We start from the raw sequence: 72,089 nt of genomic DNA on the forward strand, positions 1-72,089 counted from the left end.
GCATGGATGCAAATGTGGGTACGTCTGTATACGTCCAGTTGTTAGCATGTGTATGTATAGATGTTAGGTGTGGGTACATCAGTGTATGTCCAGGTGTCAGCACATGTATGTATAGATTCACATGTGGGTACGTTGGTGTACGTTTAGGGGTCAGCGTGTTTATGTATAGATGTTGGTGTGTGTATGTCAGTGTACGTACAGATATAGGTGTGTGTATGTATGTATGTATGTATGTATATGTATAGAGGAAGGTGTGATACATACATATAACACATACATGATAGATACATACATATATCACACACACGATAGATAGATAGATAGATAGATAGATAGATAGATAGATAGAACACATACATACAAGATAGATACATACATACATACATGATAGATACATATATACACACACATACGATAGATAGATAGATAGATAGATAGATAGATAGATAGATAGATAGAGAAATATATATATATATATATGTATGTATCTAACGTCCTAGTGGATGCTGGGGACTCCGTCAGGACCATGGGGATTAGCGGCTCCGCAGGAGACAGGGCACAAAAATAAAGCTTTAGGATCAGGTGGTGTGCACTGGCTCCTCCCCCTATGACCCTCCTCCAAGCCTCAGTTAGGTTTTTGTGCCCGTCCGAGCAGGGTGCAATCTAGGTGGCTCTCCTAAAGAGCTGCTTAGAAAAAGTTTTTAGGTTTTTTATTTTCAGTGAGTCCTGCTGGCAACAGGCTCACTGCATCGAGGGACTTAGGGGAGAGAAGTGAACTCACCTGCGTGCAGGATGGATTGGCTTCTTAGGCTACTGGACACCATTAGCTCCAGAGGGAGTCGGAACACAGGTCTCACCCTGGGGTTCGTCCCGGAGCCGCGCCGCCGACCCCCCTTGCACCCTGCGTCGTCCCGCCGCCGCGCCGCCGACCCCCCTTCCGAAGATGGAAGAGGTCCAGATGCAGGCGGCAGAAGACTTTTCAGTCTTCCTGAGGTAGCGCACAGCACTGCAGCTGTGCGCCATTGTTGTCAGCACACTTCACACAGCGGTCACGGAGGGTGCAGGGCGCTGGGGGGGCGCCCTGGGCAGCAATGTATAATACCTTTTTTATGGCTAAAAATACATCACATATAGTCCCTGGGGGCTATATGGATGTATTTAACCCCTGCCAGGTCTCAGAAAAACGGGAGAAGAAGCCCGCCGAAAAGGGGGCGGGGCCTATTCTCCTCAGCACACAGCGCCATTTTCCCTCACAGAAATGCTGGTGGGAAGGCTCCCAGGCTCTCCCCTGCACTGCACTACAGAAACAGGGTTAAAACAGAGAGGGGGGGCACTGATTTGGCGATATGACTACATATATTAAAATGCTATAAGGGAAAAGCACTTATATAAAGGTTGTCCCTGTATAATTATAGCGTTTTTGGTGTGTGCTGGCAAACTCTCCCTCTGTCTCCCCAAAGGGCTAGTGGGTCCTGTCCTCTATCAGAGCATTCCCTGTGTGTGTGCTGTGTGTCGGTACGTGTGTGTCGACATGTATGAGGACGATGTTGGGAGGCGGAGCAAATTGCCTGTAATGGTGATGTCACTCTCTAGGGAGTCGACACCGGAATAGATGGCTTATTTAAGGAATTACGTGATAATGTCAACACGCTGCAAGTCGATTGACGACATGAGACGGCCGGCAAACATATTAGTATCTGTCCAGGCGTCTAAAACACCGTCAGGGACGTTATAATGCCCATTTTACCTCAATCGGTCGACACAGACACAGACACGGACACTGACTCCAGTGTCGACGGTGAAGAAACAAACGTATTTTCCTTTAGGGCCACACGTTACTTGTTAAGGGCAATGAAGGAGGTGTTACATATTTCTGATACTACAAGTACCACAAAAAAGGGTATTATGTGGGGTGTGGAAAAACTACCTATAGTTTTTCCTGAATCAGATAAATTAAATGAAGTGTGTGATGAGGCGCGGGGTTCCCCCGATAGAAAATTATTGGCGGTATACCCTTTCCCGCCAGAAGTTAGGGCGCGTTGGGAAACACCCCTTAGGGTGGATAAGGCGCTCACAAGCTTATCAAAACAAGTGGCGGTACCGTCTCCAGATACGGCCGCCCTCAAGGAGCCAGCTGATAGGAGGCTGGAAAATATCCTAAAAAGTATATACACACATACTGGTGTTATACTGCGACCAGCGATCGCCTCAGCCTGGATGTGCAGCGCGGGGGTGGCTTGGTCGGATTCCCTGACTGAAAATATTGATACCCTTGACAGGGACAGTATTTTATTTACTATAGAGCATTTAAAGAATGCATTTCTATATATGCGAGATGCACAGAGGGATATTTGCACTCTGGCATCAAGAGTAAGTGCGATGTCCATATCTGCCAAAAGATGTTTATGGACACGACAGTGGTCAGGTGAGGCAGATTCCAAACGGCACAAAGATGTATTGCCGTATAAAGGGGAGGAGTTATTTGGGGTCGGTCCATCGGACCTGGTGGCCACGGCAACTGCTGGGAAATCCACCGTTGTTACCCTAAGTCACATCTATGCAGAAAAAGACACCGTCTTTTCAGCCTCAGTCCTTTCGTCCCCATAAGCATATCTGCCCAGGGATAGAGGAAAGGGAAGAAGACTGCAGCAGGCAGCCCATTCCCAGGAACAGAAGCCTTCCACCGCTTCTGCCAAGTTCTCAGCATGACGCTGGAGCCGTACAGGACCCCTGGATCCTACAAGTAGTATCGCAGGGGTACAGATTGGAAAGTCGAGATGTTTCCCCTCGCAGGTTCCTGAAGTCTGCTTTACCAACGTCTCCCTCCGACAGGGAGCCAGTATTGGAAACAATTCACAAGCTGTATTCCCAGCAGGTGATAATCAAAGTACCCCTCCTACAACAAGGAAAGGGGTATTATTCCACACTATATTGTGGTACTGAAACCAGAAGGCTCGGTGAGACCTATTCTAAATCTGAAATATTTGAACACTTACAAAGGTTCAAATCAAGATGGAGTCACTCAGAGCAGTGATAGCGAACCAGGAAGAAGGGCACTATATGGTGTCCCGGGACATCAGGGATGCTTACCTCCATGTCCCAATTTGCCCTTCTCACCAAGGGTATCTCAGGTTCGTGGTACAGAACTGTCACTATCAGTTTCAGACGCTGCCATTTGGATTGTCCACGGCACTCCGGGTCTTTACCAAGGTAATGCCCGAAATGATGATTCTTCTTCGAAGTAAATGGACGACCTCCTGATAAGAGCAAGGTCCAGAGAACAGTTGGAGGTCGGAGTAGCACTATCTCAAGTAGTTCTACGACAGCACAGGTGGATTCTAAATATTCCAAAACCGCAGTTGTTTCCGACGACACGTCTGCTGTTCCTAGGGATGATTCTGGACACAGTCCAGAAAAAGGTGTTTCTCCCGGAGGAGAAAGCCAGGGAGTTATCCGAGCTAGTCAGGAACCTCCTAAAACCAGGAAAAGTGTCAGTGCATCATTGCACAAGAGTCCTGGGAAAAATGGTGGCTTATTACGAAGCGATTCCATTCGGCAGATTCCACGCAAGAACTTTTCAGTGGTATCTGCTGGACAAATGGTCCGGATCGCATCTTCAGATGCATCGGCAGATAACCCTATCTCCAAGGACAAGGGTGTCTCTCCTGTGGTGGTTACAGAGTGCTCATCTTCTAGAGGGCCGCAGATTCGGCATTCAGGATTGGATGCTGGTGACCACGGAGGCCAGCCTGAGAGGCTGGGGAGCAGTCACACAGGGAAAAAATTTCCAGGGAGTGTGATCAAGTCTGGAGACTTTTCTCCACATAAATATACTGGAGCTAAGGGCAATTTATGATGCTCTAAGCTTAGCAAGACCTCTACTTCAAGGTCAGCCGGTATTGATCCAGTGGTACAACATCACGGCAGTCGCACACGTAAACAGACAGGGCGGCACAAGAAGCAGGAGGGCAATGGAAAAAACTGCAAGGATTTTTCGCTGGGCGGAAAATCATGTGATAGCACTGTCAGCAGTGTTCATTCCGGGAGTGGACAACTGGGAAGCAGACTTCCTCAGCAGGCACGACCTCCACCCGGGAGAGTGGGGACTTCATCGGGAAGTTTTCCACATGATTGTGAACCGTTGGGAAAGACCAAAGGTGTACATGATGGCGTCCAGCCTGAACAAAAAACTGGACAGGTATTGCGCCAGGTCAAGAGACTTTCAGGTAATAGCTGTGGACGTTCTGGTAACACCGTGGGCGTACCAGTCGGTGTATGTGTTTCCTCCTCTGCTTCTCATACCCAAGGTATTGAGAATTATAAGACGTAGAGGAGTAAGAACTATACTCGTGGCTCCGGATTGGCCAAGAAGGACTTGGTACCCGGAACTTCAAGAAATACTCACAGAGGACTCATGACCTCTGCCGCTAAGAAGGGACTTGCTTCAGCACGTACCATGTCTGTTCCAAGACTTACCGCGGCTGCGTTTGACGGCATGGCGGTTGAACGCCGGATCCTAAGGGAAAAAGGCATTCCGGAAGAGGTCTTTCCTACCATGGTCAAAGCCAGGAAGGACGTGACCGCACAACATTATCACCACATGTGGCAAAAATATGTTGCGTGGTGTGAGGCCAGGAAGGCTCCACGAAGAAATTTCAACTCGGTCGATTCCTGCATTTCCTGCAAACAGGAGTGTCTATGGACCTCAGATTGGGGTCCATTAAGGTTCAAATTTCGGCCCTGTCGATTTTCTTCCAGAAAGAATTGGCTTCAGTTCCTGAAGTCCAGAAGTTTGTCAAGGGAGTACTGCATATACAACCCCCTTTTGTGCCTCCAGTGGCACTGTGGGATCTCAACGTAGTGCTGGGATTCCTCAAATCACATTGGTTTAAACCGCTCAAATCTGTGGATTTGAAATATCTCACATGGAAAGTGACCATGATGTTGGCCCTGGCCTCGGCCAGGCGAGTGTCAGAATTGGCGGCTTTGTCTCACAAAAGCCCATATCTGATTGTCCATTCGGACAGGGCAGAGCTGCGGACTCGTCCCCAGTTTCTCCCTAAGGTGGTGTCAGCGTTTCACATGAACCAGCTTATTGTGGTACCTGCGGCTACTAGGGACTTGGAGGACTCCAAGTTGCTAGATGTTGTCAGGGCCCTGAAAATATCGGTTTCCAGGACGGCTGGAGTCAGGAAAACTGACTTGCTGTTTATCCTGTATGCACCCAAAAAACTGGGTGCTCTTGCTTCTAAGCAGACGATTGCAAGTTGGATGTGTAGTACAATTCAGCTTGCACATTATGTGGCAGGCCTGCCACAGCCAAAATATGTAAATGCCCATTCCACAAGGAAGGTGGGCTCATCCTGGGCGGCTGCCCGAGGGGTCTCGGCATTACAACTCTGCCGAGCAACTACGTGGTCGGGGGGAGAACACGTTTGTAAAATTCTACAAATTTGATACCCTGGCTAAAGAGGACCTGGAGTTCTCTCATTCGGTGCTGCAGAGTCATCCGCACTCTCCCGCCCGTTTGGGAGCTTTGGTATAATCCCCATGGTCCTGACGGAGTCCCCAGCATCCACTAGGACGTTAGAGAAAATAAGATTTTACTTACCGATAAATCTATTTCTCGTAGTCCGTAGTGGATGCTGGGCGCCCATCCCAAGTGCGGATTGTCTGCAATACTTGTACATAGTTATTGTTACAAAAAAAAAAAAAAAAAATCGGGTTGTTATTGTTGTGAGCCGTCTGTTCAGAGGCTCCTACGTTGTCATACTGTTAACTGGGTTCAGATCACAAGTTGTACGGTGTGATTGGTGTGGCTGGTATGAGTCTTACCCGGGATTCAAAATCCTTCCTTATTGTGTACGCTCGTCCGGGCACAGTATCCTAACTGAGGCTTGGAGGAGGGTCATAGGGGGAGGAGCCAGTGCACACCACCTGATCCTAAAGCTTTATTTTTGTGCCCTGTCTCCTGAGGAGCCGCTAATCCCCATGGTCCTGACGGAGTCCCCAGCATCCACTACGGACTACGAGAAATAGATTTATCGGTAAGTAAAATCTTATTATATATATATCACAAACATATATGATTCATACATATATCACACACACATACATGATACATACATGAGAAAGACCTGGGATGGTGATGAGGCCCGGGCCCCCTGCTGATGTTGCGTTGAGGAAGGCAGTGTTCCAGGGCGGATGCCAGTCGGGGAGAGCGCCGCGCAGCCCGGGAAAAATACTGCTGAGGAGCTACATCTGGAAGAGCCCCAGGGAGGGAGAGTGTCACATGCCCCATCCTGCGCGGCACACTCTGCAGGCCTGCACATGGGAAGGGAGGTCTCTGGCCACACATACTCACCCTGCTGCTGAAGCCCCGCTGCTGTCCCCATCAGCGCTCTCCAGCGGGGAGCGGGGCCAGGATGAACCTCAACCTGTGAGAACTATCTTCATGATCAAGAGATCTCATATGCAAGATAAGTATGTGTTGGGAAAGGGCTGGGGAGGGCGGCTGCTCGGGCACACCCTCGTCAAGTTAAGGAGATTTAACTGAGGAAGCACAAGGGAACTCTCGTCTGGGGACAACAACTGCAGGGAGACCACATCTTTTCAGATGAACATGGGAGGGCGGAAGGCTGCCTAATACTGAAGCACCCTCAGACATTAAACCATATGCAACAACTATTGCAAGCATTCCTGGGGGAAGGTCTGCAGCAGACGGATTTGCATTCGGTGATGTCATCCAAGCAGTGGGCCAAAGTTGGCTGGAACCCTCATCTGTATATGAAAAGAGAAAAGGGGCATGCGGGGCATGGCGGTCTTTTGCGGCGCTTGGATAACCCCAAGTTTGCATTAAACACCCCCACCCTCCTTCGGTGTGGGGCTCATGTTGGCCATGCCCAAGCCCCTGAAGCATTCAAGCTGATTTCTTGCAGCAGCTGGGCACTGTAACAGCTTCAGAGCTGCTCTACAAGACAAGTAAAAGGGTGTGGGCCCTGCAGCACCACCGGTAGTTTGCATACACACATATATAGGACAGCATCTCTTATATGCCCCAGGGTCAATAAAATAGTATCCTTGTCTAGGCTATCCATCCCCTCAGATAAGGCATTTGTCCATGCCGCTACAGCACTACACACCCAGGTCGACGCAATTGCCGGTCTGAGTAAGGTACCTGAATGTGTATAAATGGACTTCAGGGTAATCTCCTGTTTGCAGTCAGCACACTCTTTGAGGGTAGCCGTATCCTGGGACGGGAGGGCTACCTTCTTGGATAAGCATGTTAATGCTTTGTCCACCCTAGGGGAGGATTCCCATCGTAACCTATCCGTTGATGGGAAAGGATACGCCATAAGAATCCTTTTGGAAATCTGCAGTCTTTTATCTGGAGATTTCCAAGCTTTTTCACATAACTCGTTCAGCTCGTGTGAGGGGGGAAAGGTTACCTCAGGCTTCTTTCCCTTGTACATATGTACCCTCTTGTCAGCGACAGGGGGTTACTCTGTGATGTGCAAAACCTTTTTTATTGCCATAATCATAAATCGAATGGATTTTGCCAATTTTGGCTGTAACTTTGCATCATCGTAATCGACACTGGAGTCAGAATCCGTGTCGGTATCTGTGTCAACAAACTGGGATAGTGGGCGCTTATGAGACCCTGACAGTCCCTGCAACATAGGATCAGGCATGGGTTGAGACCCTGACTGTCCCAAAGCTTCTGCCTTGTCTAATCTTTTGTGCAATGAGTTTACACTAGCATTTAAAACATTCCACATATCCATCCAATCAGCTGTCGGCGGAGACACCACATTAAATTTGCTCCCGCTCCTCTCTAATATAGCCTTCTTCCTCAGACATGTCGACACACGTGTACCGACACACCACACACACAGGGAATGCTTTTTCTGAAGACAGTTTCCCCACAAGGCCCTTTGGAGAGACAGAGAGGGAGTATGCCAGCACACACCCCAGCGCTATATAACCCAGGAATAAAACAGTAACTTAATGTTTGCCCAGTAGTGCTGCTGTATGTAATTTGCGAATTATGTGCCTCCCCCCCCCTCTTTTCAACCCTCTTGTCTAACGTGGTATAAGCAGGGTAGAGTCCGGGGAGCTTCCTCTCAGCGGTGCTGTGGAGAAAAAATGGCGCTGGTGAGTGCTGAGGGAGAAGCCCCGCCCCCTCGGAGGCGGGCTTCTGTCCCGCTTAAACTGTAAAATTGGTGGGGGCTCATACATATATACAGTGCCCAGCTGTATATATGTTATATTTTTGCGAAAGAGGTTTATATTGCTACCCAGGGCGCCCCCCCTGCGCCCTGCACCCTTACAGTGACCGGAGTATGTGAGGTGTATGGGAGCAAAGGCACACAGCTGCAGTGCTGTGCGTTACCTCAGTGAAGATCATGAAGTCTTCTGCCGCCTCTGAAGTCTTCTTTTCTTCTCATACTCACCCGGCTTCTATCTTCCGGCTCTGCGAGGGGGACGGAGGCGCGGCTCTGGGACGGACGGCGAGGGTGAGATCCTGCGTACCAATCCCTCTGGAGCTAATGGTGTCCAGTAGCCTAAGAAGCAGGACCTTGCAACTCAGAGAGTAGGGCTGCTTCTCTCCCCTCAGTCCCTCGATGAGGGAGTCTGTTGCCAGCAGTGCTCCCTGAAAATTAAAAACCTAACAAAATACTTTCTGTCAGAAAGCTCAGGAGAGCTCCAGAAAAGCACCCAGTCTCCACTGGGCACAGTTTAAAACTGAGGTCTGGAGGAGGGGCATAGAGGGAGGAGCCAGTGCACACCCAGAACTAAAGTCTTTCTTAAAGTGCCCATGTCTCCTGCGGAGCCCGTCTATCCCCATGGTCCTTACGGAGTCCCCAGCATCCTCTAGGACTTTAGAGAAAATAGCATTTTAATACCTACTGGTAAATCCTTTTCTCTTAGTCCATAGAGGATGCTGGGCACCCGTCCCAGTGCGTACTGTGTCTGCAGTTATTAAATGGCCCTTAACTCCAGAACATTTATGTGGAGACAACTTTCCTGACTTGACCATCTTCCTTGGATGTTTTCCCCCTGTGTGACCACTCCCCAGCCTCGGAGGGTTGCATCCGTGGTCCCTAGGATCCCGTCCTGGATCCCAAACCATCGCCCCTCTAGGTGGTGAGAACTGTGCAGCCACCAATGGAGTGAGATTCTGGTCTTGGAAGACAGGATTATCCTCCGGTGCATGTGTAGGTGGGATCCGGACCACTTGTCCAACAGGTCCCACTGGAACACTCTGGCATGGAGCCTGCCAAACTGAATGGCCTCGTAGGCCGCAACCATCTTCCCCAGCAACCGAATGCATTGATGGATTAACACTCTTGCTGGTTTCAGAATTTGTTTGACCAGACTCTGGATCTCCAGAGCCATTCCACTAGAAGAAAACCTCTTCTGTGTCCAGTATCACTCCCAAAAACAACAACCGCGTCATTAGGACCAACTGCGATTTTGGCAAGTTTAGGAGCCAACCATGTTGTTAAAGAACTGTCAGGGAGAGTAGATGTTTTGCACCAACTGGTACCTGGATCTCGCCTTTATCAGGAGATCATCCAAGTACGGGATAATTGTGACTCCTTGCTTGCGAAGGAGAACCATCATTTCCGCCATCACCCTGGTGAAAATCCTCGGAGCCGTGGACAGACCAAACGGCAACGTCTGAAATTGGTAATGACAATCCTGAATTGCAAACCTCAGGTAGCTTGATGCAGTGGCTAAATGGGAACATGTAAGTAGGCATCCTTTATGTCTACCAAAACCAGGAAATCTCCTTTATCCCCCGGACTGGAGATCACTACCCTGAGAGATTCCATCTTGAAATTGAATTTCTTTAGGTAGAAATTAAGGGATTTCAGATTTAAGATTGGTCTGACTGAGCCGTCCGGCTTCGGGACCACGAAGAGGCTTGAATAAAAACCTTCTCCCTGCTGACTAAGGCTGATTTGAACAATCGGTGAGGGGGAACTTCTTGAAACCCCAGTTTGTACCCTTGGGACACTATTTGTAAAACCCACGAGTCCAGGTCCGAATGAATCCAGAACTGACTGAAGAGTTTTAGACGTGCCCCCCAGTGGTGGAACTAGCGAGCAGTGGGCCCATGTGCGACAAAATGGCTTGGGCCCCCCCCCCCCATCCCTTCCCATCCAAGTCCACCCCCTCACCCCTGGAGAGGATCTGGTGAGGGGGGCCTGCTCAGGGAAGTGGATACCTAGCAACAGTGCCGTAACTAGACATTTTAGCAGTGTGTGCAAGAAACGGCGTTGGAGCCCCACCCCTGCATGCAAAACAGGGGCAGTGCGCGCTGTAGGCGCGCGCAAAAAAACATAGTGGCGTGGCTTCGTGGTTAAGGGGTGTGGCCACAAAATAATACCAATTCATAAAACGGTGCACAGTAGTCTCCATTATTCAAATTACGCCGCACAGTAGCACCACTACACCAGGTAGAGACCCTTTTACACCTTACGGCGGACAGATTCCTCTTTTTACACATTACAGCAGACAGCGTCCTCTTTTTACACATTACAGCAGACAGCGTCCCCTTTTTACACATTACGGCAGACAGCATCCCCCTTTTTTACACAACGGCAGACAGCGTGCCCTTGTTACACATAGCGGCAGACAGCGTACATTTTTTTCACATAACGGCAGACAGCCTGCCCTTGTTAAACATAGCGGCAGACAGCGTACACTTTTTTCACATAACAGCAGTCAGCCTGCCCTTGTTACACATAATGGCAGACATCGTACACTTTTTACACATTACAGCAGACAGCTTGCCCTTGTTACACATTACAGCAGACAGCTTGCCCTTGTTACACATTATGGCAGACAGCGTGCCCTTGTTACACATTACGGCAGACAGCATCCCCCTTGTTACACATTACGGCAGGCAGATTCCCCCTTGTTACACATTGCGGCAAGCAGCTTCCCCCTTTTTACACATTGCGGCAGGCAGATTCCCCCTTTTTACACATTGCGGCAGGCAGTCCCCCTTTTTACACATAGCTGCAGGCAGATTCCCTCTTTTTACACATAGCGGCAGGCAGATTCCCCCTTTTTACACATTGCGGCAGGCAGTCCCCCTTTTTACACATAGCTGCAGGCAGATTCCCCCTTTTAACACATAGCTGCAGGCAGATTCCCCCCTTTTACACATAGCTGCAGGCAGATTCCCCCTTTTTACACATAGCGGCAGGCAGATTCCCCCTTTTTACACATAGCGGCAGGCAGATTCCCCCTTTTTACACATAGCGGCAGGCAGATTCCCCCTTTTTACACATAGCGGCAGGCAGTCCCAACAAAGAAAGAAAGAGACGAAAGAAAGAAAGAAAGAAAGAAAGAAAGAAAGAAAGAAAGAAAGAAAGAAAGAAAGAAAGAAAGAAAGAAAGAAGAATTATACTTACCCTCTCCGCTGGCTCAGGCTCCTCGTGCAGCTTGACGATTCCCGGGCAGTAGAGAAGGAGGAGGAGGGAGGTGGAGGAGGGAGCCGCAGCAGCGCTGTCTTATTGGTGGAGGCGCTGCTGCTGCTGCCCCTCTGCTTCACTATAGGCTGTTCTCGGAAGACAGCCTATAGTGAAGCAGAGGGGCAGCAGCAGCAGCGCCTCCACCAGTAACAAAGCGCTGCTGCGGCTCCTTCCTTCACCTCCCTCCTCCTCCTCCTCCCCCCCGTGCCGCTGCTCCTCTCATCTCCAAGCGACCCTCCTCCCTCTTCGTGTGTTACAGAGGCGGCAGCGTGTCTGGTGCTGCGGCTGCTGCCCGTAGTGCCCTGGCCTGATCTGTTCGTTACGACGGGCGGGCGGCGGGAGTCGCAGGACGCAGACCTGACGGGAGCGCTGGTGTGCGGCTGCGGCATGATACAATGAGTCATTGTGACTCATTGTAATGCCGGCGGCTGTGGGCCCTTGAGTGCGGCGGGGCCCCAGTGCAATGCACTGCCTGCCCTGCCAGTAGTTTCGCCCCTGGTGCCCCCCACTGGTGTGGGCTCCTGCAAGAGAGCCCCAGCGTCATGCAGTGGATTTGGCAGAAGCAGAGGACTCTGCTCCTGCGATCTTGAAGAGGCTTCTTGGAGTCAGCATCAGCATTCCCTTGGTGAATCCACAATGCCCTCCTATCCGAGACTGCCATGAAATTGGCCCGTGAGCACTTGTGCCCGGTGTAGGATTTTTAAATATGTGTAGTTTACTGTATGCAAGGGTTTAAAACCTTTTTAGGAACTGAGATCTAAGGTGTATTACATGTAGTTTAAAAAAAACAAAAAAGGTTTATTTTATGGCAGTAGTTTCCAAACTGGGGTTCTTGCACTGGTAGCATAGTTTGGTGGTCCTGGACCAATTAAAATTATTTATACTTTATTAAATTGGCAAAACCATTCCCTCACAACATAACTGAACCTGAGGATGACATGCTATAAACACAATTTACTTAATTTTATATTTTTTTCTGAATTTCTCAATAAAAAAAACTTTGGCCTAGGGGTGCCGTGAAACAAATTTTGATACTATTTATTTATATAGTGCTCTTTCTCCAACAGGACTTGAGATATGGCTTCTGGAACTGAACACAGGATTCTAAATGTGGCTGTACCAAGGACCTATACAGTGGCATTACAGGTTGAGTATCCCTTATCCAAAATGCTTGGGACCAGAGGAATTTTGGATATCGGATTTTTCTGTATTTTGGAATAATTGCATACCATAACGAGATATTATGGTGATGGGACCTAAATCTAAGCACAGAATGCATTTATGTTTCATATATACCATATACACACAGCCTGAAGGTCATTTTAGCCAATATTTTTTATAACTTTGTGCATTAAACAAAGTGTGTGTACATTCACAGAATTCATTTATGTGTCATATACACCTTATACACACAGTCTGAAGTTCATTTAATACAATATTTTTAATAACTTTGAGTATTAAACAAAGTTTGTGTACACTGAGCCATCAAAAAACAAAGGTTTCACTATCTCAGTCTCACTCAAAAAAGTCCGTATTTCGGAATATTCCGTATTTCGGAATATTTGGATATGGGATACTCAACCTGTATTACTTTTTTCTGCTACTGGTTCTTTACCTATGCAAACAAGCATCTGACTTGCCTTTCCTATTGCTTTGTTACATTGCTCACCTGAAATAGTAATACTTAGATAGCTTTCCTCTTGCCATTATAATGCCCTTAATATTATAGTTAGCCTTTGTATTTTTGAGACGTGTATGATTTTGCATTTTTTGGCATTAAATGTTGCCATGTTCTTGACCATTCCTCTAGTCCAGGGGCGGAACTGCCAGAGACAACGGAGTCAGTTGCCGCCGGGCTCCAGCCCTAAAGGGGCTTCCTCCATTGCCCTCCGGCTGTTACGTGCCCTTCCTACTAAATAGACAAAGGCGCTACCAGTAGGGTCTCGCAGTTTGTACATTCCATGCCGTAACACCCTTCTTTCCACCTTTTTCAAGACCCAGCCCAGCAGCCTCGCCGCTGCCACCACCGCTAGCTGCAGCAGTGCCAGCGGTGGGGTGCCCCTGCTTCTTCTCACACCACAGATAGCTGGGCAGCACTGCAACTGCCTGCCTGATTGCTCCGCCCCCTTCCGGCTCCCAAGCACCTCTGCTGCCCAGTGATCCAGGAGCCTGCTGCTAGGAAGAAGTGGCCGAGCTTCAGCAAGCGAGTCTGGACACTGGCGGAGGAAGCCATGATAACCAGATAATGGGGAGTGGAGAGCCAGTTCCAAGGTAATACTTTATACAGCTGGTTGAGATCCTGGTCGGTGGATATGGATTCCAAGAAAACCCTGGAGGTGCTTCCTTTCAAGGGAGACACTCTCTTTGGAGAAGACCTCAATAAGATTGTAGCTGATCTGGCTACTGCTAAAACAGCTTGCCTACCTAGTATGACTCCTACCACGCAGAAGGCTAAAAGTACTTTCCCTTTGCCCTTTCATCCTCAAGGTAAAGCGTACCCAAGGTCAGGCATACCCAAAGCAAGCTCATGCTTCCAGACCTGCCAAGCCCAGACTGAAGCAAGCCTGGGCTGCCCATCAGCCTGCTTCCAAAACGGACAAGCCTGCCGCATGACGGTGCAGGCCTCCCTCTGGGGGATCCCAGGGTGGGGGGCCCGACTTCTAGGTTTGGCATAATTCTAAGCTAGAGAATTCTGTTTGGAGCTCACCTTGTACTTTGTGAAGAAATAATCAGCATTGTGGCTGAGCAGATACATGTAGTGTGTGGCTGCAAACTGCATGGATCTCCTGCGTTGTAATGCTGATACTTTTTTTTTCAAAGTACCAATAGCTTCATATAATGTTCACAATTTTTATGCAGGATCAAATAGCTCAATAGGTAGGGTGTTTGATTAGAATTCAACAGGTTATAGGTTTGAATCCTGGGTATGGTAGTTTGAGATGTGTTATTTAATAAAGTATGTTGTTCTGACTGCCGGCATCCTATCACCTGGGATATCATACTAAATAAATGGAGTTGATCAATTTTTTTTTTATTTTTTTTTTAAACTAGGGACAATTTCCAGATACTTTTCTTTATAACTGAGATTGCCCCCTGGAACTTCACATCAGTTGACAACTATGCATGAGTGGGCAGTGCTTGCTCTGGATCTGCCCACCCATTTATGTGCCGTCATAAAAGAAAGCACAACTGACAGTTATCCTGGGCGTACACTACACAATTATCTGTCAGGCTATCTATCCAGTCTGGATGGATGGAATGAAAATCTGGTAATGTATAGGAGCAAATGTCAATTAACCATTTGCTCCCAAACACTAGAAAAGTGGTCAAAAATGGTCATTACACAAATTGGTTAAACCCAAAATTTAACCAATTTGTTTAGGGGACCATTTTTGTCCATTTTCTAGTGTTTGAGAGTAAATCGTTGATGGTCATTTGCTCACATAGATAACCGGATTTCTATTCCAACCAGCCAGTGTTGGAGATATGGTCTGCCAGATTACATAATGCATACCAGAGCCATAACTAGACTTTTTGGTGCCCTGTGACAGATAATTATATGCCCCCCCCCCCCTCCCCATTTTTGCAATATGGACAAAAGGCGCATGCCTTGTGGGGAAGGGGCATAACAAGATTGGTCTCAGAGAAAGCACATGAGATATGAAGATATATCTAGTATACTTGACACTCAATGGTTTGTGGTATTGCCGGGGTGCCCTCCTTAAATGCATATACAGTCACACATGGCGTGTTTGTGCAAATGGCATATCAGCAGTCAGCACTAACTGGTGACATGCCATTTGTACAAGTAAGCCATGTGTGACTAATATATAAACATACTTTATTAAATAACACCTCAAACTATCATACCCAGGATTCAAACCTATAACCTGTTGAATTCTAATCAAATACCCTACCCATTGAGCTACTTGATCCTGCATCTATTCTAACCTCCAAAAACAGATTCAGTTGCATTTTCCAGCGTGTTTTGTTTGCGCCTTTGCAAATGTCTTACATCGACAAACTTATTTAGTACTATTTTGCAAATAGGGTTACATTGTCGCAACATTGTGTTCCCTAATTGCTTGATTTTTTTAAATGCAACAATTGATAAAGACACCTGATAATTGCTCTGTGGAGTCTTATTTTGTGTCTACTTCTTATCTACATTTAATTCCCTACCTCTAATCAAGGCATTTTTAAATGCTGGGGGCTGCCAGGACGTGAGGCCTACCTAGACTTTAGATCTGAATTTGAATGTACTTGTGAACTAACTTTATTTCCTACTTCTAAATTCATTCCTAAATTCACTACTTACATTAATCCTGTAGTTGGGCATTTTGAGCCTTCAATTGTGGGCATTGTTTTGTGTCCAGACCAGCAGCTGGTGGTGTGCATTTGCTGGAAAGGCATCGAAGACCTCCGATATGCTGCATCTCCTGATGTGTGTCTCCCTCAAGTGGCTGTCAGCAAATGCATGCTAGACACCCCATTCCAAGCTGATTGTGACATCACGGAACATGCATCATAGAACAGGCATGCTAGAATATGGGTCTTCAACCTGCGACCCTCCAGCTGCTGTGGAACTACATATACCAGCATGCCCTGCCTCAGTTTTAGCATACCTTAATAGCAAAACTGTGGCAGGGCATGCTGGGATGTGTAGTTTCACAGCAGCTGGAGAGCCACAGGATGAAGACCCATGTGCTAGAGCCAAGCCGCAGGTACATTGAATGCTAGCAAGCTGAATGTTTAAATCATTTTTGTTCCGCAGCATTCCAATGCGGAAGATTCCATGGAACCAGAGATTATTCCATTGAGAAGGACATGCTGCCTGGATGACTGCACTGTGCAAATTAAATCACGGAGCCAGTTGGCTTGTGGGTGGCTCTGGTGACTGGGTGGTTGGGTGGGCGGTGTGTCGGAGGTGGAGCACATGCAAATGAATGTGTATCATCCAGCTAGTGAGAGTGAAAACTCATGCAGGAGTGTGCCTGCTTGTCAGTGGGTTATGCACCTTGCCAGGCGTCAAATCTACATGGAGCAGCTGGAGGGGACAAGAGCAGGTTTGCAAAATATAGATAGAAGAGCATATATGCTGGCGCATTCTCCATGATTGTGTCAGCTTATGTTTTGGTGCACTGCACTTTCCTTCACTAAGTTTTAGCCATTTTGGTTAAACGCAAGTGTAGTTGCTTCTCGCCCTTTTGGCTGTGATCTTGTATCGTGGTTGAAGAGTCTGCTGGAGGGATTGTTTTCTTCATTGGCGAGAGACTGAAGATATTCCAGGATGGAAGGCTTGGGAACACTATCCGTTTTTCAGTTGTGGAAGAGTTGAAAGACCGGATTGGACTACATTCTATAGTAAAGGATATCTTTGTATTTATTAATCCTCCCTTTATATGTGTCTGTCTTTCAATAAAGCTTCGTGCTTGTGATTCCTTCACCCTCTTACACTCCACACCCATAGCCTTATTAACTGTTGTATTATTGTATTGTTTAAATGTATAGTGCAGTTCATGATTTATAGTGTAGGCTGGCCTGTGCTGTAGTTCTTGAACTGTACTATACCGACAGCATTTGTATTGTGTTTTGGCTGTGCTGCAACACGGTACTTATGTGTGTAATGTTTATGTATGTTTTTTTGCTTCTTTATGTCAATAAAGACTGCTTTTTCAATCCAATATCTGAAAACAATCAATGTTTATCTTTGATGGCAATAGAAGTGGTATGATATTTGCTGCTTTTGAAAGGCAATATCTGATATGTCCCCTATCTGGGAACCATATATTAAATGGCTTTTCAGAAAAGGGAGATGGGAGAACAGCTTTCAGTACTTGTTGGACCGATGCACATTTCCTATTCTAGCCTCCAAAAACAGATTCAGTTGCATTTTCCAGTGTGTTTTAAATGCGCCTTTGCAAATGTCTTACATCGACAAACTTATTTAGTACTATTTTGCAAATAGGGTTACATTGTTGCAACATTGTGTTCCCTAATTGCTTGATTTTTTAAATGCAACAATTGATAAAGACACCTGATAACTGCTCTGTGGAGTCTTATTTTGCGTCTACTTCTTATCTACATTTAATTCCCTACCTCTAATCAAGGCATTTTTAAATGCTGGGGGCTGCCAGGACGTGAGGCCTACCTAGACTTTAGATCTGAATTTGAATGTACTTGTGAACTAACTTAATTTCCTACTTCTAAATTCATTCCTAAATTCACTACTTACATGAATCCTGTAGTTGGGCATTTTGGGACTTCGATTGTGGGCATTGTTTTGTGTCCAGACCAGCAGCAGGTGGTGTGCATTTGCTGGAAAGGCATTGAAGACCTCCGATATGCTGCATCTCCTGATGTGTGTCTCCCTCAAGTGTCTGTCAGCAAATGCCTGCTAGACACCCCATTCCAAGCTGATTGTGACATCACGGTACATGCATCATAGAACAGGCATGCTAGAACATGGGTCTTCAACCTGCGACCCTCCAGCTGCTGTGGAACTACACATCCCAGCATGCCCTGCCTCAGTTTTAGCATACCTTAATAGCAAAACTGTGGCAGGGCATGCTGGGATGTGTAGTTTCACAGCAGCTGGAGGGCCACAGGATGAAGACCCATGTGCTAGAGCCAAGCCGCAGGTACATTGAATGCTAGCAAGCTGAATATTTAAATCATTTTTGTTCCGCAGCATTCCAATGTGGAAGATTCCATGGAACCAGAGATCCTTCCATTGAGAAGGACATGCTGCCTGGATGACTACACTGTGCAAATTAAATCACGGAGCCAGTTGGTTTGTGGGTAGCTCTGGTGACTGGGTGGTTGGGTGGGTGGTGTGTCGGAGGTGGAGCACATGCAAATGATTGTGTATCATCCAGCTAGTGAGAGAGAAAACTCATGCAGGAGTGTGCCTGCTTGTCAGTGGGTTATGCACCTTGCCAGACGTCAAATCTACATAGAGCAGCTGGAGGGGACAAGAGCAGGTTTGCAAAATATAGATAGAAGAGCATATATGCTGGCACATTCTCCATGATTGTGTCAGCTTATGTTTTGGTGCACTGCACTTTCCTCCACTAAGTTTTAGCCATTTTTGTTAAGCTCAAGTGTAGTTGCTTCTCGGCCTTTTGGCTGTGATCTTGTATCGTGGTTGAAGGGTCTGCTGGAGGGAGGGATTGTTTTCTTCATTGGCGAAAGACCAAAGATATTCCAGGATGGAAGGCTTGGGAACACTATCCGTTTTTCAGTTGTGGAAGAGCACAGAGGTCGGATTAGACTACATTCTATAGTAAAGGATACCTTTCTATTTATTGCCCCTCCCCTTATATGTGTCTGTGTTACAATAAAGCTTCGGTCTTGTGATTCCCTCACCCTCTTACACTCCACACACATAGCCTTATTAACTGTTGTATTATTGTATAGTTTAAATGTATAGTGCAGTTCATGATTTATAGTGTAGGCTGGCCTGTGCTGTAGTTCTTGAACTGTACTATACCGACAGCATTTGTATTGTGTTTTGGCTGTGCTGCAACACAGTACTTATGTGTGTAATGTTTATGTATGTTTTTTTGCTTCTTTATGTCAATAAAGACTGCTTTTTCAATCCAATATCTGAAAACAATCAATGTTTATCTTTGATGGCAATAGAAGTGGTATGATATTTGCTGCTTTTGAAAGGCAATATCTGATATGTCCCCTATCTGGGAACCATATATTAAATGGCTTTTCAGAAAAGGGAGATGGTAGAAGAGCTTTCAGTACTTGTTGGACCGATGCACATTTCCTATTCTAGCCTCCAAAAACAGATTCAGTTGCATTTTCCAGTGTGTTTTAAATGCGCCTTTGCAAATGTCTTACATCGACAAACTTATTTAGTACTATTTTGCAAATAGGGTTACATTGTTGCAACATTGTGTTCCCTAATTGCTTGATTTTTTTAAATGCAACAATTGATAAAGACACCTGATAACTGCTCTGTGGAGTCTTATTTTGCGTCTACTTCTTATCTACATTTAATTCCCTACCTCTAATCAAGGCATTTTTAAATGCTGGGGGCTGCCAGGACGTGAGGCCTACCTAGACTTTAGATCTGAATTTGAATGTACTTGTGAACTAACTTAATTTCCTACTTCTAAATTCATTCCTAAATTCACTACTTACATGAATCCTGTAGTTGGGCATTTTGGGACTTCGATTGTGGGCATTGTTTTGTGTCCAGACCAGCAGCAGGTGGTGTGCATTTGCTGGAAAGGCATCGAAGACCTCCGATATGCTGTATCTCCTGATGTGTGTCTCCCTCAAGTGGCTGTCAGCAAATGCCTGCTAGACACCCCATTCCAAGCTGATTGTGACATCACAGTACATGCATCATAGAACAGGCATGCTAGAACATGGGTCTTCAACCTGCGACCCTCCAGCTGCTGTGGAACTACACATCCCAGCATGCCCTGCCTCAGTTTTAGCATACCTTAATAGCAAAACTGTGGCAGGGCATGCTGGGATGTGTAGTTTCACAGCAGCTGGAGGGCCACAGGATGAAGACCCATGTGCTAAAGCCAAGCCGCAGGTACATTGAATGCTAGCAAGCTGAATATTTAAATCCTTTTTATTCCGCAGCATTCCAATGTGGAAGATTCCATGGAACCAGAGATCCTTCCATTGAGAAGGACATGCTGCCTGGATGACTACACTGTGCAAATTAAATCACGGAGCCAGTTGGCTTGTGGGCGGCTCTGGTCACTGGGTGGTTGGGTGGGTGGTGTGTCGGAGGTGGAGCACATGCAAATGATTGTGTATCATCCAGCTAGTGAGAGAGAAAACTCATGCAGGAGTGTGCCTGCTTGTCAGTGGGTTATGCACCTTTCCAGACGTCAAATCTACATGGAGCAGCTGGAGAGGACAAGAGCAGGTTTGCAAAATATAGACAGAAGAGCTCTCCAGCCTAGTTTGCTGTCTGTTTCCACTTCTCTTTTCTTTAGCCGCTCCCTTCTATGCCCTTGCGCACTATCCTGACTTCTCCCATCTGCTTACTTTGTGCCTTCCAACGCACAATGCGAACTACAGGTAGTGCTGCAGGGCCCACACCCTTTTACTTGCCATACAGAGCAGCTCTGGAGCTGTTACAGTGCCCAGCTTCTGCAAGAAATCAGCTTGAATGCTTCAGGGGCTGGGGCATAGCCAACATGAGCCCCACACCGAAGGAGGGTGGAGGTCTTTAATGCAAACTATAGGTCATCCAAGCGCCGCAAAAGGCCGCCATGCCCTGCACGCCCCTTTTCTCTTTTCATATGCAGACGAGGGTTGAAGCCAACTTTGACCCACTGCTTGGATGACATCACCATATGCAAATCCATCTGCTGCAGGCCTTCCCGCAGGAATGCTTGCACTAGTTGTTGCATTTGGTTTGTTGTTTGGGGGTGCTTCAGTATTAGGCAGCCTTCTGCCCTCCCATGTTCATCTGAAAATATGTGTTCTCCCTGCAGTTGTTGTCCCCAGATGAGAGTTCCCTTGTGCTGCCTCAGTTGAATCTTCTTTACTTGACAGAGATGTGCCTGAGCAGCGGCCCTCCCCAGCCCTATCCCTAATCATACTTATTTTGCATAGGAGATACCATGGTCATGAAGATTGTTCTCCCAGGGTGAGGTTCATTCATTGCATTCTGGGTATGCTGACCCCTGTGATTTCCCCAAATGTGGGAAACTTGACTGCATTATTTGTGGTAGTGGGGGACTGTGTTTGTGCTTTCCTCTGGTCAGCTCTGGTAAAAGTCAGATTTCTTTGTCTCAGATCTTCCTCTAGCCTTGTTCTTCTTTCGAGAGTTCCCTTGTGCTGCCTCAGTTGGATATCCTTTACTTGACAGGGGGGTGCCCAAGCAGCGACCCTCCCCAGCTCTAGCCCAACTCCTACTTACCTGCCAGGTGAGATACTATGATCATGAAGGTGCTTCTCCCAGGGCAAGGGTCACCCATTGCACTCTGGGTGTGCTGCCCCTGTGATTTCCCCAAATGTGGGAAACTTGACTGCATAATTTGTGTTTCCACTGGTCGGCTTTCATATAATTCAGATCTCTTTGTCTAAGGTCTCTCTCCAGCCTAGTTTGCAGTCTGTTTCCACTTCTTTTTTTTTTGAGCCCCTCCCTTCTATACCCTTGTGCACTATCCTGACTTCTCCTCCTGTCTGCTTACTTTGTGCCTTCCAATGCACAATGCAAACTACAGGTAGTGCTGCAGGGCCCACACCCTTTTACTTGCCTTACAGAGCAGCTTTGGAGCTGTTACAGTGCCCAGCTGCTGCAAGAAATCAGCTTGAATGCTTCAGGGGCTGGGGCATAGCCATCATGAGCCCCACACCGAGTTGCTGGGCACTGTAACAGCTCCAAAGCTGCTCTGTAAGGCAAGTAAAAGGGTGTGGGCCCTGCAGCACTACCTGTAGTTTGCATTGTGCGTTGGAAGGCACAAAGTAAGCAGACAGGAGAAGTCAGGATAGTGCGCAAGGGCATAGAAGGGAGCAACTCAAGAAAAGAGAAGTGGAAACAGACTGCAAATTAGGCTGGAGAGAGACCTGAGACAAAGAGATCTGAATTATACGAGAGCCGACCAGGTGAAACACAAATTATGCAGTCAAGTGTCCAACATTTGGGGAAACCGCAGGAGTAGCACACCCAGAGTGCAATGGGTGAGCCTTGCCCTTGGAGAAGCACCTTCATGATCATAGTATCTCACCTGGCAGGTAAGTAGGAGCTGGGCTAGAGCTGGGGAGGGTCGCTGCTCGGGCACCCCCCTGTCAAGTGAAGGAGATCCAACTGAGGCAGCACAAGGGAACTCTCGAAAGAAGAACAAGGCTAGAGGAAGATCTGAGACAAAGAAATCTGACTTTTACCAGAGCTGACCAGAGGAAAGCACAAACACAGTCCCTCACTACCACAAATAATGCAGTCCAGTTTCCCACATTTGGGGAAATCACAGGGGTCAGCATACCCAGAATGCAATGAATGAACCTCACCCTGGGAAAACAATCTTCATGACCATGGTATCTCCTATGCAAAATAAGTATGATTTGGGATAGAGCTGGGGAGGGCCGCTGCTCAGGCACATCTCTGTCAAGTAAAGGAGATTCAACTGAGGCAGCACAAGGGAACTCTCATCTGGGGACAACAACTGCAGGGAGAACACATATTTTCAGATGAACATGGGAGGGCAGAAGGCTGCCTAATACTGAAGCACCCCCAAACAACAAACCAAATGCAACAACTAGTGCAAGCATTCCTGGGGGAAGGCCTGCAGCAGATGGATTTGCATATGGTGATGTCATCCAAGCAGTGGGTCAAAGTTGGCTTCAACCCTCGTCTGCATATGAAAAGAGAAAAGGGGCATGCAGGGCATGGCGGCCTTTTGCGGCACTTGGATGACCTATAGTTCGCATTAAACACCTCCACCCTCCTTCGGTGCGGGGCTCATGTTGGCTATGCCCCAGCCCCTGAAGCATTCAAGCTGATTTCTTGCTGAAGCTGGGCACTGTAACAGCTCCAGAGCTGCTCTGTATGGCAAGTAAAAGGGTGTGGGCCCTGCAGCACTACCTGTAGTTCGCATTGTGCGTTGGAAGGCACAAAGTAAGCAGATGGGAGAAGTCAGGATAGTGCGCAAGGGCATAGAAGGGAGCGGCTCAAGAAAAGAGAAGTGGAAACAGACAGCAAACTAGGCTGGAGAGCTCTTCTGTCTATATTTTGCAAACCTGCTCTTGTCCTCTCCAGCTGCTCCATGTAGATTTGACGTCTGGAAAGGTGCATAACCCACTGACAAGCAGGCACACTCCTGCATGAGTTTTCTCTCTCACTAGCTGGATGATACACAATCATTTGCATGTGCTCCACCTCCGACACACCACCCACCCAACCACCCAGTGACCAGAGCCACCCACAAGCCAACTGGCTCCGTGATTTAATTTGCACAGTGTAGTCATCCAGGCAGCATGTCCTTCTCAATGGAATACAATAATACAACAGTTAATAAGGCTATGGGTGTGGAGTGTAAGAGGGTGAAGGAATCACAAGCACGAAGCTTTATTGAAAGACAGACACATATAAAGGGAGGATTAATAAATACAAAGATATCCTTTACTATAGAATGTAGTCCAATCCGGTCTTTCAACTCTTCCACAACTGAAAAACGGATAGTGTTCCCAAGCCTTCCATCCTTGAATATCTTCAGTCTCTCGCCAATGAAGAAAACAATCCCTCCAGCAGACTCTTCAACCACGATACAAGATCACAGCCAAAAGGGCGAGAAGCAACTACACTTGCGTTTAACCAAAATGGCTAAAACTTAGTGAAGGAAAGTGCAGTGCACCAAAACATAAGCTGACACAATCATGGAGAATGCGCCAGCATATATGCTCTTCTATCTATATTTTGCAAACCTGCTCTTGTCCCCTCCAGCTGCTCCATGTAGATTTGACGCCTGGCAAGGTGCATAACCCACTGACAAGCAGGCACACTCCTGCATGAGTTTTCACTCTCACTAGCTGGATGATACACATTAATTTGCATGTGCTCCACCTCCGACACACCGCCCACCCAACCACCCAGTCACCAGAGCCACCCACAAGCGAACTGGCTCCGTGATTTAATTTGCACAGTGCAGTCATCAAGGCAGCATGTCCTTCTCAATGGAATAATCTCTGGTTCCATGGAATCTTCCGCATTGGAATGCTGCGGAACAAAAATGATTTAAACATTCAGCTTGCTAGCATTCAATGTACCTGCGGCTTGGCTCTAGCACATGGGTCTTCATCCTGTGGCTCTCCAGCTGCTGTGAAACTACACATCCCAGCATGCCCTGCCACAGTTTTGCTATTAAGGTATGCTAAAACTGAGGCAGGGCATGCTGGTATATGTAGTTCCACAGCAGCTGGAGGGTCGCAGGTTGAAGACCCATATTCTAGCATGCCTGTTCTATGATGCATGTTCCGTGATGTCACAATCAGCTTGGAATGGGGTGTCTAGCATGCATTTGCTGACAGCCACTTGAGGGAGACACACATCAGGAGATGCAGCATATCGGAGGTCTTCGATGCCTTTCCAGCAAATGCACACCACCAGCTGCTGGTCTGGACACAAAACAATGCCCACAATTGAAGGCTCAAAATGCCCAACTACAGGATTAATGTAAGTAGTGAATTTAGGAATGAATTTAGAAGTAGGAAATTAAGTTAGTTCACAAGTACATTCAAATTCAGATCTAAAGTCTAGGTAGGCCTCACGTCCTGGCAGCCCCCAGCATTTAAAAATGCCTTGATTAGAGGTAGGGAATTAAATGTAGATAAGAAGTAGACACAAAATAAGACTCCACAGAGCAATTATCAGGTGTCTTTATCAATTGTTGCATTTAAAAAAATCAAGCAATTAGGGAACACAATGTTGCGACAATGTAACCCTATTTGCAAAATAGTACTAAATAAGTTTGTCGATGTAAGACATTTGCAAAGGCGCAAACAAAACACGCTGGAAAATACAACTGAATCTGTTTTTGGAGGTTAGAATAGATGCAGGATCAAGTAGCTCAATGGGTAGGGTATTTGATTAGAATTCAACAGGTTATAGGTTTGAATCCTGGGTATGATAGTTTGAGGTGTTATTTAATAAAGTATGTTTATATATTAGTCACACATGGCTTACTTGTACAAATGGCATGTCACCAGTTAGTGCTGACTGCTGATATGCCATTTGCACAAACACGCCATGTGTGACTGTATATGCATTTAAGGAGGGCACCCCGGCAATACCACAAACCATTGAGTGTCAAGTATACTAGATATATCTTCATATCTCATGTGCTTTCTCTGAGACCAATCTTGTTATGCCCCTTCCCCACAAGGCATGCGCCTTTTGTCCATATTGCAAAAATGGGGAGGGGGGGGGGCATATAATTATCTGTCACAGGGCACCAAAAAGTCTAGTTATGGCTCTGGTATGCATTATGTAATCTGGCAGACCATATCTCCAACACTGGCTGGTTGGAATAGAAATCCGGTTATCTATGTGAGCAAATGACCATCAACGATTTACTCTCAAACACTAGAAAATGGACAAAAATGGTCCCCTAAACAAATTGGTTAAATTTTGGGTTTAACCAATTTGTGTAATGACCATTTTTGACCACTTTTCTAGTGTTTGGGAGCAAATGGTTAATTGACATATGCTCCTATACATTACCAGATTTTCATTCCATCCATCCAGACTGGATAGATAGCCTGACAGATAATTGTGTAGTGTACGCCCAGGATAACTGTCAGTTGTGCTTTCTTTTATGACGGCACATAAATGGGTGGGCAGATCCAGAGCAAGCACTGCCCACTCATGCATAGTTGTCAACTGATGTGAAGTTCCAGGGGGCAATCTCAGTTATAAAGAAAAGTATCTGGAAATTGTCCCTAGTTTATAAAAAAAATAAAAAAAAATTGATCAACTCCATTTATTTAGTATGATATCCCAGGTGATAGGATGCCGGCAGTCAGAACAACATACTTTATTAAATAACACATCTCAAACTACCATACCCAGGATTCAAACCTATAACCTGTTGAATTCTAATCAAACACCCTACCTATTGAGCTATTTGATCCTGCATAAAAATTGTGAACATTATATGAAGCTATTGGTACTTTGAAAAAAAAAGTATCAGCATTACAACGCAGCAGATCCATGCAGTTTGCAGCCACACACTACATGTATCTGCTCAGCCACAATGCTGATTATTTCTTCACAAAGTACAAGGTAAGCTCCAAACAGAATTATCTAGCTTAGAATTATGCCAAACCTAGAAGTCGGGCTGGGATCCCCCAGAGGGAGGCCTGCACCGTCATGCGGCAGACTTGTCCGTTTTGGAAGCAGGCTGATGGGCAGCCCAGGCTTGCTTCAGTCTGGGCTTGGCAGGTCTGGAAGCATGAGCTTGCTTTGGGTATGCCTGACCTTGGGTACGCTTTACCTTGAGGATGAAAGGGCCAAGGGAAAGTACTTTAGCCTTCTGCGTGGTAGGAGTCATACTAGGTAGGCAAGCTGTTTTAGCAGTAGCCAGATCAGCTTAGTGATGAGCGCCTGAAATTTTTCGGGTTTTGTGTTTTGGTTTTGGGTTCGGTTCCGCGGCCGTGTTTTGGGTTCGACCGCGTTTTGGCAAAACCTCACCGAATTTTTTTTGTCGGATTCGGGTGTGTTTTGGATTCGGGTGTTTTTTTCAAAAAACCCTAAAAAACAGCTTAAATCATAGAATTTGGGGGTCATTTTGATCCCATATTATTATTAACCTCAAAAACCATAATTTCCACTCATTTTCAGTCTATTCTGAATACCTCACACCTCACAATATTATTTTTAGTCCTAAAATTTGCACCGAGGTCGCTGGATGACTAAGCTAAGCGACCCTAGTGGCCGACACAAACACCTGGCCCATCTAGGAGTGGCACTGCAGTGTCACGCAGGATGTCCCTTCCAAAAAACCCTCCCCAAACAGCACATGACGCAAAGAAAAAAAGAGGCGCAATGAGGTAGCTGTGTGAGTAAGATTAGCGACCCTAGTGGCTGACACAAACACCGGGCCCATCTAGGAGTGGCACTGCAGTGTCACGCAGGATGGCCCTTCCAAAAAACACTCCCCAAACAGCACATGACGCAAAGAAAAAAAGAGGCGCAATGAGGTAGCTTACTGTGTGAGTAAGATAAGCGACCCTAGTGGCCGACACAAACACCGGGCCCATTTAGGAGTGGCACTGCAGTGTCACGCAGGATGGCCCTTCCAAAAAACACTCCCCAAACAGCACATGACGCAAAGAAAAAAAGAGGCGCAATGAGGTAGCTGTGTGAGTAAGATTAGCGACCGTAGTGGCCGACACAAACACCGGGCCCATTTAGGAGTGGCACTGCAGTGTCACGCAGGATGTCCCTTCCAAAAAACCCTCCCCAAACAGCACATGACGCAAAGAAAAAAAGAGGCGCAATGAGGTAGCTGTGTGAGTAAGATTAGCGACCCTAGTGGCCGACACAAACACCGGGCCCATCTAGGAGTGGCACTGCAGTGTCACGTAGGATGTCCCTTCCAAAAAACCCTCCCCAAACAGCACATGACGCAAAGAAAAAAAGAGGCGCAATGAGGTAGCTGTGTGAGTAAGATTAGCGACCGTAGTGGCCGACACAAACACCGGGCCCATTTAGGAGTGGCACTGCAGTGTCACGCAGGATGTCCCTTCCAAAAAACCCTCCCCAAACAGCACATGACGCAAAGAAAAATAAAAGAAAAAAGAGGTGCAAGATGGAATTGTCCTTGGGCCCTCCCACCCACCCTTATGTTGTATAAACAAAACAGGACATGCACACTTTAACCAACCCATCATTTCAGTGACTGGGTCTGCCACAAGACTGTGACTGATATGACCGGTTGGTTTGGACCCCCCCCAAAAAAGAAGCAATTAATCTCTCCTTGCACAAACTGGCTCTACAGAGGCAAGATGTCCACCTCATCATCATCCTCCGATATATCACCGTGTACATCCCCCTCCTCACAGATTATCAATTCGTCCCCACTGGAATCCACCATCTCAGCTCCCTGTGTACTTTGTGGAGGCAATTGCTGCTGGTCAATGTCTCCGCGGAGGAATTGATTATAATTCATTTTAATGAACATCATCTTCTCCACATTTTCTGGATGTAACCTCGTACGCCGATTGCTGACAAGGTGAGCGGCGGCACTAAACACTCTTTCGGAGTACACACTTGTGGGAGTGCAACTTAGGTAGAATAAAGCCAGTTTGTGCAAGGGCCTCCAAATTGCCTCTTTTTCCTGCCAGTATAAGTATGGACTGTGTGACGTGCCTACTTGGATGCGGTCACTCATATAATCCTCCACCATTCTTTCAATGGGGAGAGCATCATATGCAGTGACAGTAGACGACATGTCCGTAATTGTTGTCAGGTCCTTCAGTCCGGACCAGATGTCAGCATCAGCAGTCGCTCCAGACTGCCCTGCATCACCGCTAGCGGGTGGGCTCGGAATTCTGAACCTTTTCCTCGCACCCCCAGTTGCGGGAGAATGTGAAGGAGGAGATGTTGCCAGGTCGCGTTCCGCTTGACTTGACAATTTTCTCACCAGCAGGTCTTTCAACCCCAGCAGACTTGTGTCTGCCGGAAAGAGAGATCCAAGGTAGGCTTTAAATCTAGGATCGAGCATGGTGGCCAAAATGTAGTGCTCTGATTTCAACAGATTGACCACCCGTGAATCCTTGTTAAGCGAATTAAGGGCTCCATCCACAAGTCCCACATGCCTAGCGGAATCGCTCCGTGTTAGCTCCTCCTTCAATGTCTCCAGCTTCTTCTGCAAAAGCCTGATGAGGGGAATGACCTGACTCAGGCTGGCAGTGTCTGAACTGACTTCACGTGTGGCAAGTTCAAAGGGCAGCAGAACCTTGCACAACGTTGAAATCATTCTCCACTGCGCTTGAGACAGGTGCATTCCACCTCCTATATCGTGCTCAATTGTATAGGCTTGAATGGCCTTTTGCTGCTCCTCCAACCTCTGAAGCATATAGAGGGTTGAATTCCACCTCGTTACCACTTCTTGCTTCAGATGATGGCAGGGCAGGTTCAGTAGTTTTTGGTGGTGCTCCAGTCTTCTGTACGTGGTGCCTGTACGCCGAAAGTGTCCCGCAATTCTTCTGGCCACCGACAGCATCTCTTGCACGCCCCTGTCGTTTTTTAAATAATTCTGCACCACCAAATTCAAGGTATGTGCAAAACATGGGACGTGCTGGAATTTGCCCATATTTAATGCACACACAATATTGCTGGCGTTGTCCGATGCCACAAATCCACAGGAGAGTCCAATTGGGGTAAGCCATTCCGCGATGATCTTCCTCAGTTGCCGTAAGAGGTTTTCAGCTGTGTGCGTATTCTGGAAACCGGTGATACAAAGCGTAGCCTGCCTAGGAAAGAGTTGGCGTTTGCGAGATGCTGCTACTGGTGCCGCCGCTGCTGTTCTTGCGGCGGGAGTCCATACATCTACCCAGTGGGCTGTCACAGTCATATAGTCCTGACCCTGCCCTGCTCCACTTGTCCACATGTCCGTGGTTAAGTGGACATTGGGTACAGCTGCATTTTTTAGGACACTGGTGACTCTTTTTCTGAGGTCTGTGTACATTTTCGGTATCGCCTGCCTAGAGAAATGGAACCTAGATGGTATTTGGTACCGGGGACACAGTACCTCCAACAAGTCTCTAGTTGGCTCTGCAGTAATGATGGATACCGGAACCACGTTTCTCACCACCCAGGATGCCAAGGCCTCAGTTATCTGCTTTGCAGTAGGATGACTGCTGTGATATTTCATCTTCCTCGCAAAGGACTGTTGGACAGTCAATTGCTTGGTGGAAGTAGTAAAAGTGGTCTTACGACTTCCCCTCTGGGATGACCATCGACTCCCAGCAGCAACAACAGCAGCGCCAGCAGCAGTAGGCGTTACACGCAAGGATGCATCGGAGGAATCCCAGGCAGGAGAGGAATCATCAGAATTGCCAGTTACATGGCCTGCAGGACTATTGGCATTCCTGGGGAAGGAGGAAATTGACACTGAGGGAGTTGGTGGGGTGGTTTGCGTGAGCTTGGTTACAAGAGGAAGGGATTTACTGGTCAGTGGACTGCTTCCGCTGTCACCCAAAGTTTTTGAACTAGTCACTGACTTATTATGAATGCGCTGCAGGTGACGTATAAGGGAGGATGTTCCGAGGTGGTTAACGTCCTTACCCCTACTTATTACAGCTTGACAAAGGGAACACACGGCTTGACACCTGTTGTCCGCATTTCTGTTGAAATACCTCCACACCGAAGAGCTGATTTTTTTGGTATTTTCACCAGGCATGTCAACGGCCATATTCCTCCCACGGACAACAGGTGTCTCCCCGGGTGCCTGACTTAAACAAACCACCTCACCATCAGAATCCTCCTGGTCAATTTCCTCCCCAGCGCCAGCAACACCCATATCCTCCTCATCCTGGTGTACTTCAACACTGACATCTTCAATCTGACTATCAGGAACTGGACTGCGGGTGCTCCTTCCAGCACTTGCAGGGGGCGTGCAAATGGTGGAAGGCGCATGCTCTTCACGTCCAGTGTTGGGAAGGTCAGGCATCGCAACCGACACAATTGGACTCTCCTTGTGGATTTGGGATTTCGAAGAACGCACAGTTCTTTGCGGTGCTACTGCTTTTGCCAGCTTGAGTCTTTTCATTTTTCTAGCGAGAGGCTGAGTGCCTCCATCCTCATGTGAAGCTGAACCACTAGCCATGAACATAGGCCAGGGCCTCAGCCGTTCCTTGCCACTCCGTGTGGTAAATGGCATATTGGCAAGTTTACGCTTCTCCTCCGACAATTTTATTTTAGGTTTTGGAGTCCTTTTTTTACTGATATTTGGTGTTTTGGATTTGACATGCTCTGTACTATGACATTGGGCATCGGCCTTGGCAGACGACGTTGCTGGCATTTCATCGTCTCGGCCATGACTAGTGGCAGCAGCTTCAGCATGAGGTGGAAGTGGATCTTGATCTTTCCCTAATTTTGGAACCTCAACATTTTTGTTCTCCATATTTTAATAGGCACAACTAAAAGGCACCTCAGGTAAACAATGGAGATGGATGGATACTAGTATACAATTATGGACGGACTGCCGAGTGCCGACACAGAGGTAGCTACAGCCGTGAACTACCGTACTGTACTGTGTCTGCTGCTAATATAGACTGGTTGATAAAGAGATGTAGTAGTATGTATGTATAAAGAAGAAAGAAAATAAAACCTCGGGTAGGTGGTATACAATTATGGAGGGACTGCCGAGTGCCGACACAGAGGTAGCTACAGCCGTGGACTACCGTACTGTTCTGTGTCTGCTGCTAATATAGACTGGTTGATAAAGAGATGTAGTAGTATGTATGTATAAAGAAGAAAGAAAAAAAAACCACGGGTAGGTGGTATACAATTATGGACGGACTGCCGAGTGCCGACACAGAGGTAGCTACAGCCGTGAACTACCGTACTGTACTGTGTCTGCTTCTAATATAGACTGGTTGATAAAGAGATGTAGTAGTATGTATGTATAAAGAAGAAAGAAAAAAAAACCACGGGTAGGTGGTATACAATTATGGACGGACTGCCGAGTGCCGACACAGAGGTAGCTACAGCCGTGGACTACCGTACTGTACTGTGTCTGCTGCTAATATAGACAGGTTGATAAAGAGATGTAGTAGTATGTATGTATAAAGAAGAAAGAAAAAAAAACCTCGGGTAGGTGGTATACAATTATGGACGGACTGCCGAGTGCCGACACAGAGGTAGCTACAGCCGTGAACTACCGTACTGTACTGTGTCTGCTGCTAATATAGACTGGTTGATAAAGAGATGTAGTAGTATGTATGTATAAAGAAGAAAGAAAAAAAAACCACGGGTAGGTGGTATACAATTATGGACGGACTGCCGAGTGCCGACACAGGTAGCTACAGCCGTGGACTACCGTACTGTACTGTGTCTGCTGCTAATATAGACTGGTTGATAAAGAGATGTAGTAGTATGTATGTATAAAGAAGAAAGAAAAAAAAACCTCGGGTAGGTGGTATACAATTATGGACGGACTGCCGAGTGCCGACACAGAGGTAGCTACAGCCGTGAACTACCGTACTGTACTGTGTCTGCTGCTAATATAGACTGGTTGATAAAGAGATGTAGTAGTATGTATGTATAAAGAAGAAAGAAAAAAAAACCACGGGTAGGTGGTATACAATTATGGACGGACTGCCGAGTGCCGACACAGAGGTAGCTACAGCCGTGGACTACCGTACTGTACTGTGTCTGCTGCTAATATAGACTGGTTGATAAAGAGATGTAGTAGTATGTATGTATAAAGAAGAAAGAAAAAAAAAACCACGGGTAGGTGGTATACAATTATGGACGGACTGCCGAGTGCCGACACAGAGGTAGCTACAGCCGTGAACTACCGTACTGTACTGTGTCTGCTGCTAATATAGACTGGTTGATAAAGAGATGTAGTAGTATGTATGTATAAAGAAGAAAGAAAAAAAAACCACGGGTAGGTGGTATACAATTATGGACGGACTGCCGAGTGCCGACACAGAGGTAGCTACAGCCGTGGACTACCGTACTGTACTGTGTCTGCTGCTAATATAGACTGGTTGATAAAGAGATGTAGTAGTATGTATGTATAAAGAAGAAAGAAAAAAAAACCTCGGGTAGGTGGTATACAATTATGGACGGACTGCCGAGTGCCGACACAGAGGTAGCTACAGCCGTGAACTACCGTACTGTACTGTGTCTGCTGCTAATATAGACTGGTTGATAAAGAGATGTAGTAGTATGTATGTATAAAGAAGAAAGAAAAAAAAACCACGGGTAGGTGGTATACAATTATGGACGGACTGCCGAGTGCCGACACAGAGGTAGCTACAGCCGTGGACTACCGTACTGTACTGTGTCTGCTGCTAATATAGACTGGTTGATAAAGAGATGTAGTAGTATGTATGTATAAAGAAGAAAGAAAAAAAAATCTCGGGTAGGTGGTATACAATTATGGACGGACTGCCGAGTGCCGACACAGAGGTAGCTACAGCCGTGAACTACCGTACTGTACTGTGTCTGCTGCTAATATAGACTGGTTGATAAAGAGATGTAGTAGTATGTATGTATAAAGAAGAAAGAAAAAAAAACCACGGGTAGGTGGTATACAATTATGGACGGACTGCCGAGTGCCGACACAGAGGTAGCTACAGCCGTGGACTACCGTACTGTACTGTGTCTGCTGCTAATATAGACTGGTTGATAAAGAGATGTAGTAGTATGTATGTATAAAGAAGAAAGAAAAAAAAACCACGGGTAGGTGGTATACATTTATGGATGGACTGCCGAGTGCCGACACAGAGGTAGCTACAGCCGTGAACTACCGTACTGTGTCTGCTGCGACTGGATGATAAATAATGATATAAAAAATATATATATATCACTACTGCAGCCGGACAGGTATATATTATATAATGACGGACCTGCTGGACACTGTCTGTCAGCAGAATGAGTTTTTTATAGAATAAAAAAAAAAACACCACACAAGTGAAGTCACACGACGAGTGTTTAACTTTTTCAGGCAATCACAATATAGTATACTACTAACTATACTGGTGGTCAGTGTGGTCAGGTCACTGGTCAGTCACACTGGCAGTGGCACTCCTGCAGCAAAAGTGTGCACTGTTTAATTTTAATATAATATGTACTCCTGGCTCCTGCTATAACCTATAACTGGCACTGCAGTGCTCCCCAGTCTCCCCCACAATTATAAGCTGTGTGAGCTGAGCACAGTCAGATATATATACATAGATGATGCAGCACACTGGGCTGAGCAGTGCACACAGAAATGGTATGTGACTGAGTCACTGTGTGTATCGTTTTTTTCAGGCAGAGAACGGATATATTAAATAAAACTGCACTGTCTGGTGGTCACTGTGGTCAGTCACTAGTAAACTCTGCACTCTCTACACTTCTACAGTACTCCTAAGCTCCAGTAAATCAGGTCAATCTCTCTCTCTCTCTCTCTCTTCTAATCTAAATGGAGAGGACGCCAGCCACGTCCTCTCCCTATCAATCTCAATGCACGTGTGAAAATGGCGGCGACGCGCGGCTCCTTATATAGAATCCGAGTCTCGCGAGAATCCGACAGCGTCATGATGACGTTCGGGCGCGCTCGGGTTAACCGAGCAAGGCGGGAGGATCCGAGTCTGCTCGGACCCGTGAAAAAAACCATGAAGTTCGGGCGGGTTCGGATTCAGAGAAACCGAACCCGCTCATCTCTAGATCAGCTACAATCTTATTGAGGTCTTCTCCAAAGAGAGTGTCTCCCTTGAAAGGAAGCACCTCCAGGGTTTTCTTGGAATCCATATCCACCGACCAGGATCTCAACCAGCTGTATAAAGTATTACCTTGGAACTGGCTCTCCACTCCCCATTATCTGGTTATCATGACTTCCTCCGCCAGTGTCCAGACTCGCTTGCTGAAGCTCGGCCACTTCTTCCTAGCAGCAGGCTCCTGGATCACTGGGCAGCAGAGGTGCTTGGGAGCCGGAAGGGGGCGGAGCAATCAGGCAGGCAGTTGCAGTGCTGCCCAGCTATCTGTGGTGTGAGAAGAAGCAGGGGCACCCCACCGCTGGCAGTGCTGCAGCTAGCGGTGGTGGCAGCGGCGAGGCTGCTGGGCTGGGTCTTGAAAAAGGTGGAAAGAAGGGTGTTACGGCATGGAATGTACAAACTGCGAGACCCTGCTGGTAGCGCCTTTGTCTATTTAGTAGGAAGGGCACGTAACAGCCGGAGGGCAATGGAGGAAGCCCCTTTAGGGCTGGAGCCCGGCGGCAACTGACTCCGTTGTCTCTGGCAGTTCCGCCCCTGGACTAGAGGAATGGTCAAGAACATGGCAACATTTAATGCCAAAAAATGCAAAATCATACACGTCTCAAAAATACAAAGGCTAACTATAATATTAAGGGCATTATAATGGCAAGAGGAAAGCTATCTAAGTATTACTATTTCAGGTGAGCAATGTAACAAAGCAATAGGAAAGGCAAGTCAGATGCTTGTTTGCATAGGTAAAGAACCAGTAGCAGAAAAAAGTAATACAGGTTGAGTATCCCATATCCAAATATTCCGAAATACGGAATATTCCGAAATACGGACTTTTTTGAGTGAGACTGAGATAGTGAAACCTTTGTTTTTTGATGGCTCAGTGTACACAAACTTTGTTTAATACTCAAAGTTATTAAAAATATTGTATTAAATGAACTTCAGACTGTGTGTATAAGGTGTATATGACACATAAATGAATTCTGTGAATGTACACACACTTTGTTTAATGCACAAAGTTATAAAAAATATTGGCTAAAATGACCTTCAGGCTGTGTGTATATGGTATATATGAAACATAAATGCATTCTGTGCTTAGATTTAGGTCCCATCACCATAATATCTCGTTATGGTATGCAATTATTCCAAAATACAGAAAAATCCGATATCCAAAATTCCTCTGGTCCCAAGCATTTTGGATAAGGGATACTCAACCTGTAATGCCACTGTATAGGTCCTTGGTACAGCCTCATTTAGAATCCTGTGTTCAGTTCCAGAAGCCATATCTCAAGTCCTGTTGGAGAAAGAGCACTATATAAATAAATAGTATCAAAATTTGTTTCACGGCACCCCTAGGCCAAAGTTTTTTTTATTGAGAAATTCAGAAAAAAATATAAAATTAAGTAAATTGTGTTTATAGCATGTCATCCTCAGGTTCAGTTATGTTGTGAGGGAATGGTTTTGCCAATTTAATAAAGTATAAATAATTTTAATTGGTCCTGGACCACCAAACTATGCTACCAGTGCAAGAACCCCAGTTTGGAAACTACTGCCATAAAATAAACCTTTTTTGTTTTTTTTAAACTACATGTAATACACCTTAGATCTCAGTTCCTAAAAGGTTTTAAACCCTTGCATACAGTAAACTACACATATTTAAAAATCCTACACCGGGCACAAGTGCTCACGGGCCAATTTCATGGCAGTCTCGGATAGGAGGGCATTGTGGATTCACCAAGGGAATGCTGATGCTGACTCCAAGAAGCCTCTTCAAGATCGCAGGAGCAGAGTCCTCTGCTTCTGCCAAATCCACTGCATGACGCTGGGGCTCTCTTGCAGGAGCCCACACCAGTGGGGGGCACCAGGGGCGGAACTACTGGCAGGGCAGGCAGTGCATTGCACTGGGGCCCCGCCGCACTCAAGGGCCCACAGCCGCCGGCATTACAATGAGTCACAATGACTCATTGTATCATGCCGCAGCCGCACACCAGCGCTCCCGTCAGGTCTGCGTCCTGCGACTCCCGCCGCCCGCCCGTCGTAACGAACAGATCAGGCCAGGGCACTACGGGCAGCAGCCGCAGCACCAGACACGCTGCCGCCTCTGTAACACACGAAGAGGGAGGAGGGTCGCTTGGAGATGAGAGGAGCAGCGGCACGGGCGGGAGGAGGAGGAGGAGGGAGGTGAAGGAAGGAGCCGCAGCAGCGCTTTGTTACTGGTGGAGGCGCTGCTGCTGCTGCCCCTCTGCTTCACTATAGGCTGTCTTCCGAGAACAGCCTATAGTGAAGCAGAGGGGCAGCAGCAGCAGCGCCTCCACCAATAAGACAGCGCTGCTGCGGCTCCCTCCTCCACCTCCCTCCTCCTCCTTCTCTACTGCCCGGGAATCGTCAAGCTGCATGAGGAGCCTGAGCCGGCGGAGAGGGTAAGTATAATTCTTCTTTCTTTCTTTCTTTCTTTCTTTCTTTCTTTCTTTCTTTCTTTCTTTCTTTCTTTCTTTCTTTCGTCTCTTTCTTTCTTTGTTGGGACTGCCTGCCGCTATGTGTAAAAAGGGGGAATCTGCCTGCCGCTATGTGTAAAAAGGGGGAATCTGCCTGCCGCTATGTGTAAAAAGGGGGAATCTGCCTGCCGCTATGTGTAAAAAGGGGGAATCTGCCTGCAGCTATGTGTAAAAGGGGGGAATCTGCCTGCAGCTATGTGTTAAAAGGGGGAATCTGCCTGCAGCTATGTGTAAAAAGGTGGACTGCCTGCCGCAATGTGTAAAAAGGGGGAATCTGCCTGCCGCTATGTGTAAAAATGGGGAATCTGCCTGCAGCTATGTGTAAAAAGGGGGACTGCCTGCCGCAATGTGTAAAAAGGGGGAATCTGCCTGCCGCAATGTGTAAAAAGGGGGAAGCTGCTTGCCGCAATGTGTAAAAAGGGGAATCTGCTTGCCGCAATGTGTAACAAGGGGGAATCTGCCTGCCGTAATGTGTAACAAGGGGGATGCTGTCTGCCGTAATGTGTAACAAGGGCACGCTGTCTGCCATAATGTGTAACAAGGGCAAGCTGTCTGCTGTAATGTGTAACAAGGGCAAGCTGTCTGCTGTAATGTGTAAAAAGTGTACGATGTCTGCCATTATGTGTAACAAGGGCAGGCTGACTGCTGTTATGTGAAAAAAGTGTACGCTGTCTGCCGCTATGTTTAACAAGGGCAGGCTGTCTGCCGTTATGTGTAAAAAGTGTACGCTGTCTGCCGCTATGTTTAACAAGGGCAGGCTGTCTGCCGTTATGTGAAAAAAATGTACGCTCTCTGCCGCTATGTGTAACAAGGGCACGCTGTCTGCCGTTGTGTAAAAAAGGGGGATGCTGTCTGCCGTAATGTGTAAAAAGGGGACGCTGTCTGCTGTAATGTGTAAAAAGAGGACGCTGTCTGCTGTAATGTGTAAAAAGAGGAATTTGTCCGCCGTAAGGTGTAAAAGGGTCTCTACCTGGTGTAGTGGTGCTACTGTGCGGCGTAATTTGAATAATGGAGACTACTGTGCACCGTTTTATGAATTGGTATTATTTTGTGGCCACACCCCTTAACCACGAAGCCACGCCACTATGTTTTTTTGCGCGCGCCTACGGCGCGCACTGCCCCTGTTTTGCATGCAGGGGTGGGGCTCCAATGCCGTTTCTTGCACACACTGCTAAAATGTCTAGTTACGGCACTGTTGCTAGGTATCCACTTCCCTGAGCAGGCCCCCCTAACCAGATCCTCTCCAGGGGTGAGGGGGTGGACTTGGATGGGAAGGGATGGGGGGGGGGCCCAAGCCATTTTGTCGCACATGGGCCCACTGCTTGCTAGTTCCACCACTGGGGGGCACGTCTAAAACTCTTCAGTCAGTTCTGGATTCATTCGGACCTGGACTCGTGGGTTTTACAAATAGTGTCCCAAGGGTGCAAACTGGGGTTTCAAGAAGTTCCCCCTCACCGATTGTTCAAATCAGCCTTAGTCAGCAGGGAGAAGGTTTTTATTCAAGCCTCTTCATGGTCCCGAAGCCGGACGGCTCAGTCAGACCAATCTTAAATCTGAAATCCCTTAATTTCTACCTAAAGAAATTCAATTTCAAGATGGAATCTCTCAGGGTAGTGATCTCCAGTCCGGGGGATAAAGGAGATTTCCTGGTTTTGGTAGACATAACTTACATGTTCCCATTTAGCCACTGCATCAAGCTACCTGAGGTTTGCAATTCAGGATTGTCATTACCAATTTCAGACGTTGCCGTTTGGTCTGTCCACGGCTCCGAGGATTTTCACCAGGGTGATGGCGGAAATGATGGTTCTCCTTCGCAAGCAAGGAGTCACAATTATCCCGTACTTGGATGATCTCCTGATAAAGGCGAGATCCAGGTACCAGTTGGTGCAAAACATCTACTCTCCCTGACAGTTCTTTAACAACATGGTTGGCTCCTAAACTTGCCAAAATCGCAGTTGGTCCTAATGACGCGGTTGTTGTTTTTGGGAGTGATACTGGACACAGAAGAGGTTTTCTTCTAGTGGAATGGCTCTGGAGATCCAGAGTCTGGTCAAACAAATTCTGAAACCAGCAAGAGTGTTAATCCATCAATGCATTCGGTTGCTGGGGAAGATGGTTGCGGCTAACGAGGCCATTCAGTTTGGCAGGCTCCATGCCAGAGTGTTCCAGTGGGACCTGTTGGACAAGTGGTCCGGATCCCACCTACACATGCACCGGAGGATAATCCTGTCTTCCAAGACCAGAATCTCACTCCATTGGTGGCTGCACAGTTCTCACCACCTAGAGGGGCGATGGTTTGGGATCCAGGATGGGATCCTAGGGACCACGGATGCAACCCTCCGAGGCTGAAGAGCGGTCACACAGGGGGAAAACATCCAAGGAAGATGGTCAAGTCAGGAAAGTTGTCTCCACATAAATGTTCTGGAGTTAAGGGCCATTTAATAACTGCAGACACAGTACGCACTGGGACGGGTGCCCAGCATCCTCTACGGACTAAGAGAAAAGGATTTACCAGTAGGTATTAAAATCCTATTTTCTCTAAAGTCCTAGAGGATGCTGGGGACTCCGTAAGGACCATGGGGATAGACGGGCTCCGTAGGAGACATGGGCACTTTAAGAAAGACTTTAGTTCTGGGTGTGCACTGGCTCCTCCCTCTATGCCCCTCCTCCAGACCTCAGTTTGATACTGTGCCCAGTGGAGACTGGGTGCTTTTCAGGAGCTCTCCTGAGCTTTCTGACAGAAAGTATTTTGTTAGGTTTTTAATTTTCAGGGAGCACTGCTGGCAACAGACTCCCTCATCGAGGGACTGAGGGGAGAGAAGCAGCCCTACTCTCTGAGTTGCAAGGTCCTGCTTCTTAGGCTACTGGACACCATTAGCTCCAGAGGGATTGGTACGCAGGATCTCACCCTCGCCGTCCGTCCCAGAGCCGCGCCTCCGTCCCCCTCGCAGAGCCGGAAGATAGAAGCCGGGTGAGTATGAGAAGAAAAGAAGACTTCAGAGGCGGCAGAAGACTTCATGATCTTCACTGAGGTAACGCACAGCACTGCAGCTGTGTGCCTTTGCTCCCATACACCTCACATACTCCGGTCACTGTAAGGGTGCAGGGCGCAGGGGGGGCGCCCTGGGCAGCAATATAAACCTCTTTCGCAAAAATATAACATATATACAGCTGGGCACTGTATATATGTATGAGCCCCCACCAATTTTACAGTTTAAGCGGGACAGAAGCCCGCCTCCGAGGGGGCGGGGCTTCTCCCTCAGCACTCACCAGCGCCATTTTTTCTCCACAGCACCGCTGAGAGGAAGCTCCCCGGACTCTACCCTGCTTATACCACGTTAGACAAGAGGGTTGAAAAGAGGGGGGGGGGCACATAATTCGCAAATTACATACAGCAGCACTACTGGGCAAACATTAAGTTACTGTGTATTCCTGGGTTATATAGCGCTGGGGTGTGTGCTGGCATACTCCCTCTCTGTCTCTCCAAGGGGCCTTGTGGGGAAACTGTCTTCAGAAAAAGCATTCCCTGTGTGTGTGGTGTGTCGGTACACGTGTGTCGACATGTCTGAGGAAGAAGGCTATATTAGAGAGGAGCGGGAGCAAATGAATGTGGTGTCTCCGCCGACAGCTGATTGGATGGATATGTGGAATGTTTTAAATGCTAGTGTAAACTCATTGCACAAAAGATTAGACAAGGCAGAAGCTTTGGGACAGTCAGGGTCTCAACCCATGCCTGATCCTATGTTGCAGGGACTGTCAGGGTCTCATAAGCGCCCACTATCCCAGTTTGTTGACACAGATACCGACACGGATTCTGACTCCAGTGTCGATTACGATGATGCAAAGTTACAGCCAAAATTGGCAAAATCCATTCGATTTATGATTATGGCAATAAAAAATGTTTTGCACATCACAGAGTAACCCCCTGTCGCTGACAAGAGGGTACATATGTACAAGGGAAAGAAGCCTGAGGTAACCTTTCCCCCCTCACACGAGCTGAACGAGTTATGTGAAAAAGCTTGGAAATCTCCAGATAAAAGACTGCAGATTTCCAAAAGGATTCTTATGGCGTATCCTTTCCCATCAACGGATAGGTTACGATGGGAATCCTCCCCTAGGGTGGACAAAGCATTAACACGCTTATCCAAGAAGGTAGCCCTCCCGTCCCAGGATACGGCTACCCTCAAAGAGTGTGCTGACCGCAAACAGGAGATTACCCTGAAGTCCATTTATACACATTCAGGTACCTTACTCAGACCGGCAATTGCGTCGACCTGGGTGTGTAGTGCTGTAGCGGCATGGACAAATGCCTTATCTGAGGGGATGGATAGCCTAGATAAGGATACTATTTTATTGACCCTGGGGCATATAAGAGATGCTGTCCTATATATGTGTGTATGCAAACTACCGGTGGTGCTGCAGGGCCCACACCCTTTTACTTGTCTTGTAGATCAGCTCTGAAGCTGTTACAGTGCCCAGCTGCTGCAAGAAATCAGCTAGAATACTTCAGGGGCTTGGGCATGGCCAACATGAGCCCCACACCGAAGGAGGGTGGGGGTGTTTAATGCAAACTTGGGGTTATCCAAGCGCCGCAAAAGACCGCCATGCCCCACATGCCCCTTTTCTCTTTTCATATACAGATGAGGGTTCCAGCCAACTTTGGCCCACTGCTTGGATGACATCACCGAATGCAAATCCGTCTGCTGCAGACCTTCCCCCAGGAATGCTTGCAATAGTTGTTGCATATGGTTTAATGTCTGAGGGTGCTTCAGTATTAGGCAGCCTTCCGCCCTCCCATGTTCATCTGAAAAGATGTGGTCTCCCTGCAGTTGTTGTCCCCAGACGAGAGTTCCCTTGTGTTCCTCAGTTAAATCTCCTTAACTTGACGAGGGTGTGCCCGAGCAGCCGCCCTCCCCAGCCCTTTCCCAACACATACTTATCTTGCATATGAGATCTCTTGATCATGAAGATAGTTCTCACAGGTTGAGGTTCATCCTGGCCCCGCTCCCCGCTGGAGAGCGCTGATGGGGACAGCAGCGGGGCTTCAGCAGCAGGGTGAGTATGTGTGGCCAGAGACCTCCCTTCCCATGTGCAGGCCTGCAGAGTGTGCCGCGCAGGATGGGGCATGTGACACTCTCCCTCCCTGGGGCTCTTCCAGATGTAGCTCCTCAGCAGTATTTTTCCCGGGCTGCGCGGCGCTCTCCCCGACTGGCATCCGCCCTGGAACACTGCCTTCCTCAACGCAACATCAGCAGGGGGCCCGGGCCTCATCACCATCCCAGGTCTTTCTCATGTATGTGTGTGTGATATATGTATGAATCATATATGTTTGTGATATATATATATATATATATGTATCTATCTATTTATCTATCTATCGTATGTGTGTGTATATATGTATCTATCATGTATGTATGTATGTATGTATCTATCTTGTATGTATGTGTTCTATCTATCTATCTATCTATCTATCTATCTATCTATCGTGTGTGTGATATATGTATGTATCTATCATGTATGTGTTATATGTATGTATCACACCTTCCTCTATACATATACATACATACATACATACATACATACACACACCTATATCTGTACGTACACTGATATACACACACCAACATCTATACATAAACACGCTGACCCCTAAACGTACACCAACGTACCCACATGTGAATCTATACATACATGTGCTGACACCTGGACATACACTGATGTACCCACACCTAACATCTATACATACACATGCTAACAACTGGACGTATACAGACGTACCCACATTTGCATCCATGCATATATAGATGTAGGTGTGTGTACGTCAGTGTACGTCCAAGTGTCAACGCGTGTATGTATAGATGCAGGTGTGGGTACGTCTGTGTATGTCCAGGTGTCTGAATGTGTATGTATAGATGCAGGTGTGGGAACGTCAGTGTAGGTTCAGGTGTCAGCGCGTGTATGTATAGATGCAGGTGCTTGTATGTCCAGATGTCAGTGCATGTATGTATAGATGCAAGTGTGGGTACGTCGGTGTATGTCCATTTGTCAGCGCGTGTATATATAGATGCAGGTGCTTGTATGTTGGTGTATGTCCAGGTGTCAGCATGTGTATGTATAGATGCAGGTGTGGGAATGTTGGTGTATGTCCAGGTGTCAGGGCGTGTATGTATGGATATTAGGTGTGGGTACATCAGTGTATGTCCAGGTGTTAGCGCATGTATGTATAGATGCAAAATAATAATCGCACAGCGTGCCCCCCGCCAACCACAAACCTCCCCCACCCCCCTGTATGACATAAACACCGCTAATTCCACTTACACACAATAATTTCAGTTTGCGACCAGGAGCCGGCAATGTATGTGCACCCAAATGAAGCCACTGTACATGCCCTGCTGGCTGCTATGTACTGCACAGGTGCAACAAATTTAAATGCCCTATCTTTAAAATGGGGCATATTTTACTAAATTAAAAAAACCTGTAACTTTCTGTAAAACCTTAACCCCAAAAGGCACTACACTAACATCGGGGTGTAGAGTTGGATGTTGATCCAAGGCACCAACAGGCTAAAGCTTTGACTGTTCCCAGGATGCCTTGCACCGCCTCCTCTATAACCCTGCCCAGTGGCGTAACTAGACCTTTGTGGGCCCCATAGCAAAATTCTGAATGGGCCCACCAGCACTCAACAAGAATGAGTGGCGTTTGGGGTCAGAAAAGTAGAGGGGAAGGGGTCTGACAGAGTAGGGGGCAGGACATGAATGAATAGAAACTGAGGTGTCCATTATATAAAGAAATACAGTATGTGTGTCTGTGTGTATATCACACACACACATATAAGGGAAATTCAAATGCATTCAATTATTGCGCCCATTACACTCTGGTTTAGGTGCACAAAGCACCTAAACCTGAATAAAGTAATGGGCGCGATCGTGAATTGAAAAGACACCGTTTGGTTGCCCAAATGGGTCTCTTTGCACACATTTCAGCTTGTTTCCCCTGGGGGTAGCGAGCTGAAATAAACATGTCGCACCCGTTGGCAGCAACATTAGAATAGCTGCTGACGGGCACGATTGAGGGAGGAAAGGGACATTTGAATCCAGCCCATAGATGCAATGTGAATATGTAATTTGTACCTTCCTATCTTAAAATGTATATAGTAGTGTATACACTAGAGGTCTTTCCGAACCCCCTAATCCTAACATTGTAATTTGCTTTAGGGCGCACCTCCAATTAGTCTAGTGTTTCGTATTTTCACATTAAATACTTTCTTGCATTGGTTGGTTAAAGATTAGATCGTATATTTTTCTAGATATAGCTGTGCATAGTCTACAAGGCTACATGCTTCTCCCCTAACTAGAGATGTGCAGCGGGCATTTTTCGTGTTTCATGTTTTGGTTTTGGTTTCGGATCCGCAGTTGTGTTTTGGATACGGACGCGTTTTGGCAAAACCACACTTTCGGGTTTTGGATTCGGGTGATTTTTTTTTAAAACCTCAAACAGCTAAAATCATAGAATTTGGGGGTAATTTTGATCCTATAGTATTAAGCTCAATAACCAATTTCTACTCCTTTCCAGTCTATTCTGAACACCTCACACCTCCCAATATTATTTTTAGTCCTAAAATTTGCACCAAGGTCCCTGGATGACTAAGCTAAGCGACCCAAGTGGGCAGCACAAACACCTGGCCCATCTAGGAGTGGCACTGCAGTGTCAGACAGGATGGCACTTAAAAAAATAGCCCCAAACAGCACATGATGCAAAGATAAATAAAAAAAGAGGCGCAAGATGAAATTGTAGTGTGTCTCTCCTGCTCAGTGTCAGTTCTCAGTAGTATCCTCATCAGTGCTCAGTATCACTGCTCATTGTCTTGTGCTGCATTGTGGTGCTCAGTATACTAGAGTACATTACTAATAGTCCAGTGCTGCATCTTGCTGCTCAGTGTCAGTTCTAGTATCCTCATCAGTGCTCAGTATCACTGCTCATTGTTTTGTGCTGCATTGTGGTGCTCAGTATACTACAGAACATTACTAATAGTCCAGTGCTGCATCTGGCTGCTCTGTGTCAGTTCTAGTAATCTCATCAGTGCTCCGTATCACTGCTCATTGTCTTGTGGTGCTCAGTATACTACAGTACATTACTAATACTCCAGTGTCTTGTGCCGCATATGGCTGCTGTAGGGTGCTGTGGTAGTGTCCTGTCACTGTGCATATGTCATCATTCCAGTCACAGTGACATACCCTCCAACTGTACCTTTTTAATAGGTATTTTCTCTGACGTCCTAGTGGATGCTGGGACTCCGTAAGGACCATGGGGAATAGCGGCTCCGCAGGAGACAGGGCACAAGAATAAAAGCTTTAGGATCAGGTGGTGTGCACTGGCTCCTCCCCCTATGACCCTCCTCCAAGCCCCAGTTAGATTTTTGTGCCCGAACGAGAAGGGTGCAGGCTAGGTGGCTCTCCTGAGCTGCTTAGAATAAAAGTATATTTTAGGTTTTTTATTTTCAGTGAGTCCTGCTGGCAACAGGCTCACTGCATCGTGGGACTAAGGGGAGAAGAAACGGACTCACCTGCGTGCAGAGTGGATCGGGTTTCTTAGGCTACTGGACATTAGCTCCAGAGGGACGATCACAGGTTCAGCCTGGATGGGTCCCGGAGCCGCGCCGCCGGCCCCCTTACAGAGCCAGAAGAGCGAAGAGGTCCGGTGAAATCGGCGGCAGAAGACGATCCTGTCTTCAGACTAAGGTAGCGCACAGCACCGCAGCTGTGCGCCATTGCTCTCAGCACACTTCACACTCCGGTCACTGAGGGTGCAGGGCGCTGGGGGGGAGCGCCCTGAGACGCAATATAACATGATATACCTTAGATTGGCTAAAGAATACATCACATATAGCTCTGGGGCTATATGGATGTATTTTAACCCCTGCCATTTTTTACAGAAAAAGCGGGAGATAAGGACGTCGTGAAGGGGCGGAGCCTATCTCCTCAGCACACAAGCGCCATTTTCCCTCACAGCTCCGCTAGAAGGACGGCTCCCTGACTCTCCCCTGCAGACTTGCTACTGAATCAGGGTAAAAAAGAGAAGGGGGGGCACTATTGGCAGCTAAAAACTATATAAACAGCAGCTATAAGGGATTAACACTTATATAAGGTTATCCCTGTATATATATATAGCGCTTGGTGTGTGCTGGCAGACTCTCCCTCTGTCTCTCCAAAGGGCTTGTGGGGTCCTGTCCTCTATCAGAGCATTCCCGGTGTGTGTGCTTTGTGTCGGTACGTGTGTGTCGACATGTATGAGGAGGAAAATGATGTGGAGGCGGAGCAATTGCCTTGGTTAGTGATGTCACCCCCTAGGGAGTCGACACCTGACTGGATGATCGTATTTAAAGAATTAAGTGATAATGTCAGCACTTTGCAAAGAACGGTTGATGACATGAGACAGCCGGCAAATCAATTAGTGCCTGTCCAGGCGTCTCAGACACCGTCAGGGGCCCTAAAACGCCCGTTACCTCAGTGGGTCGACACAGATCCAGACACAGATACTGAGTCTAGTGTCGTCGGTGAGGAGACAAACGTAATGTCCAGTAGGGCCACACGTTACATGATCACGGCAATGAAGGAAGCATTGAACATTTCTGACACTACAAGTACCACAAAGAAGGGTATTATGTGGGGTGTGAAAAAACTACCAATAGTTTTCCCTGAGTCAGATGAGTTAAATGAGGTGTGTGATAAAGCGTGGGTTTCCCCCGACAAAAAACTGCTAATTTCTAAAAAATTATTGGCACTATATCCTTTCCCGTTAGAGGTTAGGACACGTTGGGAAACACCCCCTAGGGTAGATAAGGCGCTCACACGTTTATCTAAACAAGTAGCGTTACCATCTCCTGATACGGCCACCCTCAAAGAACCAGCAGATAGAAGGCTGGAAAATATTCTTAAAAGTATATACACACATACTGGTGTTATACTGCGACCAGCAATCGCTTCAGCCTGGATGTGCAGTGCTGGCGTCGCGTGGTCGGATTCCCTGACTGAAAATATTGATACCCTGGATAGGGACAATATACTGTTAACTATAGAGCATTTGAAGGATGCATTACTATATATGCGTGATGCACAGAGGGATATTTGCACCCTGGCATCAAGAGTAAGTGCTATGTCCATTTCTGCCAGAAGAGCGTTATGGACGCGACAGTGGTCAGGCGATGCGGATTCCAAACGACATATGGAAGTATTGCCGTATAAAGGGGAGGAGTTATTTGGGGCTGGTCTATCGGACCTGGTGGCCACGGCAACGGCTGGAAAATCCACCTTTTTACCCCAGGTCACTTCACATCAGCAGAAAAAGACACCGTCTTTTCAAACTCAGTCCTTTCGTTCCCATAAGTACAAGCGAGCTAAAGGCCTTTCCTTCCTGCCCCGGGGCAGAGGAAGGGGAAAAAGACTGCACCATGCAGCCGCTTCCCAGGAGCAGAAGCCATCCCCTGCTTCTGCCAAGTCTTCAGCATGACGCTGGGGCTTTACAAGCAGACTCAGACATGGTGGGGGCCCGTCTCAAGAATTTCAACGCGCAGTGGGCTCACTCGCAAGTGGACCCCTGGATTCTACAGGTGGTATCGCAGGGGTACAAACTGGAATTCGAGGCGTTTCCCCCTCGCCGGTTCCTGAAGTCTGCTCTACCAAAGTCTCCCTCCGACAGGGAGGCAGTTTTGGAAGCCATTCACAAGCTGTATTCCCAGCAGGTGATAATCAAGGTACCCCTCCTACAACAGGGAAAGGGGTATTATTCCACGCTGTTTGTGGTACCGAAGCCGGACGGCTCGGTGAGACCAATTTTAAATCTAAAATCCCTGAACACTTACATAAAGAGGTTCAAATTCAAGATGGAATCACTCAGAGCGGTGATAGCAAACCTGGAAGAAGGGGACTATATGGTGTCTCTGGACATCAAGGATGCTTATCTCCACGTCCCAATCTACCCGTCTCACCAAGGGTACCTCAGGTTTGTAGTACAAAACTGTCATTATCAGTTTCAGACGCTGCCGTTTGGGTTGTCCACGGCACCTCGGGTCTTTACCAAGGTAATGGCCGAAATGATGATTCTTCTTCGAAGAAAAGGAATCTTAATTATCCCTTACTTGGACGATCTCCTGATAAGGGCAAGGTCCAGGGAACAGTTAGAAGTCGGAGTAGCACTATCTCAGGTAGTGTTACGTCTGCACGGGTGGATCCTAAATATTCCAAAATCGCAGCTGATTCCAACGACACGTCTACTGTTCCTAGGAATGATTCTGGACACAGTCCAGAAAAAGGTGTTTCTCCCGGAGGAGAAGGCCAGGGAGTTATCCGAGCTAGTCAGGAACCTCCTAAAACCAGACCAGGTGTCAGTGCATCAGTGCACGAGGGTCCTGGGAAAAATGGTGGCTTCTTACGAAGCGATTCCATTCGGAAGATTCCATGCAAGAACGTTTCAGTGGGATCTACTGGACAAATGGTCCGTATCGCATCTTCAGATGCATCAGCGGATAACCCTGTCGACAAGGACAAGGGTGTCTCTTCTGTGGTGGCTGTAGAGTGCTCATCTACTAGAGGGCCGCAGATTTGGCATTCAGGATTGGGTCCTGGTGACCACGGACGCCAGCCTGAGAGGCTGGGGGGCAGTCACACAGGGAAAAAATTTCCAGGGCTTGTGGTCAAGCATGGAAACATCTCTTCATATAAACATTCTGGAACTAAGGGCCATTTACAATGCCCTAAGTCAAGCGAAACCCCTTCTTCAGGGTCAGGCGGTATTGATCCAATCGGACAACATCACGTCAGTCGCCCACGTAAACAGACAGGGCGGCACGAGAAGCAGGAGGGCAATGGCAGAAGCTGCAAGGATTCTTCGCTGGGCGGAAAATCATGTGGTAGCTCTGTCAGCAGTGTTCATTCCGGGAGTGGACAACTGGGAAGCAGACTTCCTCAGCAGACACGACCTTCACCCGGGAGAGTGGGGACTTCACCCAGAAGTCTTCCACCTGATTGTAAACCGTTGGGAAAAACCAAAGGTGGACATGATGGCGTCACGTCTAAACAAAAAACTAGACAGATATTGCGCCAGGTCAAGGGACCCTCAGGCAATAGCGGTGGACGCTCTGGTGACACCGTGGGTGTACCAGTCAGTGTATGTGTTCCCTCCTCTGCCTCTCATACCAAAAGTACTGAGAATCATAAGAAGGAGAGGAGTAAGAACGATACTCGTGGTTCCGGATTGGCCAAGAAGGACTTGGTACCCGGAACTTCAAGAGATGCTCACGGAAGACCCGTGGCCTCTACCTCTAAGAAAGGACCTGCTCCAACAGGGGCCTTGTCTGTTCCAAGACTTACCGCGGCTGCGTTTGACGGCATGGCGGTTGAACGCCGGATCCTGAAGGAAAAAGGCATTCCAGATGAAGTCATCCCTACCCTGGTCAAAGCCAGGAAGGATGTAACCGCAAAACATTATCACCGCATTTGGCGAAAATATGTTGCGTGGTGTGAGGCCAAGAAGGCCCCTACAGAGGAATTTCAACTGGGTCGTTTCCTCCATTTCCTGCAAACAGGACTGTCTATGGGCCTAAAATTAGGGTCCATTAAGGTTCAAATTTCGGCCCTGTCGATTTTCTTCCAGAAAGAACTGGCTTCAGTACCTGAAGTTCAGACATTTGTAAAAGGGGTACTGCATATACAACCTCCTTCTGTGCCTCCAGTGGCACCTTGGGAACTCAATGTTGTTTTGAGGTTCCTTAAGTCACATTGGTTTGAACCACTCACCACTGTGGACTTAAAATATCTCACATGGAAGGTGACGATGCTGTTAGCCCTGGCTTCAGCCAGGCGTGTGTCAGAATTGGCGGCTTTATCATATAAAAGCCCTTACTTAATTTTTCATTCTGACAGGGCAGAATTGAGGACTCGTCCTCAATTTCTCCCTAAGGTGGTTTCTGCTTTTCACATGAACCAACCTATTGTGGTGCCTGCGGCTACTAGGGACTTGGAGGACTCCAAGTTACTTGACGTTGTCAGGGCCCTGAAAATATATGTTTCCAGGACGGTGGGAGTCAGAAAGTCTGACTCGCTGTTTATCCTGTATGCACCCAACAAGCTGGGTGCTCCTGCTTCTAAGCAGACTATTGCTCGTTGGATTTGTAGTACAATTCAACTTGCACATTCTGTGGCAGGCCTGCCACAGCCAAAATCTGTGAAAGCCCATTCCACAAGGAAAGTGGGCTCATCTTGGGCGGCTGCCCGAGGGGTCTCGGCTTTACAACTTTGCCGAGCAGCTACTTGGTCAGGGGCAAACACGTTTGCTAAATTCTACAAATTTGATACCCTGGCTGAGGAGGACCTGGAGTTCTCTCATTCGGTGCTGCAGAGTCATCCGCACTCTCCCGCCCGTTTGGGAGCTTTGGTATAATCCCCATGGTCCTTACGGAGTCCCAGCATCCACTAGGACGTCAGAGAAAATAAGATTTTACTTACCGATAAATCTATTTCTCGTAGTCCGTAGTGGATGCTGGGCGCCCATCCCAAGTGCGGATTGTCTGCAATACTTGTACATAGTTATTGTTACAAAAATCGGGTTATTATTGTTGTGAGCCTTCTTTTTAGAGGCTCCGCTGTTATCATGCTGTTAACTGGGTTCAGATCACAGGTTGTACAGTGTGATTGGTGTGGCTGGTATGAGTCTTACCCGGGATTCAATATCCTTCCTTATTATGTACGCTCGTCCGGGCACAGTATCCTAACTGAGGCTTGGAGGAGGGTCATAGGGGGAGGAGCCAGTGCACACCACCTGATCCTAAAGCTTTTATTCTTGTGCCCTGTCTCCTGCGGAGCCGCTATTCCCCATGGTCCTTACGGAGTCCCAGCATCCACTACGGACTACGAGAAATAGATTTATCGGTAAGTAAAATCTTATTTTTTCATGGTCTGTACCTATTTTTGGCTCTCCAAACTTCCATTGAAAGTATAGGAAAAGGGGCGTGACCACGCCCCCTTTACATGTGACCACGCCTCTTTTTCTAATTTGTCCCGATTTTTGTGTGTAAAATGTTGGAGGGTATGCAGTGATATCTGGTATCTATCTAGTGGTATCTAATTCCAGACATTACCACCGTCTAATTCCAGATATATTACTGGCATATAATTCCACACATTAAAAAATGGAGAACAAAAAGGTGGAGGGTAAAATAGGGAAAGATCAAGATCCACTTCCACCTAGTGCTGAAGCTGCTGCCACTAGTCAAGGCAGAGACAATTCAATGCCATCAACATTATGTAATGATTATACGATACATTATATATCATATCATTGTATGGTTGTAAAATACAACTTAAAAACTTTAATGAATAAATACATAAAGTAGCTTTTATGTAACCTTTTTAAACCTATTAGCATAGACCGAATCTCATCGTGTGTATAGGCCTTTAGTTCAACAACAGCATGGGACCAGTTAGTGTGTTTTGACCACTGCACAGCACCTGGTGTTATATAGTAAGCACCACTATGGCATAGTATACAGCATTATGGGCCTGATATGAGTGTGACCAGCGGTGATGTGGAATGCAGTAGGAGGTGCTGTTTAGTAAGCACCACTTCTATATTCACCATGCAGTATATTGTGTGAATATAGAAGTGTTGGCTGTGTTATGTATTAGAGTAATTATTGCAGCTCCCAGCTAAAATTGCAACAATGTAATTTAGTGACAAGCTGCAGAGATTAACCCTTTCTGTGGCTGCTGCACAACCTCTATTCATATCGCTGAATTCAATTAGGGAGATGTTCTCACCCCGCGAGCAAGCGCAGGTATATGCCACACTTATGGTAACATTGGATTTGCAGATATTTTCTTGCAGGGGTGTTTCTAAACAATTTGGCTTCAAATGCGTGCCCCCCGCCACCATTGGCATTAAAAATTGTGCCCCTCCCCCATATATATATATATATAAAAAAAACTATATTTGCGTGAGCGCTCCGGACGGGATGGGGGGGCGTGACCTCGCAAAAATTGGTATGGTCTCCATAAAATGGGCGTAGCCTTGCAGGCAAAGACTACCTTACACCCCAGTTCTTCACCCTGCACCAACAGACCTCGGCCACCACAGGGAAAAAAGTACAGTAATTTCCACCATGTTAAGCCCCACACATTAATGCCCTTTGGAACATATTATGTCACTCACCACAATATCTGTGATACACTATGCCCTACAGTAAAGCTTCTAATTACTTTTACAAAAACTGCTCAATGCCAAGAGTTTCACGTGCTGGGTGTCATGCTCATTGCCAGGGGTTTCACTCTCTGGGTGTCATGCTCATTGCCAGGGGGAACGCAGTAGGAGGTGTTATATAGTAAGCACCACTATGGCATAGTATATAGCATTATATATATTGTGAGCACTGGTGATGTTGAGTGCAGTAGAGCTGCTGCTGGGTAATTACAATTGACTACAACCACCAATATATTCTGCTGCACTATATATATGCAAAGCTAATTCTGCTGGGTAATTACAACTGACTACAACCACCAATATATTCTGCTGCACTATATCTATATTTGCAAAGCTAATTCTGCTGGGTAATTACAATTGACTACAACCACCAATATATTCTGCTGCACTATATCTATATATGCAAAGCTAATTCTGCTGAGTAATTACAATTGACTACAACCACCAATATATTCTGCTGCACTATATCTATATATGCAAAGCTAATTCTGCTGGGTAATGCAAATTGAAACATTATTGCATAGTATGTGATTTTGAAGTACTTTTTTAAAGTTTTGAATGATATAGACCCAGTTTAATCTTTGTGGAATGCCTGGTTGTTGTTTTTAAGGTAATTTATTGCCTGGCATTTGAGGGGGTGGGGTGTGGTTACAGATTTCAATTATTGGTTTCACTTGTAATAGTCTTCTACTTAAGTCCAATGGTGTAGGCTGTGCAAAGCTGTTTGGCTGTGCATTTATTGATCTAAGCGTGCATTTTTATCAAAGCGTGATAAAATTGACACATAACAGCAGCGTTCAATCAGCGTTAATTTATCTTCAGCTGATATTGATTGTGAATTGACGTTTCTTCTCTTCTTGTCACCTACAGGTAATTACAATTGACTACAACCACCAATATATTCTGCTGCACTATATCTATATATGCAAAGCTAATTCTGCTGGGTAATGCAAATTGAAACATTATTGCATAGTATGTGATTTTGAAGTACTTTTTTAAAGTTTTGAATGATATAGACCCAGTTTAATCTTTGTGGAATGCCTGGTTGTTGTTTTAAAAGGTAATTTATTGCCTGGCATTTGAGGGGGTGGGGTGTGGTTACAGATTTCAATTATTGGTTTCACTTGTAATAGTCTTCTACTTAAGTCCAATGGTGTAGGCTGTGCAAAGCCATTTGGCTGTGCATTTATTGATCTAAGCGTGCATTTTTATCAAAGCGTGATAAAATTGACACATAACAGCAGTGTTCAATCAGCGTTCAATCGAAGTGAAAAAGAAGGAAAACAGAAGCACACCAATCTAACAAAACAAAGAAAACTGAAGAACTAATAACAAATGTGAGTCACTTACTCCTCAGATCACTCACCTCCTGATTGTTGCATCTGATTACATAGCACAGAACTACCTTACTTGGACATTTCATAAACCATCCATTTCACCTACAAATGCCTGTATCTGTATTATTGTAATTTTGTTTTTTAAGCACAGCTGCACCAATGCAATTTTACCTGCAAACACTTAAAACATCTAACATAATTACCATTGCTTCTTAAACCTCTCACAATCCTTTCATTTCTTACACTCCAAATACTTTTCTGCACCCACTTTATCTACGCTTTTGACTCATTTCATACTAAATCTACACCCCTTGAGCCTACACTGCTTTTCTCACCTGCATTTCTGCAATTCTTCTGCTCGGATTGCCTTACAGTCTCCTCTCCTACTTCCACTTTCCCTCAACCTATTTACCTACTTAACACTATGTCAAGGTTTTCTTATACTCCCCACATCACTCAGTGTCTACCTAATAATGTATCTTTAGCCTTCCCCCCTAGTCTCCTCCACCTCCTCCTCTCTCCCCTCCTCTGTCTCCCCTCCATCCCTCTGTTTTCTTCCCCCACCTTTCCTGTTACCCCACTTTCATTCACCTCTGCCCCATGGTCCTGCTACCCCACAACTCAGCCCTGCTCCCTCTCTCCCTTCCCTGTCACCTCCCCACACCCCCATCCACATCACACTGACCTCCCTCCCTGCCCACCTCCTGCAGTTTCCCCTCCTAGCTCAGGCACCCGTACCATCACTACTCTCTCATCATCCCTGCCCTCAAAGTTAATCCCACCTCATCGCTACAGCAACCCTGAAAATCTAATTCACATCTCTCCCACAAACTCATACCCCCTATCCTGTGCCCTCTGGAATGCCAGATCTGTTTATAACAAACTGGTCCCCACTCATGACCTTTTCATTTCCAACTCCCTACACCTACTAGCCATTACTGAAACTTGGATTACGCCCTCTGACACTACTTCTGCTGCTGCTCTCTCTGCTGGGGGCCTTACATTCACACACACACCCCGACCTGGGGGTCGCCATGGGGGTGGTGTTGGGGTCCTTTTACCTTCTAGTTACTCCTACCAACTCATACCACCAGAACCATCCCTTATATTCTCTACATTTGAGGTCCACGCCATATGCCTCTTCCAACCAGTCCATCTTAGAGTAGCTGTCATTTACCGCCCCCCTGGCACTGCTTCCAAATTAATCGACAACTTTGCTTCCTGGCTTCCTCACTTCCTCTCTTCTGACATTCCCACCATTATCCTAGGCGATTTCAACATCCCTATTGACATCCCCACACAATCCCCTGCCTCTAAACTCCTTAACCTCACCTCTTCACTTGGTCTCTCCCAGTGGACCTCCTCACCCTCCCATGTGAATGGGAGCTCACTGGATCTGGTCTTCACTCACCGCTGTGATATTTCTGATTTTTCCAACTCCCCATTTCCCCTCTCTGACCACCACCTGCTCTCCTTCAACCTATCTCTCTCGACTTCCCCATCTCTACCTCCTAAGGCTACCATCACTAAGCGTAACATTGAAGCTATTGACACCACATTCCTTTCCTCCCTGTTTGACTCACTTCTCTCTCCTATTCTCTCTCTCTCATGCCCTGAACAAGCCACTTCCACATACAATGCTTCCCTTACTTCTGCTCTTGACTCTGTTGCTCCACCAACCACTATTCACCCTCACAAATTAACACCTCAACCCTGGCACACCAAATGCACCAGATATCTGCAAAAATGCTCACGTACGGCTGAGCGACACTGGAGGAAATCACGCTCTAAGGCAGACTTCCTCCATTTCAAACTTATGCTCTCATCCTTCAGTGCTGCCCTTTCTCTTGCTAAACAGTCATACTTCAAGAACCTCATCTCCTCCCAGTCTTCCAACCCCCTGCGCCTCTTTGCCACTCTCAACTCACTCCTCTGCCCACCTCCACCTCGTCTCCCTTCCTCACTCTCTGCTCTTGACTTTGCCACTTACTTCACATCCAAAATTGACTCCATACGTCAGGACATCACATCACACCAGACTATCAGTAACCAGCCTTCTCCCAACCCTTACGAACCCTCCCCATCCCTCGCACCAACTCTGTCATCTTTCTCCCATGCATCTGGAGAGGAAGTCATGGCCCTCATTCGTTCCTGTCCCCTCACCACCTCCCCACTTGACCCAATCCCCTCCTGCCTCCTTTGCCACCTCTCTTCTTCTGCTTTTTCCCATCTTTCCCACCTTCTCAATCTCTCCCTCTCATCAGGCACTGTCCCCTCTGCCTTCAAGCACGCTCTCATCTCTCCTATTCTTAAAAAACCTACCCTTGATCCAAACACTCTCTCCAACTACCGACCCATCTCTCTCCTCCCTTTTGCCTCCAAACTCCTTGAGCGTATTGTCTACAACCGCCTTACTTCCTTTCTTTCCTCACACTCACTGCTTGACCCATTCCAGTCTGGCATCCGTCCTCTCCACTCCACTGAAACTGCCCTTACAAAAGTATGCAATGACCTCCATGCTGCTAAATCTAAGGGACACTACTCTCTACTTATTCTACTTGATCTCTCTGCTGCTTTTGACACTGTGGACCATCCTCTCCTACTGCAAATCCTTCACTCCATTGGTCTGCGTAACACAGCCCTCTCTTGGTTGTCGTCCTACCTTTCTGACCGTTCATTCTCTGTCTCCTCTCATGACTCCACCTCCCCCTCACTTCCACTAACTGTAGGGGTACCCCAAGGTTCTGTCCTTGGTCCTCTTCTCTTCTCTCTCTATACGTCCTCACTAAGTAAGCTCATTAGTTCTTTTGGTTTCCAATATCATCTCTATGCTGATGACACTCAAATCTATCTTTCCTCTCCAGACCTCTCCCCTACTCTCCTCACTCGTATCTCCAACTGTCTCTCTGCTATCTCTTCCTGGATGTCCCAGCTCTTTCTTAAACTTAACATGTCTAAGACCGAGCTGATCATCTTCCCTCCCTCCCGCATAACCTCACCTCCTACAATCTCATTATCTATTGATGGCACTACTATCTCCTCTACCCCCCAAGTGCGCTGTCTTGGAGTAATCCTTGACTCCTCCCTCTCCTTCAAACCACACATTCAGCACCTCTCACAAACCTGCCGTTTTCATCTAAAAAATATTTCCAGGATCAGACCCTTTCTGACCCAGGATGCTACTAAGTAAGACTCTTATCCACTCACTGGTCATCTCCAGACTGGACTGCTGTAATCTCTTCCTGACTGGCATTCCTGACAAATACCTCTCTCCACTCCAATCTATCCTCAATGCTGCTTCCCGGCTCATTTTCCTCACCAAACGCACTACGTCCACCTCTCCTCTCTTACTAGTCCTTCACTGGCTCCCCTTCCCTTTCAGAATCCATTTCAAGCTTCTCACACTTGCTTACAAAGCCCTCACCCACTCCTCTCCCATCTACATCTCTGATCTTATCTCGCTTTACACTCCCACCCGTCCTCTTCGCTCTGCTAATGCACACCGACTCCTGCCTACGGATTACTTCCTCCCACTCCTACCTCCAAGATTTTTCACGTGCTGCACCACTTCTCTGGAATTCCCTACCTCTCCCCCTCAGACTCTCCACCTCTCTACAAAACTTCAAACGGGTTCTCAAGTCCCACTTCTTCACCAAACCCAGCCAAATCTCATCCTAAACCTCTGTTCCACGCTCTCTATGTACCCCATCTGTCTCACCCCTGTCTGTCTACCCCTCCCTTTTAGAATGTAAGCTCTCACGAGCAGGGCCCTCTTCCCTCATGTGCTTACTCTTTTCTTACTTTAATAATCTTCAGCTGCACCAAATCCAGCAGTCTTCTGCCACCTGATACTTATTCCAGTGTCATCTGCTGATGTAGCTATGTTTATTTACCCTGTACTTGTCCTATATTGTCGTCAACTGTAAGTTGCTGTTTTCCTGTTTGATTATTTATTTATGTACTCTGTAATTGGGCACTGCGGAACCCTTGTGGCGCCATATAAATAAAGGATAATAATAATAATAAATAATATAATATATAGCAGTACGGTACAGTAGGCCACTGCTCTACCTACCTCTGTGTCGTCAAGTATACTATCCATCCATACCTGTGGTGCATTTTAGAAAAAAACATGTCTCGGCAGAGCAATCTATAAATCCATAATTTTTCAGACAGCAACAGTGGGTATTGTAATAGTCACCCAATCCATCACTTTTATAGGGTTACATGCACCCACATGCTACAGCCTGTCTCAATAATTTTACTGTCACGCTGTGTGTGTTTGTGTTTTTATTTGGGTATTTTTTGTTGTTGTAGAACTACAGGTACCAGCAAGCCCGTTATTTCCCCGCCTGCTGGTACTTGAGGTTCTCCAAGTACCAGCAAGCGGGGGAGGCTTGCTGGGCCTTGTAGTTCCACAACAAAAAAAAACAATATTCTTTTTTTACACACATGGCTATCAGCCCGGCACCCACCACCCAGGGGTGCTGGGGACAGCCTCGGGCTTCACCTCTGGCCCTTGGGTGCCTCGAGGGGAGGAACCTCTTGATTTAAGGGGTCCCCACTCCTCCAGGGAACCCCGGCCAGGGGTGACTAGTTGGAGGGGTAATGCCAGGGCCGCAGGGACCTACATAAAAGTGTCCCCCGGCTGTGGCATTATCTCTCTGGCTAGTGGAGCCCGGTGCTGGTTTTAAAAATATGGGGGACCCCTACATCTTTTGTCCCACGTATTTTTGGAACCTGGACCGTTCTAAGAGCCCGGTGCTGGTTGTCTAAATACGGGGAACCCCTGTCCAATTTTTCCCCCAGTATTTAAATAACCAGGACCGGCTCAAAGAGCCCGAGGCTGGTTATACTAAGGAGGGGGGACCTCACGCATTTTTTTTTAACCCATTCAGACCCTTCTCCTTTAAGTTAATGGAAGCCCTGGACAACAAAATTGCATTCATGTCCTCCTCCCTCACCCTTCCCAGTCCCAAACACTCATTTTTTTTTCTTTAAAAATGTATAATATATAACAAGAACAATGAGCAGGCAGGCAGCGGGCATTGGCGGCATCGGACTGAGATAGAAATTAGTGGTGGAGGGCTGGGTCAGTTGATTGTGGGAGAGTTTGTAAGCCATTGGCGGTGGCAGCGGGTATCGGCTCAGAGGCAGTAGCGGGCATTGGCTAAGGGTCATCGGCAGGATTCGGCGGAAATTATGGCTGTAGTGCCTCACTAGCCACTGACCTCACCGCACGCCACTGTGGGACAGATGTAACATGCAGAGAGAGGTAGATTTGGGAGGGGGAATGTCCTAGCATAACTGTTAATTGCAGTGTAATACTGTAATTCTGCCGTGCAGCATTTGTGGCTAAATGTCAAAGAAGCCAGTATTTACCCTGCATGCAAAACAATAAATGTATTTGAACCTACCTCCCAACTATACCAATTTTTGCAGGACAGTCACTTTTTTTGGGAATGTCCAGCTAACCCAAACAACCCCCCCACCCCTGTGGGGGCCGCAGTGTCCCATAGTCATGGGGAAGGGGGGGGGGGTGGAAGGCTTGTTGCTCTGCAAATATGCACATTGTGGGTAATTCAGACCTGATCGCTAGGGTGTGTTTTTTGCATCCCTGTAATCAGGTAGTTGCCGCCTACAGCGGAAGGGAAAATTTGCTGTGCAGGTGTGTGATCACATGTGCACAAGAGCTGCACAGCTCAGCACTTACTCAGCCATTGAGGTGACGTCACAAATCCTCCCACAAAACGCCCGGTCCCTCCAGGGTTTTTCCGGACACTCCCTAGAAACATTCAGTTGCCACCCACACAAACACCCTCTTCTTGTCAATCTTCTTGTGATCTCCGGACCGTCGCACTTACGCATTGTGGCGCATACGCATGTGCAGTGCAGACCTGATTGCCCGCTGGGTGAAAATAAATTGAAGCGATCTGGTCTGAATAAGCCTCAATGTCTATTCACGGGAGACAGTGGGGCTGGGGCATGGCCAGCAGCTCACAGAGCACCTATAATGACAAAAATGGGAGACATGGCTCATGATCGCGATATACCTGCGAAGGTACGCCCTCTACTGATTGACAGGCAGAGGCATTCGCATTTTCTGCGGGGCACCCGGAGAAAATGTAGGCACACGCACAGGATGGACCCTGCGTATATGCCCCCATCCTCTTCATAGTTTTTGCGGTTGGAACGCGTATTACGATCCAAACTGAATTAGGCCCTATGTCTTATATACACGAGCAGTGTGAAAATGGGGGTAATTCGATGGGGGTAATTCCAAGTTGATCGCAGCAGGAATTTTGTTAGCAGTTGGGCAAAACCATGTGTACTGCAGGGGAGGCAGATATAACATGTGCAGAAAGAGTTAGATTTGGGTGAGTTATTTTGTTTCTGTGCAGGGTAAATACTGACTGCTTTATTTTTACACTGCAAATTAGATTGCAGATTGAACACACCACACCCAAATCTAACTCTCTCTGCACATGTTAAATCTGCCTTCCCTGCAGTGCACATAGGTGGTCATTCCGAGTTGTTCGCTCGGTAATTTTCTTCGCATCGCAGCGATTTTCAGCTTAATGCGCATGCGCAATGGCCCTCATTCCGAGTTGTTCGCTCGTTCTTTTTCATCGCATCGCAGTGAAAATCCGCTTAGTACGCATGCGCAAAGTTCGCACTGCGACTGCGCCAAGTAACTTTACTATGAAGAAAGTATTTTTACTCACGGCTTTTTCTTCGCTCCGGCGATCGTAATGTGATTGACAGGAAATGGGTGTTACTGGGCGGAAACACGGCGTTTCAGGGGCGTGTGGCTGAAAACGCTACCGTTTCCGGAAAAAACGCAGGAGTGGCCGGAGAAACGGTGGGAGTGCCTGGGCGAACGCTGGGTGTGTTTGTGACGTCAACCAGGAACGACAAGCACTGAACTGATCGCACAGGCAGAGTAAGTCTGGAGCTACTCTGAAACTGCTAAGTAGTTAGTAATCGCAATATTGCGAATACATCGGTCGCTATTTTAAGAAGCTAAGATTCACTCCCAGTAGGCGGCGGCTTAGCGTGTGTAACTCTGCTAAATTCGCCTTGCGACCGATCAACTCGGAATGAGGGCCAATGTTCGCACTGCGACTGCGCCAAGTAAATTTGCTATGCAGTTAGGAATATTACTCACGGTTTTTTCATCGTTCTGGTGATCGTAATGTGATTGACAGGAAGTGGGTGTTTCTGGGCGGAAACAGACCGTTTTAGGGGCGTGTGGGAATAAATGCTACCGTTTCTGGGAAAAACGCGGTAATGACTGGAGAAACGGAGGAGTGTCTGGGCGAACGCTGGGTGTGTTTGTGACGTCAAACCAGGAACGACAAGCACTGAACTGATCGCACTGGCAGAGTAAGTCTCGAGCTACTCAGAAACTGCACAGAGATGTCTTATCGCAATATTGCAAATCTTTCGTTCGCAATTTTAAGATGCTAAGATTCACTCCCAGTAGGCGGCGGCTTAGCGTGTGCAATGCTGCTAAAAGCAGCTTGCGAGCGAACAACTCGGAATGAGGGCCATGGGGGGTAATTCTGAGTTGATCGCAGCAGGATTTTTGTTAGCAGTTGGGCAAAACCATGTGCACTGCATTTACGAACAGATGATTTTTTATATAAATTTTAAAATGTTAGTAAATGTGTGTTTTTTTTTCAACCTGGAAGCCCAACATCGATTAAGATCGATCTTAAATAGACCCCTGGGTTTTAAGGATAACCATGGTTGAGTCCAATGGTTAATTCACATTGACCGAAGTTCTAATTAAGTCACCTGTGCTCAAGCATGATATCCTTAAAATCTGGATTGCAATGACAGCATTTGGGAACTATGCCTAAGGGTTTAATTTTTACATTTATCCACTGACAATAAATCTACCTACAGGAGAGAGCATTGACTGCATAGGAGAGAAAAGAGTTAAACATCTGGGGAGGGGTGGACCTAGCTGTGAGGAAAGTACAGCCTTCTTTAGGGGGAGGGTTTGATATATATATGGAAGGTGAGGCCATTTTAAGTCTCTTGGGATTTGCTTTAGGTGAGTGCTGCAGTGCCAGCAAATTTTGCTTTTATTGGGGATTCTTGCTGTGCAATTAATACATAGACTGATCCTCACTTTAGTGATTCCCCACTCCAGAGTAACTCCTTACTATTGTGATTATCCTCCTTCCCTCCTGGTATTGTTTGGTCTGCTGATATGTCTCGCCCCCAGCGCGTGCTAAGGGCCCCGGCTCGGTACCGTGGTTCGGACGGCCGAGCGGGCCCTGAGGCGGCAGTGGGCGGCATGAGGGACGGGGCTCCGTCCCCTAGGGCCTCACCGAACGCGGCCGCGGGCAGCGCGGACGGGTCCCGGGCCTGCTCGCCGCCGGGTGCTGGGCCGGGCACTCCGGCCGGTCGGGGGCGGCGTGGGGGACCAGGGGTCCCCTCGGGCCGCTCGAGGATCGGCGGGCGGCGGCCGTCCCCTCCGGGGGCCGCCGAGCCCGGGATCATGTCGGGCGCCCGCGGGCACGCGCGTGCGCGCCGCGGGGGGCGCCCAGGAGCGGCGTGCACTGGCTCTTCTTCCTCGCCACGGCCGAATGTTCGAGCCGGGCGGGGGGAGAGGACGAGTGAGGGAGCTGGCGGTCGCCGCGCGGGGACTATGCAGGAACCTCGCGCGGCGGCCGAAGAGGAGGATCAGTGTGGGAGGCCGATGGCGGGAGGGCGTGGGACGCGCGCTCGACGTGCGCGCGCGCCCACGCTCGCTCCGGATGCCGCTGGCCGCACACGTGCGCGCGCAGCGGCGCCAACATCACAGGGGCCACCCGCTTCTTCTCCCCAGATGCCGGAATTCGGCAGGGAGAGGGAGCCCATTAGGGGGGTGCAGCGTATGCCTCGGTTAGGCAGCGCTGGGCGCAGGGGGAGGTCGTTAGGAGAAGGGGGCACAGCAGGAGATACAAGGGGTGGCCGAGAGCAGCATGCGGGTGCGCTCTCCGCGGGTCCGGTGACACGCGGGGGAGCGCGCGCGGGGGGGTAGCAGGTCCCTGTGACTACCGCAGGACGCAGCGGCATGAGGGGAGACAGGGAATGGGTCAGCGGCCGCAGGGCCGCAGCACGGGCAGCTGCGCACGACAGCGGGTCCTCCCCAGGTCCAGGGGATTCTTCTGCTTCCCTGGATAGGGAAGGGGAAGGATCGGAGACGGAGAGCGGCTGGGCCGGCCGGGGGGCACTTGCCTTCGGATTAGAGCATGAGGGGCAGGGTCCCCGGGGCGCATCGGGCGGTCGGTGGGCGCGGGCTCGCGCCCAACCAAGGACCGGTCGTCCTTCGGGCGGCATTTCCGGGGGTCGCACCGCACGGGATCCTCCTGGGGCCATAGCGTCGGCGCTGGCCACGGTGGTGGAGGCTCTGGGGCCATTAGCTGCAGTGGCCTCCCCTAGGGCGATGGCGGATTTCGGCCAGGCTGCGGGACGCAGGGGGTCAGGCAATCGAAAGGCATCAGCGGCGCAGCGAGTGGCACGAGCCTGCCGAGAGCTGGGGGCCGCCGCGGCGGAGCTGGAGCTAGGATCAGACCGGGAGCGGCAGGGGCGCACGGTCACTGCGCATTCCACACGGGGTGCCCGGCGTGCGCCGCAAGCGCGGGCCGGGCCCTCTTCTGTTTTGTCTTCCACAGAGGACCGAGGTGAAAGGGATTCGGCAGACTTCGTGGTTGACGATGATTGGAATGAAGACAACGAAGAATCCGGGTCGGAGAGGTCGATGGCATCCGGTGAGTTGGTACAGTCTATATCAATTTCCACCGCGAGCTCGAGTTCGCGTAGCTCTTCGTCCTCCTCCTCCTCCTCTTCTTTGGCGTCGCAAGCGTCTGACGCTGATAGTACTGCTAGGGCAAGGAAGGAGGCCGAGAAACTTGCCAAAAGGGCAGCAAAACAGCAGAAGAGGCGTAAGCGGCGCAGGCGAATTAGTGAAGAGGAGCGTAGGGCAAAGAAGAGGCGAGATCTGCCGGGGGTAGTGCGCTGCGAGTACACCGCAGTTATGCGGGGGCTGCGAGACAGCTGCCGCAAAAAGATACGTAGGGGTGACTTTGTGGACTTATTCGGTTTGACTAAGGCCATGAAGAAGGATTACAAAGCGGCGGCCGCTACGAAGGGCATGGGGGCAGAAGCTTTCAGGTCTTTTGATAACTGGCTGGCCGGATTTTGGGTGTTTGCGGCTTGCTATTTGGAGGACAGGCCGGAAGAGCACATGAATATCATCCGGTACCTTCATCTCGTGCACGACATGCAGCGCACATCCTCGGGCTCGGAATGGCGGCGATATGACCAAGAGTTTCGGGAGAAGCAGGACGGGTTACGGGTCATGGACTTTGGGTTCAAAGACGTGGAGGTCTGGCTCAAAGTGACCCGGGCATCCCAGCGGGAGGAGGAGACCCAGAAACAGGGAACGGGTGGGCGTCGCGGGGGGTCGTCAGCGCAGGGAACGGGCGCGGATGGGGGATTTGCCAAGACAGGCGGATTGGCCGTTCGCATGGGCGGGCGGTCTGCCCCTCGGGGGAAATGCTTCGCTTTTAACAGCGGAACATGTTCATATGGCAAACAGTGTCGTTTTCGCCACTCTTGCCAGCAGTGCGGTGGAACCCACCCAGCCTCCTCTTGTTTCAAAGGGGGACGACAAGGCAATCGGGGGAAACAACCATACCCTAAGCAGGCCGCGAGCGGGATCGCTCAGCAGAGCACCAACGCCAGTTAAGTTGGAAACGATGGGTAAATGGTTGGGTCTGTATCCTTATAAAAGGGATGCAAAGTTTTTGTTAGACGGTTTTAAGTTCGGTTTTCGCTTGCCTGTTGCAAGCGAAGTGTCCGTGCGCGCGCACAGGAACCTTCAGTCTGCCCGAGCCTTGCCGACTGTGTTACGGGAGAAAGTGGAGAAGGAGGTCAGGTTGGGCAGGATGGAGGGGCCGTTTAAGTCACCCCCGGTGGATGACTTGGTCATCTCCCCGGTCGGGGTGGTACCAAAGAAGACTCCGGGCGCTTTTCGGCTCATTCAGCATCTTTCTTACCCGCCAGGGGCATCGGTCAACGACGCAATACCACCGGCTCATTGCTCGGTGGTGTATCAGTCATTTGACGAGGCGCTGGAGATGGTCCGCGGCTACGGGAACGGGGCCCTCATGGCTAAGATTGATGTTGAGTCAGCTTTTAGATTACTGCCATTGCATCCGGACTCATTTCGCTTTATGGGTTTCCGGATTGGGGCGGAGTATTTCATCGACAAATGTCTGCCGATGGGATGTTCCGTTTCATGCTCGTTTTTCGAGCGCTTTAGCACTTTTCTTCATTGGTGCGTGGAGTCGGCGTCAGGCGGTCATGGGGTTGCACATTACCTCGATGATTTCCTGTGCGCGGGGCCAGCTAATGACACAAGGTGCAGCGACTTGCTGTTTAGCACACGGGCCCTTTTTTACCACTTCGGTGTCCCGGTAGCCAGGGATAAAACGGAGGGTCCGGCCTCCTGCCTATCATTTTTGGGGATTGAAATTGACACCGTGGCGGGAGAGTGTCGCCTGCCCCAGGACAAAGTGTCAAAGCTCCGCGAAACTATTTGCCGTTTCAACGGCTCGCGTAAAGTCACGCTGCGGCAGGCGCAGTCCTTGCTGGGCATGCTGAACTTTGCTTGTCGGGTAATACCGATGGGCAGGGTTTTCTGCAGGAAGCTCGAAAGGGCAACAGCGGGGTGTGCCAGGCCGCATCATTTCGTTCGATTGTCCTCTGAATTAAAAAGGGATTTGGCCGTCTGGGCTTCGTTCCTGGAGGATTTCAACGGGGTGAGCATATGGCAAGCGCCAGCCGTTGACAGCGAGAGTTTGCAGCTTTTTACCGATGCTGCAGGTGCCTCGGGATTCGGTTGTTTTTTGGAGGGATCGTGGTGTGCGGCATCTTGGCCGGGAAACTGGCATAGCGAGGGTCTTACAAGAGATCTGGTGCTGCTGGAGCTTTTTCCCATTATGGTAGCGTTGGAAGTTTGGGGCGATCGGTTGGCTAACCGCAGCATAGTGTTCAGGTGCGATAATCTGGGGGTGGTGCATGCGATTAATAACCAGAGGGCGAAATCGCTAGTGGTGCTGCGGGTACTCGGACAATTGCTTTTGACATGCTTGCGTAGGAACCTATGGTTCCGGGCGCAGCACGTGCCCGGTTTGGAAAACGGAATCGCAGACGCGTTGTCGCGTGGATAGTGGGAGAGATTTTGGGATTTGGCACCTGAGGCCGAAGAGCTAGGTTTTCACTGTCCTGGTTATGTTTGGCAGGTGATCGGGCCGGACTGGAGGGTCTAGCGTTGCGGTCAATCGCGCCGGCCACGCTAAAGGCTTACGGACAAGCTTGGAGTGAATGGGAGGAGTTTGTCCAAGGGCGTCAGCATCAAGGTAAGAGCAGGCATCGGCTGATGCTTTCTTTTATGTGGCAGCTTTACGTCTCCGGTAGGTCACGGGCAGTGGTATCGCGGTATTTGGCAGGCATCTCATTTTTCTGCAAGCTGCGAGGCGTCCCTGACGTAACAAAAAGCGAGGTTCTGCGGAAGGCAATGAAAGGGTGGGCGCGAGTTGCGCCGTCGCCACCGGATAGGAGGCGGCCCATCGATGCGGCGTTGTTGCCGGCCGTCATCAAGGCGGTAGGGCGAGTCGCGTCGTCCAGGTTTGAGACGCTTTTGTTCAGTTTGGCGTTCTCAATGGCGTACCACGGGGCCTTTCGAGTTTCTGAGTTGGTAGCGCCTTCCAAGAAAGCAGATTCGCGCATGCTGGTCGGGGACGTGGTAGTGGGTGAGAGGTCCTTGCTATGCAGATTGCGGCGCTCCAAGACGGATCAAGTGGGGAGAGGGCGCTGGGTTACAATGGTTCCAGCGCTGGAGGAGAGCGTTTGCCCGGTGGGGCTGGCCATGCAATATGTGGTGGTGCGACCCGTTAAGGAGGGGTCTTGGCTGTTGCATTATGATGGGCTGCCAGTCACGAAATACCAGTTTCGTTGGATGCTGAGTCGTTGTTTGGCGGGTTTGGGCCTCCCACCCACTGCTTTCGGTACTCACTCCTTTCGCATAGGCGCAGCGACGTCGGCGGCTGCGGCGGGTTGCTCCAGAACTGAAATCCAGGTGGTGGGGCGATGGAAGTCGTCAAGTTACAGACGATATATTCGCCCCGTCACATGAGAAGTCGGTTTGCGCTTGGTGCTTTGTTTAAATTGCAATATATTATGTTGTTCCAGTTCTGTGATTTTATGGTGTTGTGCGTATGTTGGTGTTCCCCCCTTTTTTATCCTACTCAGGGATTAGCTACTCGCCGTTGCTGGCATGAGTCGGCAGCGGGGGTCTGGAGTTATTAGCGATTTTTTGCCTGACTTGACGGACTGAATTCTAATTTATAATTCGGCTCATTTGGTCTAATCAGAGTCCCTCAGCAGGTCTTTACGTTTCACCTCCAGCTGAGTTATTACATGTGTTTCCCATTTTATACCCCCCCCCTCCCTGTTTTTTATTTCGTTTGTTTTATTTGATCTTCCCCCTTTGTGTCTTTAATTGAGCTTTAAATTGGAAACGGAACAGGGTGCAGTCGGCTAGGCCATGACTGCTGCAATAGCGAGATATAAAGTTTTTCTTTTTGGCAGATCCTTCAGTACAAACAATTAATAAGCCTCTTAGTAATCAATTCTACCCCTCTTTTTCCCTTCAGGATGGTTCGAAGACTATTTGCCCATTTGGGTGGTTGGCCACTCTTACATTTACTGGGCGGCCAGGTTGGTGGCCTCGGAAGGGTCTCAGGCATTGCTAGGAACACAGGGTGTCAGATGGCTTGGCTGGCGAGGAATGATGTGGGGTGAGCTGAGGAGTAGGTTAGTGAGTCAGGCCAGCAAGCATGGAGTCCCTAGGGTTTTGGTTGTCCATCTAGGTGGCAACGACCTGGGGAAGAGGACATCCTTGGATCTGCGGTGGGCCATGATACAGGATCTGGCAAGTGTGACCGCGGCATGGACCAATTGTGTGTTGGTTTTTTCCATGATGGTGCCAAGATTGTGTTGGAGGGGTGTGGCGGATGGGCGCCAGATTGATGAGGCCCGGAAAAAGGTGAACGGAGCGGTGGCAAAGTGGGTGCTGTCCCACGGTGGGAGGGTGGTTCGCCACCCGAGGATACGGTTCAGAGACAGCCACCTTTTCCGGCGCGATGGAGTACATCTATCCAATGAGGGGATGATGTTTTTTCTGGAGGATCTAGGTTTCGCTTTGCAGGAGTTAGGGTAGGTTTATGGTGGCGGTGCGAAAGACTGTGGGGATGAGTCTTTCGCTGTTGGCGGAAAAGAACGGCAGTTTTGTATTGTAGGGAAAACTGTAGTGTTTTTACAGTTTGTTGTGGTTTAGGTGCACTCACCTCCATCGACTTACGGCCGCTTGACCACCCGTCCGGGAAGGCAGCGGCAGGGCACCCAGGAGCGGTGGGTAGTCACTGTGGGGGTTGAGTTGTCACCTATTACCGGTTTATGGTAAGTTTTAGTAAATTTATAGGGTTAGTTATTTAAGGTTAATTTAGATTAATTGAGCCGTTCTTTTGGGCCGCCACCATATGCCAGCTGGAGCGGCATATTAAATTAATTTCTTTATTACAGGTTTCCTAATGGATAGGGACAAATAAATAGCTAGCAATTTTCTGCCAAAATTCAAGTCTCAGTGTCGTTATTTCTGGTTCTTGGTTATGAATGCTTTACTTTCAAAGAAAGGGGTCCACCAAATATCACTAAGATGTTTAGGAGAGAGCATTGACTGCATAGGAGAGAAAAGAGTTAAACATCTGGGGAGGGGTGGACCTAGCTGTGAGGAAAGTACAGCCTTCTTTAGGGGGAGGGTTTGATATATATATGGAAGGTGAGGCCATTTTAAGTCTCTTGGGATTTGCTTTCCCACCCTCCCGCCCTGGTAGTTGGAAATTTTGGCACGTGGTGCTTTGGCTCTAAGTTGTTGGCTGTTTTCGTTGGCTATTTGTTGGCGGAAAAGAACGGCAGTTTTGTATTGTAGGGAAAACTGTAGTGTTTTTACAGTTTGTTGTGGTTTAGGTGCACTCACCTCCATCGACTTATGGCCGCTTGACCACCCGTCCGGGAAGGCAGCGGCAGGGCACCCAGGAGCGGTGGGTAGTCACTGTGGGGGTTGAGTTGTCACCTATTACCGGTTTATGGTAAGTTTTAGTAAATTTATAGGGTTAGTTATTTAAGGTTAATTTAGATTAATTGAGCCGTTCTTTTGGGCCGCCACCATATGCCAGCTGGAGCGGCATATTAAATTAATTTCTTTATTACAGGTTTCCTAATGGATAGGGACAAATAAATAGCTAGCAATTTTCTGCCAAAATTCAAGTCTCAGTGTCGTTATTTCTGGTTCTTGGTTATGAATGCTTTACTTTCAAAGAAAGGGGTCCACCAAATATCACTAAGATGTTTAATATCCCTGTAACTGTTATGATTACAGTATTTCACTAAATAATTTAATTTGCTGAACCTTCTGTAAAAAGAAATATTAAGATGCTGTAATTCCCAGATGCAGCAAATTTGTTAGCTAGTGGGCAAAACCATGTGCACTGCAGGGATGGGGGGGGGGCAGATATAACATTTGCAGAGAGATTTAGGTGGGTTATATTGTTTGTGTGCAGGGTAAATACTGTCTGTTTTGTTTTTACACTGCAATTTAGATTTCAGTTTGAACACACCGCACCAAAATCTAACTCTCTCTGCACATATTATACACCCCCCCCCCCCCCCTGCAGTGTACATGGTTTTAGCTAATAAATTTGCTGCTGTGATCAGATCTGAGTTAAGCCCTATGTATTTGGCACTGGCAAAGGGTTAGAGGCCTTGCTGTAGAGCTCACACCTTTCTTATCATGCATTGTAATATTTCCTATGTCCTGATGTTGTGCTCTCTGCTCCATCCAAGTAAACAGCAATGTAGCGTGGCTATCAAAGAGCGTGAAGATTGCAGATTTCCTGGGATTAATGCTAAAGAATGCTATTATAGAGGCTGCTGCTTTAATTCAAGTGTCACTGGGGTTAAATGGTGTTTTTAACCTTAAAAACACAGGTAGAGTATACAGTACAGTGGTAGAGTGGGAGCATGTAGTGCTATTGATTACAGATTTGATGGAGCTTAAACATGGATAAGGTCCATAGCTATAAGAGTTTATCTTGTGTATCCTTTATTCTTAGTCATGGTCAGATAAGATTAGAAAATACCATTTAAGTGGAAATTTCCTGTTAGCTGTTTTAGCTAAATTGCACCAGTTAAAAAAAAAAAAAAAAAACTAAGCTGCTGTAATTCCTGGATGTTTCCTTACTGCATCAACAGGAAGTGACAAGAAACAATGTAATGTGGAACCGTACAGCAGAAGGGATTGCGGCTACCCCACAATAAGTGCAGCGGAATGTAAGAAGAGGAATTTTTGCTTTGACTGCAGCATTCCCGGGGTTAACTGGTGTTTCTTCAAGTCACAAGGTATGGAGCTGCTGTATAGTTACTGGCAAGTCAGTAGTTGTATGATGCTCACACCCAGGGCCGGATTAACAATGGGGCGGATGGAGCTGCAGCTCCAGGCCCCCCATTGCAAACAGGCCCACAGGAGACTGACAGCCATGACAGGAAAATAACTTTTTCCTGTCACAGACTGTCAGCGACTGTCCTCTCTCCCATGCCCCGACGCCAGCACTCTCACCAAGAGCCACAGGACGGTGCAGGCAGTGTGGTGGCCGCATCTCACCCCCAGTCTCTCCTTCTCCGGGGTCCTGACTGATCCTGTCACTCACAAGCTCCGCCCCCTCAGACTACACGAGGAGCTGCTGCTGCTGCATGAAGCCTGGTAATTGTAAGTTGTACAATGGCTTCTGGATAAGTAGCATCGACTGCTTTGTGTGTGTAGTGTTTGTGTGCATGTAGTGGTGTGCATGTATGTACATGTGATGTTGTGTACTGTATGTGTGTTTGTGTGTACTGTATGTCTGTGTAGTGTATGTGTGTAGTGTGCACTATGCACTATGTGGTGATGTGTGTGTACTGTCTGTGTGTATATGTGGTGGTGTGTGTGCGTGTACTGTGCATGTGTATATGCATGTGTATATGCAGTGGCGTGTGTGTGTGTGTGTGTGTATATATATATATATATATATATATATATATATGTATGTGGTGGTGTGTGTGTAGTGATGTGTTTGTGTACTGTATGTGTATGTAGTGTATACTGTGCGTGTGTATATGCAGTGGTGGTGTGTGTACTGTGTGTGTATATGTGGTGGTGCGTGTTTGTTGTGTGTATGTGGTGGTAGGCAGGGATAAAAGTGAAACAACAAATGAATACCTGGCGCTTATCAAGGCATCAAAACTGTTTGGCCAATCGCTATATTATTGTATGTAGAATTCTCATGTAATGCTGCAGTACTGTGATGCCAGGGTTAAGTAACAACAAAAAAAGGTAATAGGAATACTTAGGGCGTGCCATAACATATTTATTAAAAATGAATATTACTGTACATACACATTATGCATACATAATAACAATACTGTAAGTCATTAAAAATATATTAAATGAACAAGACTTGTCTTATTTCTAATCATTAAGGTTACCCAATAATCGATGGTATTAAATCCTAAAAAGTGCCAAATAGAAGTTTAGTTTCAACAGTTGTATTCTGATAAAGTTAGTGCTTGTTTATTCCAGCAATGTCAGTCTCTGGAGGGGGGGAGCCTGACTGTACGGCACAAATAGGTAAATGTATTATAGCCGCACGCATCATGCCGCTATAACACTTCCTGCGTCGCCTCATTACTGAGGCGAAGCAGGAAGGGACATCAACAAGATGTATTAACATCTTGTCTGCCGAAGCGCTCCCCCCTCCGGTGATGTATCCCTGAGCACACAGCGCGTCAGCTCAGTGCTGACGCGCTGCGTCTCCTACCCGGCCGGCTCCTCTGTGCATGCGCAGGAACTCGTTACTCAGGTGAGAACTTCAGCGCAGTCCGGTGCCGGCACCCGCCACAGGCAGCGACAGCTCTGTACCTGCTGTAGTGTATGGTGCAGGTGTATGACACCTGCAGCTGTCCAAATCGACAGCTGCAGGTGTCGGAATGGTCAGCGATTGAAAGGATTTGACCTTATTTTCTTTAACCCTCGATGTGATGGCCTTACAGACGTCTGGAGTGTGAATTTTAACTGCTTGTGTGTGCATGTACCTAGTGGTTAAAAGTTTACACTCCAGACGTCTGTAAGGCCATCACATCGAGGGTTAAAGAAAATAAGGTCAAATCCTTTTGCTGACCGTTCATATATTGCCCGCGCATATCCGCCTGCTATGTTTTAGATAGCCGCACCGCAGCCATCATACATGGGGGAGAAGAGGTATAACGCACATCATGTGCGCTGATACCGCTTCTCCCCCATATTGCCAGATCATACATTTACCGAAAAAAGAGCACGGCGCTATGCTCCACCTCCTAGATGTTACACTTATCCCCACAGCAATGATGTAACGGAATAACTTTTACGCTGACAAAAGGAGGTCGCCGGGGCTCTGTATGTAACGTACCAGCGCTAT

General features: G+C 47.8%; 4 non-coding genes across 4 annotated transcripts; 2 read left to right on the top strand and 2 right to left on the bottom strand.

Annotated features, from left to right (window-relative positions):
- The first annotated feature begins 21,072 nt into the window (after nt 1-21,072).
- On the top strand, nt 21,073-21,236 carry LOC134898802 (U1 spliceosomal RNA). The gene has a single exon (XR_010172493.1). It is a non-coding gene; the product is annotated as a U1 spliceosomal RNA (small nuclear RNA).
- Nucleotides 21,237-21,388: 152 nt separating this feature from the next.
- Nucleotides 21,389-21,551, top strand: LOC134899373 (U1 spliceosomal RNA). The gene has a single exon (XR_010173050.1). It is a non-coding gene; the product is annotated as a U1 spliceosomal RNA (small nuclear RNA).
- Nucleotides 21,552-22,059: 508 nt separating this feature from the next.
- Nucleotides 22,060-22,222, bottom strand: LOC134899634 (U1 spliceosomal RNA). The gene has a single exon (XR_010173286.1). It is a non-coding gene; the product is annotated as a U1 spliceosomal RNA (small nuclear RNA).
- A 152-nt stretch (nt 22,223-22,374) lies between these two features.
- On the bottom strand, nt 22,375-22,538 carry LOC134898953 (U1 spliceosomal RNA). Its single transcript, XR_010172641.1, has one exon. It is a non-coding gene; the product is annotated as a U1 spliceosomal RNA (small nuclear RNA).
- Nucleotides 22,539-72,089: the final 49,551 nt, after the last annotated feature.

Source organism: Pseudophryne corroboree, chromosome 3 (assembly GCF_028390025.1).
Source record: "Pseudophryne corroboree isolate aPseCor3 chromosome 3, aPseCor3.hap2, whole genome shotgun sequence".
NCBI classification, from domain to species: domain Eukaryota; kingdom Metazoa; phylum Chordata; class Amphibia; order Anura; family Myobatrachidae; genus Pseudophryne; species Pseudophryne corroboree.